This window comes from Zingiber officinale, chromosome 2B, assembly GCF_018446385.1.
Source record: "Zingiber officinale cultivar Zhangliang chromosome 2B, Zo_v1.1, whole genome shotgun sequence".
Classification (NCBI taxonomy): domain Eukaryota; kingdom Viridiplantae; phylum Streptophyta; class Magnoliopsida; order Zingiberales; family Zingiberaceae; genus Zingiber; species Zingiber officinale.
This window is the reverse complement of record NC_055989.1, coordinates 29,965,133-30,037,221: the sequence shown is the minus strand read 5'-3', so window position 1 is coordinate 30,037,221 and position 72,089 is coordinate 29,965,133. Positions and strand designations below refer to the sequence as shown.

Below are 72,089 nucleotides of genomic sequence, written 5' to 3'. Positions count from 1 at the left end.
AAGTAGCCATTAGGTGATGGTAAAGCATCACATTAGAAATAGAAAATTATTCATTATATGTAGATTATATGTGGAGAGATACATCAACTTCCACTTGGTATAAAAGGGAATGGAAGAGATGAAAACCTAGCTTTTTATCTTCTTCTTCTCCTCTCTAGTTGTTAGTGCGGTCCTCCTCCAAATTGATTCTGCTGAACCATGTGAATTACTGCAGGCTTAATTTAAAAGTTGTTAGCATCAATTGGCGGTTGAGTGATGCTAGACCGAACCCTTCGTGCATAAGGTGTTGCATAATCCTTTAACAATTTATCAGCCATCTCTGAAGATTCTTGTGCCACTTGAAATGTCTTCTGTAGGTTTCTTCTTCTCAGGAAAGTTCTATCAATCTCTGTTGGGACCGTTGTGCCCACTAGAGGGGGGCGAATAGCATTTCGTCGCGCACTTGTGCTTGCTTCATCTTGAAACGTAGCGGAAAATAAAAACAAACACACACAATGCTAATACCTGGGGTTTACTTGGTATCCACCTCAAGATGAGGTGACTAATCCAAGGATTCACACATCGACTCACTCCTCCACTATGAAATACTCCTTTTCGGTCGCAGCCGGAGGCGGAGAAGCCTTGTACAAACCCACACAACACTACAACACTCACACGAGAAGAAAATACACGGATACAAATGAAATATACACTTCTTCTTGCTTACTTGTTGCTTGTTGTGGTTGCCTCTTGAATCTTAAAGATGCACTCCAAGAACCCTCAAGAACTGGCAAGAATCTCGGAGAAGATCGCTAAAGAGCTGCGCAAAAGATTGCAAAGATCTGGCGAAGAAAACGCTCCACCCAGGTTATATACAGTGCTCCCAATCGATTGAGATCAACCCCATCGATTGCCACGCCACATCCGCACAATCCTAGCCGTCCATTACCTACATCCTGCGCAACGGTCGAATCTCAATCGATCGACCGATCGATTGGGAACATCTGGATCGATCGGTGGATCGATCTAGAAGCATTCTATGCTTCTTGCGATCGCGCGAGAACACCCCTGCCCAATCGATCGACCGATCGATTGGCAGCTCCCAATCGATCGCCCGATCGATTGGGAAGGGCTCTGTGCTCACGAAATATGGTCCCAATCGATTGACCAATCGATTGGGTCATTCCTTCCTTCGCAGCACACTCCAATCGATCCACTGATCGATTGGTCCCTGCTTCAATCGATCGCTCGATCGATTGACCAGCCTGGACTTGACTCAAACTCAAGTCCAAACTCCCAAACCCAACTCCAGATCAACCGTGACCTGTTGGGTCTCCATACCTAGCATTTGGTCACTTCCGACCAACCTCGAACTAGCCTTCTAGCCTCCTCCATCAGCCTTGCCTCCCTCGGATATCTCCCCATCATTCACGCCTTGCCTTCTGGAGCTTCCATCACCCTCATCCTAGTTGTCGGGTTCTCCTAGCCAAATCACACTAGGACTAGCTTTGCCAAGATCACACTTGGACTTTCCAATTGCCTGGCTCCTCACCAGGACTTTCCCTTTGCCAAGATCACACTTGAACTTTCCAGTTGTCTGGCTCCTCACCAGGACTTTTGTAACGACCACCCTTCTTACTACTACTACACTCTAAGGATGACCGTTACTTAACTACTAACTCTACTTAACCGGTATGATTAAAAATCACATGGAAACCCTACCAAAAAATTTCGGCAGAGTCTCACTTGTACCGGTGACTATAAACCAAGATACAAGCATAGTATACATCAGCCACAGACGGCTGGAACATTTATCAAACACCCACGCAGTTAAATAAGTATCAAACACACAAATATCTACTTACTAAACTGAACTCATCCTACATGCAATCTAAACAGAATAATCTCAAATGACATGAACTTAAAATACAACTCAAATGTTTACCATAACTAGAATGCGAAAACTAAAATTAAAACTTCTTTCCTAGTCCCAAGGCTTCCATAATCCTGGCATCACACATCCTTCGAACACCTCCTTGTCGCCTTCCTTTCTATATCTTTTTCCTTTCCTGTATCTGCAGTAAGAGGAAGTGCAATTTATAAGCAAAATTTGCTTAGTAAGCGCTATCTAACTCACAAAATCACGAATGTGCATGTATACGAAAAGAACTAGAAACTATATGCTCTAAAAAGAAATAAAGCATAAACATAACTGCTCATGTCAAACTAATAGCAAAGAAAACCTAAGGAATCTACTCATGTAATTCTAATAGCTAATCATGCTACTCATCTAATAGGTAAACATGAAAACTACCCATCCACTAGATAAACATGGTAGAATAAAGAATCAAACTTACTGATTTTTAGAACTATATGAAACTTATTTCATTTGTTCTAAACTTAATTTTTAATACTTTATGTTTATGTAAAGCTCGTTTTACTTGTTCAAAAACTTATACTTATAATACTTCAAAATAATAATCAACTTCTACTTGGGCCCGGCAACTGTGCTTTTACTTTTGTAATGACCCGACCCATTTGGCGGCCCATTTGGCGACCCTCGGGTCGTCGACCGTCGACTGTCGGCCGTGCCGTTACTACTAGGTTATCTAAACCTAGGGACGACTATGGGAGCCCAACCCAAGGACAACTGAGAGTCCAGCACAGTGCCACTAATAAAAGTAAAATACTTGTTATCTTTTAATACTTCTATATAATGCCTCGGCATTTTCTTTAACACCTTGTGTGCCAAAATCCCTAAAGTCTTGACTTTGGGATCTACTTAAGGCCTTGGCCTCTTTCTTTCTTTTCTTTATCTGTCTTATACTTGTTAATACTTCTAAAAGAATTTAATAGAACTCTTATTTTTCCACTAGAATACATGGTTGTTCATGCTTGTTAAAAATAGCCAATAAAAACTAGAAAATCTGCATATCATATGAGCTTAAACTACATCTAAAACTTGTTGGAATTAAAACCTTAAATCTTGCTACAACAGAGATAAAAGAAAGAGAGCAAAGAATGCATGCTACTCAATAATCTCTAGTTATTCCAAAGCTGTACAGTGTAATCCGAAAGCAAAGAAAACAAAGCAAACTAGCTACTCCTAACTTCTAGCCGTTCTAATGCGGTACAGAAAATCCAAAGCAAGAAAACATTATAATTCAATACTACTCATGCTATTCTAGTAGTAAGGAAACTACACATGCTTAACTAATAACAAATAGGGAAAGTCTAACAACATGATAGAATATATCAAAAAAACTGAAATGCTAAACTGCTAGTAAATCCATGTATTGAATTTTAGTAAAATATGCATACCTACTTAACCGTACTTCTGCATTTAAGCTTTAAAAACAAACCTACATGTTTTAGAAGAAAACTAACTCTAAATCGACAGTAGCAACAATAAGGTAACAACATAAATAAAACTACATGCTAATCAACAATCTATGCCTTCTCATGTTCAGCTAAATAGCCGAATTGCACAGCAACCCCAAGGGAGCTACTTGTGCTCCTTTTCTTTGCATAAAATCAAGTTGAACTTGATGTAAAACTTAAAACAAACCTATACAACAAATTCACAGCTTAATCTTTTTGCAAAGCAACCCAAATTCTCCAACATGCTGCTAATAGGGTAGAATTACTACTGGAAACCTAAGTTTTGTAACTGTTCTTCATGCTTAACCTAAACTAATCCTTTTCTGTTCTTCCTTTTAACTCTCGGTAGAAGACTTAAGTCATTTGGTGAATTAAACTTAACTCACGGCAGAAAGCTTAAGCAACAAATCTTACAGCTTAAATCCGAATTCTGTAAAACTCAAACCGTATACTAACCCTTTACAACCTATTCCTTACAGCATGTTTCAAAATAAACATCAAGAAGATACAAGAATTTAAATCCTCAATTCGCGGTAGCAACTTAAGGAAGCAAACCTTCTTAATAACATGATGCAAAAATCAAAAAGAAAAGGCTAACGGGAAATCCAAAACTACTCTTCTGCAGGTGAGTAAGCAACTTACTTCGGTTCCTTGGACTTACAGTCGGCGAGAACAATTCTAGGGCTTCGGAGAACTCGAGCTTTCGGTCCCTCCTTGTGCTCACGGCTCCTCCTCGATGGGAGGATCGCAAGGAGATGAAGAAGCCTTTGGATGAGTCTTTGGTCGGCCACCGGAGACGCCCTAAAGCTCGGCTGCGTTTTTCACCCAAGAGAAAAGGTCGTCGCCGAGAGAAAGGGGAGGAAAGAATTTAGGTTTCGTGATTAATCCCTAAGTTCTTCCTTTTAATACCCTAAGGTTTCTGTTAACTAGCACTACTTAAATATATTTTGATATAGGTTTAGTTAAGAAAAGTTTGGCTGGTTTGTTGGTGGGCTACGTTCTGCTTAAGCCCCGGCTCGTGGGTTTGAATTCCGGCTGCAACCTATTTTATTCTTATTATTTCTTGCTTTTAACTTCTATTACTTAAATAAATTTCTTCCTTTATTTAATCAAATAACAACTGCTAGCCCAGTTGGTTAGTCGGGTTTTGCTCGGGTCAAGGGTTGCCGGTTCGAGCCTCGGCTTGGATATTTTTTGTCAAAACTTCTTTCTTTTGGTAAAAATATCAAACGACCTCCAAAAATTACATAAAAATACTCTAAAAATTTCTAAAAATCTCTAGATTTTTTCTAAAATATTTCTAGATTTTAATAAGGTCTTTTAGGACTCCAAATCATGAAATTTGGGGTGTTACAATCCTCCCTACCTTATAAAAAGTTCGTCCTCGAACTTAGAATAATTCCGAATATTTCTATCTCATACTATCCTCACGCTCCTAAGTAACTTCCTCATTCTTCTGGTTCTAAATGACTCCCACTAATGATACTCTTTTGTTCCTTAGTCTCTTACTTCACTGTCCACTATCACCCATATCACATCGTACCCATTAGTAGTCCTTGGAAGACCTGTTATAAGGTCCCTGGAGACCACAGGTGCATTGGTCACACCAAATGGCATGACTACAACTTCGTAGTGTCCATATCGGGTCTTGGAAACTGTTCTGGACTCTTCGTTCTCCTGTGCTCGGTCCTAACGGTACGGGGACGTCCTCTTCTTGACATCTAGTTATGTAGAGAAACTTAAAATTCGTCTCTATGCTTTCTAAACATATATACATATGTAAACAAAAGAAATCAAGAACTTCTATCTTACTTAAACATTTCTAAGCAAATACTCTATACTGCAAATAATAAGAAAAGTATAAAAGAAAATTTAAATACTTTCTTATTTGAAGACGGCAAGGATGGTGCTGATGTGTGATGCTGGAGAATGGGAACTGCTCTGATACCAACTGCAATGACCACCCTTCTTACTACTACTACACTCTAAGGATGACCGTTACTTAACTACTAACTCTACTTAACCGGTATGATTAAAAATCACATGGAAACCCTACCGAAAAATTTCGGCAGAGTCTCCCTTGTACCGGTGACTATAAACCAAGATACAAGCATAGTATACATCAGCCACAGACGGCTAGAACATTTATCAAACACCCACGCAGTTAAATAAGTATCAAACACACAAATATCTACTTACTAAACTGAACTCATCCTACATGCAATCTAAACAAAATAATCTCAAATGACATGAACTTAAAATACAACTCAAATGTTTACCATAACTAAAATGCGGAAACTAAAATTAAAACTTCTTTCCTAGTCCCAAGGCTTCCATAATCCTGGCATCACACATCCTTCGAACACCTCCTTGTCGCCTTCCTTTCTATATCTTTTTCCTTTCCTGTATCTGCAGTAAGAGGAACTGCAATCTATAAGCAAAATTTGCTTAGTAAGCGCTATCTAACTCACAAAATCACGAATGTGCATGTATACGAAAAGAACTAGAAACTATATGCTCTAAAAAGAAATAAAGCATAAACATAACTGCTCATGTCAAACTAATAGCAAAGAAAAGCTAAGGAATCTACTCATGTAATTCTAATAGCTAATCATGCTACTCATCTAATAGGTAAACATGAAAACTATCCATCCACTAGATAAACATGGTAGAATAAAGAACCAAACTTACTGATTTTTAGAACTATATGAAACTTATTTCATTTGTTCTAAACTTAATTTTTAATACTTTATGTTTATGTAAAACTCGTTTTACTTGTTCAAAAACTTATACTTATAATACTTCAAAATAATAATCAACTTCTTCTTGGGCCCGGCAACTGTGCTTTTACTTTTGTAACGACCCAACCCATTTGGCGGCCCATTTGGCGACCCGCGGGTCGTCGACCGTCGACCGTCGACCGTCGGCCGTGCCGTTACTACTAGGTTATCTAAACCTAGGGACGACTATGGGAGCCCAACCCAAGGACAACTGAGAGTCCAGCACAGTGCCACTGATAAAAGTAAAATATTTGTTATCTTTTAATACTTCTATATAATGCCTCGGCATTTTCTTTAACACCTTGTGTGCCAAAATCCCTAAAGTATTGACTTTGGGATCTACTTAAGGCCTTGGCCTCTTTCTTTCTTTTCTTTATCTGTCTTATACTTGTTAATACTTCTAAAAGAATTTAATAGAACTCTTATTTTTCCACTAGAATACATGGCTGTTCATGCTTGTTAAAAATAGCCAATGAAAACTAGAAAATCTGCATATCATATAAGCTTAAACTACATCTAAAACTTGTTGGAATTAAACCTTAAATCTTGCTACAACAGAGATAAAAGAAAGAGAGCAAAGAATGCATGCTACTCAATAATCTCTAGTTATTCCAAAGCTGTACAGTGTAATCCGAAAGCAAAGAAAACAAAGCAAACTAGCTACTCCTAACTTCTAGCCGTTCTAATGCGGTACAGAAAATCCAAAGCAAGAAAACATTATAATTCAATACTACTCATGCTATTCTAGTAGTAAGGAAACTACACATGCTTAACTAATAACAAATAGGGAAAGTCTAACAACATGATAGAATATATCAAAAAAACTGAAATGCTAAACTGCTAGTAAAACCATGTATTGAATTTTAGTAAAATATGCATACCTATTTAACCGTACTTCTACATTTAAGCTACAAAAACAAACCTACATGTTTTAGAAGAAAACTAACTCTAAATCGACAGTAGCAACAATAAGGTAACAACATAAAGAAAACTACATGCTAATCAACAATCTATGCCTTCTCATGTTCAGCTAAATAGCCGAATTGCACAGCAACCCCAAGGGAGCTACTTGTGCCCCTTTTCTTTGCATAAAATCAAGTTGAACTTGATGTAAAACTTAAAACAAACCTATACAACAAATTCACAGCTTAATCTTTTTGCAAAGCAACCCAAATTCTCCAACATGCTGCTAATAGGGTAGAATTACTATTGGAAACCTAAGTTTTGTAACTGTTCTTCATGCTTAACCTAAACTAATCCTTTTCTGTTCTTCCTTTTAACTCACGGCAGAAGACTTAAGTCATTTGGTGAATTAAACTTAACTCAAGGCAGAAAGCTTAAGCAACAAATCTTACAGCTTAAATCTGAATTCTGTAAAACTCAAACCGTGTACTAACCCTTTACAACCTATTCCTTACAGCATGTTTCAAAATAAACATCAAGAAGATACAAGAATTTAAATCCTCAATTCGCGGCAGCAACTTAAGGAAGCAAACCTTCTTAATAACATGATGCAAAAATCAAAAAGAAAAGGCCAACGGGAAATCCAAAACTACTCTTCTGCAGGTGAGTAAGCAACTTACTTCGGTTCCTTGGACTTACAGTCGGCGAGAACAATTCTAGGGCTTCGGAGAACTCGAGCTTTCGGTCCCTCCTTGTGCTCACGGCTCCTCCTCGACGGGAGGATCACAAGGAGATGAAGAAGCCTTTGGATGAGTCTTTGGCCGGCCACCGGAGACGCCCTAAAGCTCGGCTGCGTTTTTCGCCCGAGAGAAAACGCCGTCGCCGAGAGAAAGGGGAGGAAAGAATTTAGGTTTCGTGATTAATCCCTAAGTTCTTCCTTTTAATACCCTAAGATTTCTGTTAACTAGTACTACTTAAATATATTTTGATATAGGTTTAGTTAAGAAAAGTTCGGCTGGTCTGTTGGTGGGCTGCGTTTTGCTTAAGGCCCGGCTCGTGGGTTCGAATCCCGGCTGCAACCTATTTTCTTCTTATTATTTCTTGCTATTAACTTCTATTACTTAAATAAAATTCTTCCTTTACTTGATCAAGTAACAACTGCTAGCCCAGTTGGTTAGTCGGGTTTTGCTCGGGTCAATGGTTGCCGATTTGAGCCTCGGCTTGGACATTTTTTGTCAAAACTTCTTTCTTTTGGTAAAAATATCAAACGACCTCCAAAAATTGCATAAAAATACTCTAAAATTTTTTAAAAATCTCTAGAATTTTTCTAAAATATTTCTAGATTTTAATAAGATCTTTTAGGACTCCAAATCATGAAATTTGGGGTGTTACAACTTTCCCTTTGCCTAGCTATACTAGGACTTTCCAATTGCCTGATCTCACTTATCAGGACTTTCACCACCAAGTCTTGTCAACACTGACCTACTTGTATTTTGACTCTTGCCAACCTTCCTGTTGGACTTACCTTTACCTAATCTCCAATTAGGACTTTCTTAGTCAAGTCTCCTGTCAACCTTGACCTACTTGACTTCTCTCTTGCTTAACCTCCAGTTAGGACTTTCCCAGATGCCTAAACTCCAGTTAGGACTTACCCGGTCAAGTCTCCAGTCAACACTCGCCCACTTGACTTGTCTTCTCATCAACCTGGTCAATCCCTTGACCATCTCCACAATCGGTTGATTTCTCCAGCAATCTCCATATATTGTCAAATGGACGATTGCCCTAACAATCTCCATATATTGTCAAACATCAAAACTCAAATCCTAACTCAAGCTTGACTCAACTCAAGCTTAGTCAAACTGGTCAAACTTAACCTAGGGAAATTGTCCCAACAATCTCCCCCTTTTTGATGTTTGACAATTTCTCTAAGTTAGGCTAAATCTCATAGTCTTAACCTCTTCTTTATACCAAGGCTAAATCTCATAACCTTAATCTCTTCTTTATACCAAGGCTAAATCTCATAGCCTTAATCTCTTCTTTATACCAAGGCTAAATCTCATAGCCTTAATCCTCTTATGACAAAGCATAAATGAAGGTTTCCTTCATTCTCTCCCTTTCCTAGAGGGCAAACTCCCCCTGCTTGGGATGAATGTCTAACTTAACCTTCCATTCTCCCTCTTTGTCACACATCAAATCAGAAAACAAACTCTTCTCCATAAGAGTTAACTCTTCGTTGTTTACAACCTCACATATCGTTAACAACCCCACAATGAAGATCTCATAGTCTTCATTGCCGCCAAAGCTCCCCCTTGAGCTCTACTTTACTTCACAATGCTCATCTTAGAGCATGCATCAACTTCCCAATGAAACTCCCATTCATTGTATTCAATGCTCCCCCTTGAGTAGTAATCTTTTTCTCAATGCTCATCCAAGAGCACGTTTCACTTTACCAATGAAGGTCCGATCCCCTTCATTAACCCAATGCTCCCCCTTGAGCAGTAATCTACTCCACAATGTTCATCTGAGAGCATTTATCATCCTAACAATGAAGATAACCAATCTTCCATTGCTCCCCAATAGTCGACCCTGAGTATTAATTCATCACGAAGGTTTAACCCACCTTCCAAGGTCTTTGAAAAGATTTTTATGTTTTCAAAGAGTAACTCCCCCTAAAAACATGGTCAAATTTCTATCATTGCATCAACAATAACTTGGGGTTCCTAAATAATTAGGAAAACCAAAACTCAAAGTTTTGAGGTTCAAAATTCAATAAAGAAGCTAAACCTCAACCTAAACTTCACCTAAGTCTACCTTAACCAATTCATACTTGCTTTCAACATGAAAACTCCCCCTAAATGGATGCAAGTGTATGACAAAGGGTTAGAAATGATTAATGACCCTTGAAAACCAAAACTTGAAGTTTTAAGGTTCCAAAATTCAGAATTGAAACTAAACCTTATCCTAAACTTCACTTTGGTTTCTTTTAACCAATCCATACTTATTTTCATCATGAAAACTCCCCCTAAATGTCTACAAATATATTTCAAGGGGTTTGGAATGGTTATTGGGACTCGAAGTGACTTGAAGTGTTGAAATCAGGCTTTTCAGGCCAAAATCAGACTTCCCAATCGATTGAAGTTGGGACTCAATCGATTGAAATCACTTCAATCGATCCATTGATCGATTCCGCAAACTACTGCTTGCAGAAATATCCTCTGAATCAATCCACTGATCGATCCAGTCTGGGTCAATCGATCGGCTGATCGATTCAATACCCTTCTGTTCGCGAGAAATGGCTTCCCAATCGATCGGCTGATCGATCGAACCCAGCCCAATCGACCGACTAATCGATTGGGTTTCTGATTTCCTGAAATTCAGTTTCAGCGAAATTCAGAAACTCCCCAAAAATTCTACAAAATTCTAAAAATCATGAAAATTTATATAGGCATTATTTAGAGTATACTTTATCAAGGAAAAATAGTTTTCTAAGAAAATACTTCTTATTTTCAAAAATTGACACAAATTTGAAAACTTGTAAAAAACTTTAGTGTTTTCTTCAAGTTTGTGTCTAACTATTCAATGATAATCACTATCAAAAGATAGTCTTCACCAAAGTTTTCCAAAAGTATTTTAAAATCATTTTCAAAACCAATATCCAACCATATTCTTTGGGCTCAATGCACATGACTTGTACATTAGCTTTCCCAATGATTCGAAAACATATAACTATGTGTTTTGATGAACCTAAAACTCAACAAGATGCACTAAATCAACATCTTGGATTTTGTTCACCATCCTAACATCTCACTTTTATCTAATGTGTACTAAAACACATACAAGTCACCTTATGATTCTTTGTGAGATGTATATTTAGTTTTGCCCTAAACTAAGGGATCATGCATAACTATCTAGGCATTAGAAAACTTGTGATTATCCACCTAGGATGTCACTTGGTGTCATCCCACTTGTTGGGATATTTACCATTTATACTAGATGTCATTTGTCCTTAATTATAAGGAAATTAACACAATGCATGATATGTTATGACATACATCAAAAAGAAAGAATTTTCAAAAAAAAAATTCCTATAGCTACATGATGTATGTATGACATGATATGATATTTTTATATTTTTCATAATAATCATGAATGTGACACATGATGTCATGACATATAATAGGCAATCAATCATGACATTTTAGTATAAATAAAATATACCTAGATAATCTATCTAAGTATCCTTAAATCTTAGCTAAAACATTAAAATTAAGCCTAGATTGTTTATCTCTTGAAGAAATGCCAAAATCCAACTTGACATTTCTTTTACCCCTTTTCTATTTGTGCCAATTGAAATTAAGAATTCAATCCTCAAATATTTGTTTGGCACATATTACTCTCTTTAAGGATCAACCATTTAGATTGAGACCTAATTTTTGCTCTTAATCCCTTAAGAACATACTAATATCTCAACTAAACATTTCTTATCCTTTCTTCAAGTGTGCCAACTTACCTTTGATGTAATTCCTCAAGGTTTGGCACAACTTACTCTTCCAAAGAGTAATTAATTTGATTAAGGTTTAAATTTTCCCTTAACTCCTCAATAGAATACCAAATTTCCAACTTGGTATTTCTTTTTTGCATTTATGCCAATTTAAATTTAAGTCCAATTCCTCAAGACTTGGCACATTTTATTCTTTCAAAGAGTAAATGAAATCAAATTAAGGCTTAGATTTGCCTTTAACCTTCTAAGAAAATGTCAAAACCCCAATTTAGCATTTCTTATCCTTTTCTAAATGTGTCCATTTAACTTAAGTTCAAATCCTCAAAGTTTGACACATTTTACTCTTCTAAAAAGTAAACATCTTACATTAGGACCTAGATTTTCCTTTAATTACCCTAAGAAAATACCAAAACCCCAATTTGATATTTCTTATGTTTTCTCAATTGTGCTAAGTTAAATTAAATCTAATTTTCTTAGGTTTTGGCACATGTTACTCTTTCTAAGAGTGATAATTTGAATTAAAGTTTACATTTCCCTTAATTCTATAAGAAAATACTGGATTCCAAATTTGGCATTACTTTTGCTTCTCTCAAGTGTGTCAATTTAAATTAGATTGAACTCCTCAAACTTTGACACATTTTACTCTTTCAAAGAGTAACACTTATAATCCTTTTCATTTTTAAAAGTTAACAATAACCTTGAAAATGCTCTCAAGTGTCAACTTTAACAAGGTTGGGTTAACTACCCTTCCAATTGGAGTTGACACTCTCTAAACCCATCTAGGGTGTAAAGAATATGCTCCTAGGAACCCAAAACCTATTGGTGCTCCTTGGATGCTCTAGATATTCATTAGGAATGACTTCCCTAGATACCTTCCTAAGGACCTTTCTAGGCTTCTTAGAAGTCGTGGTCACTTCTACTAGGTCACTCCTAGGGATAACTTCCCTTGTACCCTTCTTTGTGACTTTACTTGGCCTTTTTGGAGCCTTAGTCACCTTTACTAGATCAACTTTAGGGATAACCTCCCTTGTGACCTTCTTTGTGACTATGTTAGACTTCTTAGAAGTCTTAGTCACATTAGTCTTGTCAAAAGAACCTTTAGGGATTCCTTCCCTAGTATCCTTGACTTGACCTCTACACCTATGGTTGGTCTCATAGTTATATGGAGCCCTATGAAAAGAAGTCACATCCTTCTTGACTTTAGGTTTGTATCCCAAACCTCTATAGCCATTGGATGACTCTTGTCTAGTTCTCCCTAGAGTTTGCTCATTTTGACCCTTAAGAAGATTTTCCATTCTTTCTAAGTTATCAAGTCTTGACCTCAAGACTTGGTTTTCCGTCATTAAATCCATAGATTTGGATTTTTTTGACTCCTATGAGCATTTCTATATTTAGGCATATATCTAAAGTCCTTAGAGTTATTGTCTAAGTTGTTATCTACCTTCCTAAACTTAGGTATGGTGGATCTGGCATAAGGAGGAATATATTTTCCCTTAACACTATCTGCTTCCTACTTTCATGATAATTTGCATTAAAATGATGAGTGTTATTTCTAACATGCATTTTATCATGACTAAAAGGAATTGCACTTAAAGGTTACCTTGGGTTTGCTTTTAGAAGCTCCCCCTTGATTTGTGCTTCCTCCTTTAACTTTGATTGGCTTCTTCCCTTTAGGGCATTGACTCCGGTAATGCCCATTTTGATTGCATGAGAAGCACACAATGTGCTCTTTGCTCTTGCGTTTCGTGGGACCAATCTCCTTGGGCTTCTCCTTGCCCTTGGGTACTACTTGGCCCTTCTTCTTGGCCAATTTGGGACACTTACTCTTGTAGTGCCCATGCTCCCTACACTCAAAACAAATGATATGACTTTTATTATTTACAATGCAAATTTCTATACCTTTGCTTGTAGGGGTAATACTCAATCCTCCATTTGATGTAGCTTGAATTGTGGAGGTTGCATCATCTTATTCTTCTCCTTCTGAGGATGCGGGTGCTTCCACCTCTTCAACCCTTGAGGATGTGGATGCTTCCACCTCTTCTTCTCTTGAAGATGTAGAAGATCTCTCATCTTCTTCCTTCTCCTCCTCTTCCTTCTTCTCCTCGAATGTTGACCTCTCGTCAACATCGGATTGCATCTTTTCTTCCTCCTCTTCTTCGGATGTTGACCTCGTGTCAACATCGGATTGGTCCTTCTCTTCTTGGACCAATGAGCCCTTCTCCTTGGGCTCTTCCACTCCTTGGACTTGTGTAGGGTCATCATTGTAACGACCACCCTTCTTACTACTACTACACTCTAAGGATGACCGTTACTTAACTACTAACTCTACTTAACCGGTATGATTAAAAATCACATGGAAACCCTACCGAAAATTTTTGACAAAATCTCCCCTGTACCGGTGACCATATTCAACAATACATGCAATATATACTCAGCCACAAGCGACTGGAACACATATCAATCAACCACGCAGTTAAATAAGTATCAAACACATAAATATCTACTTACTAAACTGAACTCATCCTACATGCAATCTAAACAGAATAATCTCAAATGTTTACAATAACTAAAATGCGGAAACTAAAATTAAAACTTCTTTCCTAGTCCCAAGGCTTCCATAGTCCTGGCATCACACATCCTTCGAACACCTCCTTGTCGCCTTCCTTTCTATATCTTTTCCTTTCCTGTATCTGCAGTAAGAGGAAGTGTAGTCTATAAGCAAAATGCTTAGTAAGCGCTATATAACTAACAAAAACTCGATATGCATGTGAATATACTGAAAACTAAAACTGAATGCTCAAAGGAAAAACTACTCATGCTCATCTACTAGTAAATAAACAAACATACTGAAGTGCTAAACATGTAAAACTACTCATGCTCTTCTAATAGCAAAGAACAGTAAACTAATCTAAATAACCTGCTAGCATAAAAGGGAACTAAACTTGCTGATTCTAAAACAAAGTGAAACTTGATTCATTTGTTCTAACTTATTCTTTAATACTTTATGTTTATGTAAAACTCATTTTACTTGTTCAAAAACTTATACTTATAATACTTCAAAATAATAATCAACTTCTTCTTGGGCCCGATAATTGTACTTGCTATGCGCCATCCCTAACTAGACCCGAGATAGCTGGTCTCGAATCTAGTAGGGTTACTAGGTTATCTAAACCTAGGGACCGACTATGGGAGCCCAGCCCAAGGACTACTGAGAGTCCTGCATACTAGGTTATCTAAACCTAGGGACCGACTATGGGAGCCCAGCCCAAGGACAACTGAGAGTCCAGTACAGTGCCACTGATAAAAGTAAAATACTTGTTATCTTTTAATACTTCTAATATATAATGCCTTGGCATTTTAATAAGCACCTTGTGTGTCAAAATCCCTAAAGTCTTGACTTTGGGATCTACTTGAGGCCTTGGCCTTTTTCTTTCTTTCCTTTATCTTTCTTATACTTTTCTTTATCTTTCTTATACTTTTCTTATAAAAGAATGTCTCTTACAAAACTGAAATGTTTAAACAAATTCTAACACTGAAATGCTTAAACAAAAATCTGTATACAAAGCAAAACATAAATCTGCATGCAAAGCTTAACAAAAATCTGCATATTAGGCTTATCTAAAATTTGCATACTAAGCTTAACAAAATCTGCATACTAAGCTTATCTAAAATCTGCAAGCAATACTTATGAAAGTCTGCATATCATATAAGCTTAAACTAAATCTAAAACTTGTTGGAATTAAAACTTAAATCTTGCTACAACAGAGATAAAGAAAGAGAGCAAAGAATGCATGCTACTCAATAATCTCTAGCTATTCCAATGCTAAACCAACAAAACTGAATCTGTTTAAGGTCACAAGCAACCTAAAAGCATAAAACTATCTCATAAAAAGAATTATGAAACATTGCATACTATACTTATAAAATCTGCTCATGTTATTCCAATAGCAAGGAATCTAAAAATTTGCACATGTCTAGCTAAGGGTAAATGAATTCTACACACTAAAATGCTGCATATTAAGCTAACACAATTCTGCATACTAACTTAATTAGATTCCATATGCTCAGTTCTGTACACATATACATATCAATCCTTCCCGCTAAAATACATTAAATCTGTACCCATGCATATCATCACATGAATATATCTGTTATACAAAAATGCAACTAGAGGAAGAATTTACTACTAGAAACTAAAGAGGTAGTAACAAACATATCTTCCTGCTCTCTATCTACCATGGAAGAAAACCAAATATTCAGCAAACTTCAAAGAAGAAAGCTTCGGAATTTAACCTTCTCTAAACATTCTTTACAGTAACATTGAACCAAAAGGAACCATATTCCTAACAGCCAACTTCTAACAGCATGTTTTTGGAATTCAAGAAGAACAAGGTCCAAAAACTACTTCTACTACATGCTTCAGAAATCTAACTCACGGCAGTAAGCATAAAACCAAAAATCTCTACAACCTACAATCCGAAAGCCATGAAAACAAATCAAAACTCACGGCATCAAGCTTCCTTGTCAACAATTCCTCACGGCACATTCACAAAACAAGAGAAACTCTAATCAAAGGCTCGAAACTATCTTACCGCAGGTGAGTAAGCACTTACCTCTTGTTCTAGGACTTACAGCCAAAGAAGGTGACTTCTAATACTTCTAGGGCTTGCGGAGAACTCAACAATCCGGCTCCTCTTCATGCCCACAAGCTCTCTTCAACGAGGAGAACTCAAATCTGTGAAGATCCCACGGTGAGAAGTGCTCGCCGGCCGCCGGTGACGTGCTTGCTTGCTGCCACGGTTTCGCCGAGAAGAAGTCGCGCCGTCGCGAGAGAGGAGAGGAAGAGTTCTGAGTCTCGGGAAAAATAAGTCCCCTTTTCTTATAACTAGGTTTTCATTAAACCAACTACCACTTATATACAATTTATTCTTTCCTTAATTAACAAAACCCGCTGGCGCAGTTGGTTGACTGCGTCCGGGTTCGGGTCCGGGGTCTTGGGTTCAAAACCCGGCTTAAACAAATTTTATTTTTTATTTATCTTTTACTTCTTCCTCTTGGTAAAAATACCAAACGAACTCCAAAAATTTCATAAAAATACTCTATAAATTCTTAAAAATCTCTAGAATTTTTCTAAAACATTTCTAGATTTTAATAAGCTCTTTTAGAACTCTAAATCATGAAATTTGGGATGTTATAATTCTCCCTCCCTTATAAAAAGTTCGTCCTCGAACTTAGAATAATTCTGGACATTTCTATCTCATACCGTCCTCATGCTCCTTAGTAACTTCCTCATGCTTCTGGTTCTAAATGACTTCTACTAATGATACTCTTTTGTTCCTTAGTCTCTTAACTTCTCTATCCTTTCTAAACATACTTATGTATATATGAATATAAGAGAAACAAAACTAAAATTGTCTATATTCTTTCTAAGCATATGTATCAAAACATAGAAAATTAAAACATAAATTGTCTTCTTCCCTAAGCACATATAAGCAGGTACTCTATACTGCAAATAATAAAGAAAGCATAAAAGAAAATTAAATACTTTCTTACTTGAAGACGGCAAGGATGGTGCTGATGTGTGATGCTGGAGAATGGGAACTGCTCTGATACCAACTGTAACGACCACCCTTCTTACTACTACTACACTCTAAGGATGACCGTTACTTAACTACTAACTCTACTTAATCGGTATGATTAAAAATCACATGGAAACCCTACCGAAAATTTTTGACAGAATCTCCCCTGTACCGGTGACCATATTCAACAATACATGCAATATATACTCAGCCACAAGCGACTGGAACACATATCAATCAACCACGCAGTTAAATAAGTATCAAACACATAAATATCTACTTACTAAACTGAACTCATCCTACATGCAATATAAACAGAATAATCTCAAATGTTTACAATAACTAAAATGCGGAAACTAAAATTAAAACTTCTTTCCTAGTCCCAAGGCTTCCATAGTCCTGGCATCACACATCCTTCGAACACCTCCTTGTCGCCTTCCTTTCTATATCTTTTCCTTTCCTGTATCTGCAGTAAGAGGAAGTGTAGTCTATAAGCAAAATGCTTAGTAAGCGCTATCTAACTCACAAAAACTCGATATGCATGTGAATATACTGAAAACTAAAACTGAATGCTCAAAGGAAAAACTACTCATGCTCATCTACTAGTAAATAAACAAACATACTGAAGTGCTAAACATGTAAAACTACTCATGCTCTTCTAATAGCAAAGAACAGTAAACTAATCTAAATAACCTGCTAGCATAAAAGGGAACTAAACTTGCTGATTCTAAAACAAAGTGAAATTTGATTCATTTGTTCTAACTTATTCTTTAATACTTTATGTTTATGTAAAACTCGTTTTACTTGTTCAAAAACTTATACTTATAATACTTCAAAATAATAATCAACTTCTTCTTGGGCCCGATAATTGTACTTGTTATGCGCGCATCCCTAACTAGACCCGAGATAGCTGGTCTCGAATCTAGTAGGGTTACTAGGTTATCTAAACCTAGGGACCGACTATGGGAGCCCAGCCCAAGGACTACTGAGAGTCCTGCATACTAGGTTATCTAAACCTAGGGACCGACTATGGGAGCCCAGCCCAAGGACTACTGAGAGTCCTGCATACTAGGTTATCTAAACCTAGGGACCGACTATGGGAGCCCAGCCCAAGGACAACTGAGAGTCTAGTACAGTGCCACTGATAAAAGTAAAATACTTGTTATCTTTTAATACTTCTAATATATAATGCCTTGACATTTTAATAAGCACCTTGTGTGTCAAAATCCCTAAAGTCTTGACTTTGGGATCTACTTGAGGCCTTGGCCTTTTTCTTTCTTTCCTTTATCTTTCTTATACTTTTCTTTATCTTTCTTATACTTTTCTTATAAAAGAATGTCTCTTACAAAACTGAAATGTTTAAACAAATTCTAACACTGAAATGCTTAAACAAAAATCTGTATACAAAGCAAAACATAAATCTGCATGCAAAGCTTAACAAAAATCTGCATATTAGGCTTATCTAAAATTTGCATACTAAGCTTAACAAAATCTGCATACTAAGCTTATCTAAAATCTGCAAGCAATACTTATGAAAGTCTGCATATCATATAAGCTTAAACTAAATCTAAAACTTGTTGGAATTAAAACTTAAATCTTGCTACAACAGAGATAAAGAAAGAGAGCAAAGAATGCATGCTACTCAATAATCTCTAGCTATTCCAATGCTAAACCAACAAAACTGAATCTGTTTAAGGTCACAAGCAACCTAAAAGCATAAAACTATCTCATACTAAAAAGAACTAAAAACAATTGAAACATTGCATACTATACTTATAAAATCTGCTCATGTTATTCCAATAGCAAGGAATCTAAAAATTTGCACATGTCTAGCTAAGGGTAAATGAATTCTACACACTAAAATGCTGCATATTAAGCTAACACAATTCTGCATACTAACTTAATTAGATTCCATATGCTCAGTTCTGTACACATATACATATCAATCCTTCCCGCTAAAATACATTAAATCTGTACCCATGCATATCATCACATGAATATATCTGTTATACAAAAATGCAACTAGAGGAAGAATTTACTACTAGGAACTAAAGAGGTAGTAACAAACATATCTTCCTGCTCTCTATCTACCATGGAAGAAAACCAAATATTCAGCAAACTTCAAAGAAGAAAGCTTCGGAATTTAACCTTCTCTAAACATTCTTTACAGTAACATTGAACCAAAAGGAACCATATTCCTAACAGCCAACTTCTAACAGCATGTTTTTGGAATTCAAGAAGAACAAGGTCCAAAAACTACTTCTACTACATGCTTCAGAAATCTAACTCACGGCAGTAAGCATAAAACCAAAAATCTCTACAACCTACAATCCGAAAGCCATGAAAACAAATCAAAACTCACGGCATCAAGCTTCCTTGTCAACAATTCCTCACGGCACATTCACAAAACAAGAGAAACTCTAATCAAAGGCTCGAAACTATCTTACCGCAGGTGAGTAAGCACTTACCTCTTGTTCTAGGACTTACAGCCAAAGAAGGTGACTTCTAATACTTCTAGGGCTTGCGGAGAACTCAACAATCCGGCTCCTCTTCATGCCCACAAGCTCTCTTCAACGAGGAGAACTCAAATCTGTGAAGATCCCACGGTGAGAAGTGCTCGCCGGCCGCCGGTGACGTGCTTGCTTGCTGCCACGGTTTCGCCGAGAAGAAGTCGCGCCGTCGCGAGAGAGGAGAGGAAGAGTTCCGGGTCTCGGGAAAAATAAGTCCCCTTTTCTTATAACTAGGTTTTCATTAAACCAACTACCACTTATATACAATTTATTCTTTCCTTAATTAACAAAACCCGCTGGCGCAGTTGGTTGACTGCGTCCGGGTTCGGGTCCGGGGTCTTGGGTTCAAAACCCGGCTTAAACAAATTTTATTTTTTATTTATCTTTTACTTCTTCCTCTTGGTAAAAATACCAAACGAACTCCAAAAATTTCATAAAAATACTCTATAAATTCTTAAAAATCTCTAGAATTTTTCTAAAACATTTCTATATTTTAATATGCTCTTTTAGAACTCTAAATCATGAAATTTGGGGTGTTACATTCATGATAGGCAATGATCTTTTTCCAAAGATCACTTGCATTTGTGGTTTCACCTACACTCAACAAAATATTAAAAGGTAGTAAATTATGCAAAATTCTCGTTACCTCCTTGTCCGCCTCCGATTGCTCTCGTTGCTCTTCGATCCAATGCCGAGGTCGGAGGCGTTTACCCTTCTTGTCCGTAGGAGCTTCAAATGGGTCACTCAAGACAACCCATTGGTTCCACTCCATTTGGAACCATGTCTCCAGTCGATTCCTCCAAAAGATGAAGTCTTCCTTGTCGTATGGCGGAGGAATCCGGATGTCCCATCCAAGTGGACCTCCCAAGTCCATCTTCTTCTTCCTCTAGCTTCTTGCTCTCATGGTGGTTAGTCCGTAGAAGAGCGACCTCGCTCTGATACCAATTGTTGGGACTGTTGTGCCCGCTAGAGGGGGGTGAATAGCGTTTCGTCGCGCACTTGTGCTTGCTTCGTCTTGATATGCAGCGGAAAATAAAAACAAACACACACAATGCTAACACCTAGGGTTTACTTGGTATCCACCTCAAGATGAGGTGACTAATCCAAGGATCCACACAACGACTCACTCCTCAACTATGAAATACTCCTTCTCGGTCATAGCCGGAGGCGGAGAAGCCTCGTACAAACCCACACAACACTACAACACTCACACAAGAAGAAAATACACGGATACAAATGAAATATACACTTCTTCTTGCTTACTTGTTGCTTGTTGTGGTTGCCTCTTGAATCTTAAAGATGCACTCCAAGAACCCTCAAGAACTGGCAAGAATCTCGGAGAAGATCGCTAAAGAGCTGCGCAAAAGATTGCAAAGATCTGGCGAAGAAAACGCTCCGCCCAGGTTATATACAGTGCTCCCAATCGATTGAGATCAACCCCAATCGATTGCCACGTCACATCCGCACAATCCTAGCCGTCCATTACCTACATCCTGCGTAACGGTCGAATCTCAATCGATCGACCGATCGATTGAGAACATCTGGATCGATCGGTGGATCGATCTAGAAGCATTCTATGCTTCTTGCGATTGCGCGAGAACACCCCTGCCCAATCGATCGACCGATCGATTGGGAAGGGCTCTGTGCTCACGAAATATGGTCCCAATCGATTGACCAATCGATTGGGTCATTCCTTCCTTCGCAGCACACTCCAATCGATCCACTGATCGATTGGTCCCTGCTTCAATCGATCGCTCGATCGATTGACCAGCCTGGACTTGACTCAAACTCAAGTCCAAACTCCCAAACCCAACTCCAGATCAACCGTGACCTGTTGGGTCTCCATACCTAGCCTTTGGCCACTCCCGACCAACCTCGAACTAGCCTTCTAGCCTCCTCCATCAGCCTTGCCTCCCTCGGATATCTCCCCATCATTCACGCCTTGCCTTCTGGAGCTTCCATCGGCCTCATCCTAGTTATCGGGTTCTCCTAGCCAAATCACCCTAGGACTTGCTTTGCCAAGATCACACTTGGACTTTCCAATTGCCTGGCTCCTCACCAGGACTTTCCCTTTGCCAAGATCACACTTGGACTTTCCAATTGTCTGGCTCCTCACCAGGACTTTCCTTTTGCCAAGATCACACTTGGACTTTCCAATTGCCTGGCTTCTCACCAGGACTTTCCCTTTGCCAAGATCACACTTGGACTTTCCAATTGCCTGGCTCCTCACCAGGACTTTCCCTTTGCCAAGATCACACTTGGACTTTCCAATTGTCTGGCTCCTCACCAGGACTTTCCTTTTGCCAAGATCACACTTGGACTTTCCAATTGTCTGGCTCCTCACTAGGACTTTCCCTTTGCCTAGCTATATTAGGACTTTCCAATTGCCTGATCTCACTTATCAGGACTTTCACCACCAAGTCTGGTCAACACTGACCTACTTGGATTTTCACTCTTGCCAACCTTCCTGTTGGACTTACCTTTGCCTAATCTCCAATTAAGACTTTCCCAGTCAAGTCTCCTATCAACCTAGACCTACTTGACTTCTCTCTTGCCTAACCTCCAGTTAGGACTTTCCCAGATGCCTAAACTCTAGTTAGGACTTACTCGGCTAAGTCTCCGGTCAACACTAACCCACTTGACTTGTCTTCTCATCAACCTGGTCAATCCCTTGACCATCTCCACAATCGGCCGATTGCTCCAGCAATCTTCATATATTATCAAACGGACGATTGCCCTAGCAATCTCCATATATTGTCAAACATCAAAACTCAAATCCCGACTCAAGCTTAGTCAAACTGGTCAAACTTGACCTAGGGAAATTGCCCCAATAATTTTTGGATCGAACGGTAGAAGTTGTCCTGAAAAATTAGCTCTTCGCAAGCAAAAATAAAATATGAACTATAGTAAAGAAGAAGAAATGAAATAATATTATTTTTGACCTTTTTTATTTTTTTTTAAATTGCAAAAGTAAAGTAAAACAAGAATAAAATTATTTATCTCTAAATGTAAAATATTAGGAAAAGATAAAGGAAAAGAAAACAAAGTCTAGTCTAATCTAGTATGACTATTACTAATGTTATAGACGTAATCCCCGGCAACGGTGCAAAAAACTTGTTACGTTTCCGCAAGTGCACTGATTCGTCGTCAGTAATAAAGATTATCGATCCCATGAGGACTAGTTATAAGCATTAGTGATGGCACACTTAGGATTAGCTGCACTATCGATGGTTGTAAGTAATCTAAGGAAAGATATTAGAAAGAGGAAATGAGAACTAGCAACGAGAAGAAATCAACCTGGTTAATGAAGAGTTCTAGGAGTTCGGTTTCATTGTGGTGGTATTGATGTATCACATACTATCCTATACTCATTGTCCATCAGCATGCATTCACCGGAAGCTAAGGCAACTATCCTTAAGCACCAAACAAAGATGATCCCTATGAAATCCTGTTACGGTTAATCCCTATCACTAGGGCGCCTCGGTAGATCACAAGGACACAACTCTAATTGATGTTATCAAAGATAGAATTAAGGAGCTTAATTTGGTCTCTTACTTCCTTGTGAAGGAGTCGCCTCTCCTTTCAAGGAAGTACTATAGATGTCCGTGAATGGGTTACCCCTGTCACTAGGGCCCCTCGGGTGTACGATCTAAGGTATTCCCTCTACGAGGTTGGCAAGTTCTACCCAATCAATCAACACGACAAAGAGATCGATTAGTCGAAACAAAACAAGCGAAATCATACAATGGATATAGACATAATATGAGTCTTACATCAAAACTAATCCACAATTACTCATTTATCCTAGAACAAGGACTCTACTCCATAGACGCCAGAGAAAAATTTGAAGACATGATGTATATAAACATACAAATTCTCAACACGGAGAGAGAAAGAAGAAGTATGCTTATCCAACGACGACGAGTGATCTTCGGATCCAATCCTTTGCTTTTGGAGTTGATGTGGTGATGAAAGATCGCTGGATCGTTGTCCTGGACAGCGTGGAACGATACCAGAGTGATTCTCCTGTTGACGGCTCGCCTCCCAGCTCGCCTCCCTGAGGACAAGGGGTTAAAACCCTTTTATAGGCTAGGGCGCGGCGCGGCGCGACGGCACGGTCGTGCAAGGATGGCACGGTCGTGCCCTTTCTTGGCCCTGGGTGCGTTGCACGGCCATACCAATTGGCACGACCGTGTGATCCCAGGGCTCGGCTCTAGGGACACGGTCGTGCAGGGTTGCACGGCTGTGTACTGCCTGGTTGCGGTCATGGGGGGCACGACCGTGCAAGTATGCACGACCATGCTCTAATCCGCCTCTGGGTTGACCGCACGGCCGTGCAAGGGTTGCATGGTCGTGCACTTCTCCTCTTCTGTTTGGCCACACGGTCGTGCAAGGTTTGCACAGCCGTGTTCTCTGGATCACTCCGGTGCGTCGACAAACGTTGTTTTCGCTTCGAAAGTTGTCCCTGTCAACACAAAACCAAACAAAGAGCAGATATCCATACAAAAGAATATATATGATGAGTACATGATAAAAGAGGCGATCATACAAAGAATATGTACGTATAAAGCAAGTGAATGTGCGTAAAAACATGCATAAACTATCATAATATTTACGCACATCAAGGGCAACCTTGCTCTGATACCACTTATTGGGGATCAGTTGCCAGCTAGAAGGAGGGTTGAATATCTTAGTCACCCCAAATCATTTGATTCTCTATAAATCGTTAGTTTCATAGCAGAATAATAAAAACAAAGTAAAAGAGAAAACAAACTTTAATACGATTATGTAACGTGGTTTGGAGATAACTTGCTCCTACTCCACAGCTTGTTCTTAAGGTGGACGATCCCTCAATCCTTCGGTGGATTAATCCCCAAAAGTCTTCGGCTAAAGCTGACTCCTTCTTAGTAGAGTGAAACCTCTCACAAATCTCTCTTCCTCTTTATAAGATGAAAACTTAGATTAGGAGAAAAAGAATTGGCTTGGAAGCTTAATGGAATGACTTGAGTATTTTAGCAAGAACCAGTTACCTCCTTCATCCCTCAAAGCTCCTTTAAATAGGATAGAAAGAGTTGATCCCAATCAACTCATTTCCTATGTCCTAGTCAATTGGAAAAACTCATCAGTTGACTGGTGCTACTGTTGGATATAGCTAACGGCTACTTCACAGAATTAGGGATTTTGCCAACGATCACCAACGACCACTTACCAGCCAACTGATAGTTGCTGGCTGAGCAAATAGTTCACTGTCAGTCGACTACTTAGCCAACTAGACCAGTTGACTACCAATTCCATCAATCGATTGGATTTGCCCTTTGAAACCCTCTTCCTCGATCTTCGTCCCTCAGATGCACTCTAGCTCGTGGATTCTCTCTATGTCATTCTTCACATTGCCTTGAAGTCTGCTTTCCTTGGCTCCACTCCATTGCTTCTTATTCAGTGGTCCCTCGAATGCCTTCCACATTATCCTTCACCGATCTCAAGAACTCAAGCCCTAGGATGAGCTTTCCAAGCTTGGCTGCACGAAGCTTCTCATATGTGGTTTACCAAGTTCTGCATGATTCAAACGCACATATCAAACCAACATGAAATCTAACTTAAACTCTTTTATACACACATCAAAACCATGATCACACCCGATTAAACATAGATCGATTGCTCCCATAAAGTTGCCTCCATCCGAAATTCCTTTTTTAATTATGGAGCTTTATCCTTTTGGTAATCTACCTTGCTCAATGTCATTCTGTATGGGAGTTGGCAGTGGTTATAAGAATCTAGTAGGTATCTTGCTTGGTTGGTGCCCTGATTCACACCCTTAATACTTGTAGTCTATTGTTCTCCATTTCTTTCGCCTTCGTGAAAATGACTTTCTCTTGCATTTCTATTTCGTCCCCATAAACTTATGTTCGATAACATTTCTTCTATAAGTGAGTGAGCTTCCTGTACATTCTTGTTCATCAAGGAACCCCTAGCCATTAAATCCACTGAAGCCCTAGTAACTTCTTGGGTAAAATAGATGAAATATAAACCACTCCTCTAGGACATGGTGAGGACAATATAATAACAATCCCTTGAGTCTTTCCCAAGATCTAACTAACACCTCCTCTTTTGCTTGTTGAAATTTTATGATTTGACTTTTCATTCTTACTATTTTAGCTAGGGGAAAGTATTTACCAAGAAAATACTTTTCCATCTGCTCCCAAGTAAAGATGCTTCCTGGTGGAAGTGAATAGAACCAATCACTTACCTTGCTAGTTAGAGAAAAATTGAATCTCATTAATCTTATTCCATCTTCGAGGATGCCATCTCACTTTACTGTATTGCAACATGTCAGATACTGATCCAAGTGTCGATAAGGGTCCTCTTGAAGTGTACCTCTAAACTGTTGCTATTGGATAATATAGATTAATCCTGATTTTAATTCAAAATCACTAGCCTTGATCAAGGTTCTAACAATATAGGATATCGAAGCTTGGGATATGGGTGTTGAGAAATCCGTTAGGGATCTGACGATATTAGCTATCCTCATAGCTTCCACTTAATCATTTTCAAAATTTCTAAAAAGAAGAGAAACCATTAATAGGAAATGAAATTTTTAAACAAAATGTAGCATGAAAGAAAAACAAGTGCAAAGTAAAAAAAATAAAGCAAATAACAAAAAGAAAAAGAAAAAAAAAGAAAAAAAAAAAGAAAATGAAAAGAAATGGTATAATCCAATTAGTCTAATATTTAGCTAATATCAATCTACATTAGTCCCTGATAATGACGTCAAAAACTTGATGTGTGGGTAAATCCGCAAGTATATGGAAGTGTCATCAAGTAATAATAAGATCGAATCCACGGGAACTAGGGATCGAGTACTAGCTTACTAATCAAACTTAATAGTATAGACCAAATCAAAAGTGCTGGTTGTCACGAATGCAAATCAGAATCTAAATGTGAAAAAGAAGCGAGAGGGTGTGTGTGTGTGTGTGTGTGTGTGAGAGAGAGAGAGAGAGAGAGAGAATCTTGAGAGATCACAAAAGCAAGCCAGAATGTGATCAAGGTAAGTAGACAGAGGAAAGGTAGTCAGAGAGAGTGATTTTAGGGTTTCAGTTTCACTTCAATGCTAGCAAATACTTAATCTATATCTTGATTCTTGTCCTCAATATTGACTTATGTAGTTAAACAATCCTAAGGTATCCGATATGAACTTTTGCTTCTACAACGACGTCCTAACCCTAATCGTGGAACATATTAGGTATGTTCCATTAAGTTCTATGATTGCCTAGGGTTCCTCAGGGTTAGCTAGGTTGCACTTTCGTATCTGACTCTCCACGTCTCGATCATCTACAGGCCAGTCGGGTTCTCATATTAGTTCATCTCCAAACCCTTGTGAGATATGAATATTGAGCTTTTGATATTGAGATTGTATTAAAATAGTAGATCTAGACCATAATCCAACATATCATAGCAACAAAATAGAAAACATGCATAAATCAAAGCAAAGTGTTTACATCACATAGAAATTACTCCCTAACCCTAGAATATAATAAATTACTCCATAACCAAGGGGTTACAACCAGCAAACGTCATTAATAATAGAAATCAAATAGTTTTGAAATTAGAGAAAGCTGAAAAGAGGAAGAAAATGTTTAGATTACTTGAAGAATCCTCCTCCTAGATGCTCCCGATGGCTCTTTGGTGCTTGGATGGCTTCGGAACGGCTTCAAATACTCCTTTTCAGTCGCCATGGGGTCCTTGGATGATCCCAAATTGAGATCCCTAGCTTTGATGAATGAATTGTCTTTTATAGTCGTTGGGGGGTTGGAGGCTCGCCACGGGCCATGTTGCTAGGTACGACCACTCATAGCGAGGCGTACATGCTTAGATCCTGTTGCCACAGGCTGTGGCACTGGCCACGAGTGCCTGTGGTGTGGCAACCAAGCCTGCCACAGGCCGTGGTGCTAGCCATGGTCGCGTCGTGGCACGATAACTGAGCCTGCAAAAAGGTTGTGGAGCTGGCCATGACTGCCCGTGGCAGGGCGGTAGAGCCTGCCACGGGCTGTGGCGTTGGCCACGACTGCCCGTGGCAGGGCAGAGCTCCTTGACTTGGTCTTTTTGCTCTTCGTTTCGCTCCAATCTTCACTCCTATCATCCACAATAAATGAGAACAGTATCTAGGAACAATAAAACATGAAAATGAAGCAGAGAATCAAGTTACCACGAATTATGCATGCAAAAGTGGGTCGAATGTAGTGCTAAAACATGCTGAAAACTTTATATACTTCACACTTATCACCTGACATGGTTTGGTAGATCGAAATTTTTTTTCGATCGACCAATAAACTTGATAATGATGAGATAGTAGATTGTGATAAACTTAGTCGTGGAGATCCATTTTGACCAAGATCTATAGACTTATCAAGCTTGATCGATTAACCAAAAAAGCTTATAAAAGAAGCCTCAGGAAAAGAACTCGGGACATCAATCTTGCTACTACTCATTCTCGATGCTCGAAAGTAAAGACAACAACACGTTGCTCGTATGACCAGGGAAGCACTAGGAGTGCGGGATACTCAAGGCTTCAGCACCAATCATCAACGTGTTTGATTTTGCTTACAAGTATTGCTATTATTGTTTTTATATATTGTTCTTGAAAAAAATTCCATAAGAAGATTTCTCCAACTCTGAAAGATATTCGGAAAGGAGAATACTAGTGATCGGATGCCTCCTATATATATGCCTTGGAACTAAGTAAATCAGTGTATCCTCTTCTCCTTCATTCTTGTTTAATTTATTTTTATCCATTGCGACTAACTTTATAGAAGGAATGAATGAGAAAAATGAGAAAGCAATGATTGATAATCACCCCTTCTCTCGATTCCACTGATCCTATAATGCATACTGGCCCAACGCTTACCATCACATAGTTCACATGGCTATGTTTTGATTCATGGCCTTAAATATTTTTTTTTTAGTTAGCACCATGTTTCCATCCTTCGAATTGATTAATTCTTGAGATGATCTATCCGACTCCACAGAAGTTTCAATCGATTATTAGGATAAATTCGAAAGTACTTGTAATAGGAGGCTTAATAGTCTAACATCCCAGTTTTATTATTCCAATAGAAAAAAATATCATGTAATGTGCTATAATTAAGAATCAAATCATGAATATTTATAATACTATGAAGATGCCCTACTGCATTATGGAGAGGTATTTTTTTAGTTGGCAAGCAAATAGATAAATTGTAAGATGGAATCTACGATCTCAGCAGCCCGATTCCATTGGCGTCATGATTATCTGGAGAAAAATTAAGAAGATATAGTTGACCCCTGAGAGGATTACTCATTTAGCTTTGTAAGAATATACCCTTATTTATTATAATAACTTCTGTCCTCCGGTAGTCAATTGGAGACTGTAGCAAACACACAAATGAAATAACTGTATCTGTCTTTTAAATGAAATGAAGTGTGTGATGGGGAGCGCCCAAAATATCGTGGTTTTTAGTAGAAACGATTATTAGGACAAAAGCTGCGCCTGCCTGCGGAGTCAAAACAGATAGATCCCATCCGTCGACGACGACGAACAAATAGAAGTGAACGACAGAAAAAAAAGAAATCCCACGTCAATCGCCATTTCTTCTCCTCCTCCCCCGCTTCCTTGATTCGCTAGTTCATTCAAGGATCGGAGTCTTGGCCTCAGCAATTCCCTCGTCGAACCCTAGAAGCCTCCTAATTTTTTAATCGTGGATCCCTCTTCGTCAACGGACGCTATTGAGAGGGGGCCGGAGAAGGCGCGCTCCGGTCTGGGCTCCAGCTTCCGCTACCTCAGCGGCGTCGCCGGTGGCTTGTGGGACAAGTGGATGGTAATGGGGGCCACCGGCTCCAAGCTCGAGAAGGCCCTCGGTGATCAGTTCCCGGAAGGCGAACGCTACTTCGGCCTTGAGAACTTTGGAAACACTTGCTATTGCAACAGCGTATTGCAGGTTTGCTTCCCCGCTTCTTTCTTACTTGGATCTATTTAAAAGGAAAAGTCGCAAGGTTTTCTATTTGATTATAATGGTTGATGACCCGAAACATGCATCTCGTTTTCGATTTGACGCCAAGGAACCGAGTAGTACATGTTAGTTGAAGAAATGGCAGTGCCTTTGTTATACTTGTTGTATTTGACAAGTCAGTGGATTAGTTAGAAACAAATGAACCAGCTACCTGATTCAGACAACGGATCTACCAATTACTTGGAGAAAAGGTTAAGTTAATTGGCAACACAAATACATGACATTAGAAAATGGGAAATATGCTAAACTTAAAGTAGACATATCTACAGCTATCTAGTGAACCCTTGTGGGTTTGCTAAGTTGTCAGTTTATATTATGGCTGAAACTACAAAATGTGTAGCCTCTGGTAGCTTCTCCAACAAGCTTGTATCTCAGTTGGAAAAAGTTGTCTATTGGAGATTAAGTTGGGAGTTCGGCCAGTGTGCATTTAGTTATCAGTTTAGTTTGGCCACACTACCGGGAGTTCAATTAGAGTGGGTATGGAGTCAAGTGGGGTTCAATCGAATTACTTGAATTATGTTAGTTAAGTTAGGTTAAAAGCTAAACAATTTTCCTGAAGTGGATGAGTTTTGGATAAGTTTTGGCTATTGGTTGAAATGGAGTTTAGTTACAGGGCATTGTAAAGTGGTTTTTAGGCTTATCTTGAGGTAGGGGTGACAAAAGTTGACACAACCAAGTTCAACATGAATTTTTGCTTAACAGGTTAACCCTTTATAATAAGATGTTCAAACGAAAGTTTGACACAACCAAGTTCAAACCATGGCATTAACTCTTAAAAATATTCATCTAAGTTATATATATGTTATAAATATTCAATATAATAACATGTAAAATATAACACAATATCCTATGGATTATATTTTTTAAATTTGTGTATAATTATTTAAATTAGTAAGTTTTCTTTTTTATTTAAATTTATTAAGCGGATCATGTCACATAATCTATTTATAGTCCATCTAACCCTAACCCATTTAGTTAGACGCCGTGGGTCAGCTCGTTTATAAAAAATCTGGAAATGGCTTATAGATCTAAACACGTATAAGTTTGTATGAAATGTATTGTAGGCGAATGAGATACAATCCATTTATGACCCCCAATTTGAATTGCGACCCCCAAGATTGAGGCGGAGAGAGGATTTGGTGAGTTTAGTCGAAGTGAGATTGTGAGTGAAGTTGCGAGAGGATTATCTTCTAGGTTTTATGGAGCAATATAGTAGGTCCTCAAATACTTCAAAGAGAATCGCTTTTTTGTGGCCTTGATTCCTTCTTTATAGTTTAAAGTGTGTCTACCAAATAAGGAGTTGTCATGTGGTAGAGTCATTTAGGTGGATTTAACTTACCCATATTGTTTGGACACATGTTAACATCTAGTTGGTTGGGATTGATCCACATACTTTGATTTCTATTCTCACTATAAACCTTCTCTTGGACACGTGTTAGTCTGTCATTGGTTGAGTTTGGTTCATGTAGTTTGACTCTTAATTCTCATTGTAAACTACCTCAAAGTACATATGTTATTCATCTAGAGTGCCTAACATTGGTTGGTAATTTTGTCAACATGAGTTACTCCCTCTTACCAACTTTCATGAACAGAAATTTGATATAAAATCCTTACTATTTTGTTTTTTTTAATTATATATATATATATATATATATTATTGCTAAACATTTTGGTTGACTTTCTCCGATTCTCTTTTCTTGTCTTTTTGTCGTCACCTCAATAAACACTCATATATACGCACTATTATTCTATAATCCATTTCACCTCGATAAGAACTCATCTATTTGCACTATTATTCTATAATCCGTTTTGCCTCAATAAACACTCGTTAATCCTATGTATACTTCTTTGAAACACAACCACACTATTTTTTCTTGAAACTAATGATTGAAAGTGTTGACCTAGCAGAGCCCAACACTGATTGATTTATCATTCTACCTGCCAATCAACATGTGAGGACTCACAGGGGCAAGGTGAGGAAGAAACTTTAATTTCACACAATCAAAGAGGCGAAACTTTAGCATCGATGAAGCTCCTTGATGGTGAATTTTAGAACACTCTGTTCCACTCTAGCAATGATGAAACCTTAAGTTAAACTCTCTCCTCTTCCCCTTCTTTGTCGTCCTTTTCTTCTTCTTTCATTGTTTTCAAGTGCAGTTAAGGTCGGCAAGGGCAAAATCTGTGTGCGCCTAGTGTTCGCGTCCACTATTTTAGTTTGGGACTCAATCCGTAATTCTAACACTTAATTATAATTTGCATAATTTATTATATAATTTGTTATGCAGTTTATAATTTATCTAATTTATTAAAAATCTATTATATAATTATTAGATAGAAGGGGAGCCTCGGCGCAACTGTAAAGTTGTTGTCATGTGACCAAAAGGTCACGGGTTCGAATCCTGAAAACAGTATCTTGCAAAAAGCAGGATAAGGCTGCGCACAATGGATCCTTCCCCGGGACCCCGCATGGCGGGAATTTTGTGCATCGGACTGCCCTTTTTTTTATATAATTTATTAGATAGTCATATAATTTATAACTTTGTATAATTTATACCTTTAAATAATTTATAATAAATAAATTTTGGTTAGGTTAATTTATTTGTTATATATTATATAATAGTTTAATTTCTTACGGCTGTTGGAACTCTACTAGCATTACATAATATGGTACCAAAATTATATCATTTCGATAAGAGATCAAAACTCAGTCACAACTTGAGATTTTAAATCTTAATTGTGAGTTTCACCAAAAAATTCATTTTAAACCTTATTTTGCAAGAATCACCCAAAATGCATTTACTTTGGCTAAATTGCCGTAACACACCAACTTAACTTTGAATTTTGTTTATTTAAATCTAGCTTGGGCACTTGTCTTAACGGAACAATAAAAAACTATTCAGGGCCAAATGCTAGTCACCCAAGTCAAATTGCTTATCAAATCAAACTATTAAAATCATGTTTTTAAAGTAAATATAAAAAATAATCATCAAGAATTGGCTTGAAGGACATATGACCATTCCTAGTTGGATAATATTCATGTGGTATATAATTTATATTTTCATCCTACTTTAGTTAAATTTACCTTGCTTAAACTAGTTAGGATTTTTTAAACGTAGGTTTAATCATGCTAGGTAAAATTCATAAACATATCTATGGAAACTTAATGCTATTTTTATATTACAAGTGGCAATCAATTGTACTAGAGTGAAAAAAATAATATTTTTGCAATTGTAATTTGAATTGAAAATTATTTGTATCGGTTAATTTAGAAGTTAGAAGTTGTTAATTCCATTGATTTCAATGGAATGTTATAAAAATAAATTTTTTTAGTAATTGGATTTTCCTTCTTACCTTTTCTAGCAATGTGTAAATGTATTGGAAAATAGATAACAACATAACTATATGATTAAAATATGAGGAATATTCAAGGCTTGTGAATTTTAGAAAATAGCAATGATTTTTTAAAACCTATATGAAATTAATCCATTTGAAATAAAAATAGTGCATATTAAAATATGAGGAATATTTAATGCTTGTAAATATTAAAAATTAGTGATGAATATAAAAGTTAATGCCATGGTTTGAAATCTTGTATCGTTCCGATAAATTATCGAAACTCAATATTACTTGGAATCAAGGTTTAAAATCTCGAGTCATGTTGTTTCGGCCTTTGATTGAAACAATATTGATTCGATATCGTGTCGACACTTCGATGCATGGTGTTGGTGACAATAGAGTGTCAAAAATGAATCCGACCAGACGACCCAACCCGAGTCAACTCGAAAAAAATCAGGTTCGAATTGGGCATTTTTGGGTTTTGGTCGGGTTTGTGTTGGAGGGTTAAAAATTTTCGGGTTGGGTCGGGTCGAGCTTGGGTTGACATGGGGTTAACCTAAATATAGGGTTTGGTGGGTTTTTTTTTGGATTAAATCGAATTTTATTTTGAAAATTAAGATGTTTTTATGTATATTAATATCATGTTTGTATAATAATGATGGAGTATTGAGATAAAAGTGAAGAATTATAGGGAAAATAACCAAAACAAGTTTTTTTGAATATGATTTTTGGGTTATCTGGGTCGGGTTCGGGTTTAGGAGTTTTGAGTTGAACTCGGGTTCGGATTGGGTTTGGGTTGGGTTAAAAAAAAAAAACTCGACCCGACCCGACCCACCCGAATTGACACCCTTAGGTGATAACTCGAGATTGAAGGAGGAAAGGGATGAAACAAAAGAATGAGACATTCTTTATGCTAAGTGTATCAAATTTTGAGAATTTATTGGAATAATACATTTCGACCGTTTCACACGAGATGGCAAAGTTATGCTCGGCACAAACAATGTTCCTTATTATGCTTCATCTCCTTCCTCATTTAACCTCCAATCCATTAGTGGCACCATACATTAAAACATTGGCACGATATCGAAACTTTTGGTTAAAAATCAAAATGCTGACATGGCTTAAGATTTTAAAGCTTGGTTAATGCATTGAAGATAAAAATAAAATTGTGCTTAATAAAGAAATATGACATTTTACTAATGGTCATATAGGGTGTTGAATTTACTAACGGACACACCTTTGTAAATTATCAAAGGACACAGCTTCCACTATTGCCATTTTCGAAACACCCCTATGATTGCCTAAATGTTGGCCATAAAACTATCAAAACATTTTGATGTTCAAAATCAAGCAATGTGGACATGAATAAACTCCTAGTAGAATCTTAAATGGATTGAGAGTCGCAATCTATCACTTTCCAATTGAAGTTCATCAATTATCATTTATAAATGTATTATTTTGGTACAAGAAGTTAGTTAAGGTTGTCAAGATGTTGTTCACCTTAATATATTTCTATTGGCCAAAATGATAATATAAGACTGCTATTCCAATTTTGGTGTTTCCTATTCATGCCCTTACTTTGACTGTTGAAAGGCATCAAGGTGCTCTTCTAATGATCATAATGATAATACGAAATTACCAGTGCAATCAAAGTATAGGAATCCATTTATGCCATTCTTTATACTGATCACCAGAAGACCATCAAAGTAAATCCATTCATACCCTTTTGGATTTTGACCCTCATAGACCATTTAAAAAGTTGTATGGATGTTTGAGGGAGCACAAGGTTATTTTGGGAATGCCAACAGTTTTAAGTTAAAGGTAGTTCTTTAGTAATTTGTAAAGTTTGGTGTGTCCTTTGGTAATTCCGAATTCTAAATGCACATGTTGTTAAATTGTCAACGGAATTATATAATAATAAAAAAAATCAATGTAACAAGTGCATTGCTGTCTTAGTGAAGACTCATCCACAATGGTTTAATAGGATATTAAAATGAATTGACTCATTAGTTATAGTAAAAAAAAAGGGCAGCCCGGTGCACGAAGCTCCCGCCATGTGGAGTCATGGGGAAGGATCCATTGTACGCAGCCTTACCCTGCTTTTTGCAAGAGACTGTTTCCAGGATTCGAACCTGTGACCTTTTGGTCACATGACAATAACTTTACCGTCGCGCCAAGGCTCCCCTTCAAATTGCATGTATATATGATTATACAGGAGATTTATATTAAAACTATAGTATCCTTTCGTTTTTCTTTTGCCCAATGGGACAATTGCTCCCGTTGAGCTCCAAGTAGATCAACCCAAGACTAATTAGTTTTCAACTACTATGATGCAACTCTACTTCGATACCGTTCAATGCAAGATGGTTCCACTTAATAATGAAATGAATTGTGTATTTGAACTAAAGTTTAAGTTAAATATAAGAATATATAATTCTGGCATACTTTAATCTAGAGAGACTGGTACTCCTATATGCACATTTGCTTTATATGTGAATTGGCGATACTTAATTAAAGAACTGTGAAGCTAATATAATGAGTCTCATTGATTACTGTTTTTCCAACCCCTTAGTTTTTTTTTTAAAATAACACTGTACTATATTTACCACTTCTAAGTAGATCACTTTGACCATTTTAATTGTTTGTTTAGAGAGTTTGCTCGAGAATTTTGGGATAACTAGGCTGCAGTTTTATGAAGAATGAGTCGTATTGTGAGTTTATAAAAGAAGTTAGAATTCTATGTATTATTATGTTTAATTAATAATAATTTTTCTCAATCTATTTCTTGAGTGCATCAACATCTCACTTTGGTTTTCTCTTATCAAAACATCTACCTTGGTAGTACCTTATTTCTTCAGAATTGGCTGTTGGTGAATCAAAGTTTTCTATTCCCAGTTTGGATATATACTTTGAGAGTACTTGATTAGATCCTCCTATTTGGTTTGCCTGCCTTGTCTGTCTATCTTGTTTTTGTCTGTCTGCTTGTCCGGTCTCTATTTGTTTTGGTTCTGTTTCCGATTTTTTGTGTATTAGTTATAGTTTCTAATTTGTTTGGATTCTGGTTCTGGTTATTTGAGTTCTGAGTTATGGTCTATAGGTTCTAGTTGTAGTTTTTGATTTGTTGGGTTCTGGTTTTTTGGTTCTGAGTTTTGGTTTCTGATTCTAGTTACAGGGTTCTGGTTGCTGTTCTGATTTCTTGGTTCTGTTTTTTGTGTTCTAGGTTTTGGATACCGGTTTTGGTTTCTGTTTTAATCATGTTCAATTAATCATAATTTTTCTGCTTCTATGTGTTGAGTTTCTTTCAGTGCATCAACATCTCATTTTGGTTCTCTCTTCTCAAAACATCTACCTTCATAGCCCCTTATCTTCTTGAGAGTGGGCTACACCTTTAGCTGCAGGTTTTCATGAGGTCACTAAACCACACCAATGGTGCTTACTCCCTTTAAAACCTGATCTTCGAAACTAAGCTAGAAAAAAGGTAACTGAAGAAAATGAAAATACTGAAATTTTCATTGGGGAAGATAAGGCTCCTCAGGTTAGTCCTTGTACAATATTTAAATAAAAAGAAGAAAAACCTCAGGTTCATCCTTGTACAGTATTAGAAAAAAGAAGAAAAAGCCTTTCTCTACGTGTAATAGCTTCAAGATGGTATTCAAGTTATTAATTATAACTAAAATGAACACGGATGAATTTTTTGGGCTTTACTGCTCAAGATATTATTACTGAATTAAAAAGGACAACTTTTTTGGGCTCTGCCGCTCTAGATCTAAAGTGTTGAAAAATGCTTATCAAGGGGTTTCAGATAATTAGAAACTCCTTTGCGTGCTGCTTGAAGAGCCTGTGGGAAAAAACAGGATAAATTGCCATGAATTGCTAGATGATAGCTCATTCAGTTGATGTTATTCCATAACTAAGATATGCACATTTGGTAACATAAGGCAACTTAAAATGGCTTCTATGCTCATGATATGTTATGTTCTTTGAAAAAGGATGACTCTTTCAGTTCTACTGCTCTATATCCTAGGTGTTGAGATTCAAGGGATTTTGGATAATTAGGGAACTTTCAAAAGTTGCTTAAAGGGTCGATATGCAAAAAACAAGATAGTCATAAACTACTAGATCATTTAGTCGATTAATGGCTCCATCTTGCCAAACAATGATTTTTTGTTGATTGGTTTTAAGACATTCTTTTTGGGTTTTACTAGGCTTTTGCATTTGAACTTAGTATACAGTGCATTTCAAGGTCAGTTTGAGTTAAATTTCACAAAATAAATGTAGGATCGAAGTGCATTTGAACTTAGTGTACAGTGCATTTGAACTTTTTGGGGGTGAATAGCGTGTTTCGCGTTTTCACAAACCGACGACAGCTAGTCTAAGGCTTGCAATCGTTGATCGCTTTCAATGACAATCCACTATCAATTTGTCGTTTACAAAAGATTAAAAGCGGTAATAAATTTACCGTCTTTATAAAACACGTACGAAAAAGACTATTGCAATAATAAAATTATACCACTACCTAGGCCTATTCGATCCACCTTCGTCACCGAGTTATCCAACTCCACCACTTCCAGGAGTCTGGACTGCTGACATGGTTGCACCAGGGCAAAGCTCTATTCGAGTTGTCTCTATCCCTTCCCAGGCGATCCCTCTTGGGTGCCTAGAAGTTGACGTGCATCGGCCAATCGGAGCGTGCCAACTCAGTTGCACGCGTGGCTGGATTCGGGTCTAATCAGGCGCCTAGACTAGTTGGGGTGCCCAAACCTTTGGTTGCTTAGGTTCACTCCATATGCCTAGAAGCCCTTTTCCTAGTCAACTTCCAACTTTGATTTCTTGCATCACAGAGTCATAATATAAGATATAAAGGATTCGACGATCTAGGGCGGACTGACGCTTAGTGTTCCTTTCGAGGGAATGCGACCTCATCTACTCCTCTCAGGAGGGTTCACTTGACTTGCTAAACATTCGGTCCTCCAGACATGTTTGGACTTTGTGCTCGGCTTCCGATCCTCTAACCTCCCGGGCTTCCTCTCGATGTCCGGTCCTTATATCCATAGACATGCAAGACCTCCCGGGTTCGGATCGGAACTTGTGCTTCGGCTCCTTCATCTTGATTTTACTTACAAAGTTGCAAGTAATGCAATATCTTTCTCGTTTGGGCGTGTATTAGTCTGCTCATGTAATTCAAACTCAGAAAATAACTCATCTAACCTAATAATTGAGAGGTCCTTGGAAACTTTGAAAGCATCTACCATAGATGCCCACAAGGTGTTCTTATGAAAAACATTAAGAGTATACCTTATTATGTCACAATTTTCAACTTGCTGACTGATCGCATGAAGACGGTTGAGATCTTGGATGCGAGCGTGGAGCTGGCTTGCCGATTCTCCTTCCTGCATTTTTATATTATATAATTTATCTAAAATTAAATCACATTTTGATACCTTAGTGTCAGAAGTGCATTCGTGTAGCTCGATCAATTTATTTCATAGTTCTTTGGCACTGCTGAAGGGTCCAACCCGGTTCAACTTTTCTTTGGTTAAGCCGTATTGTAGGGTTTGAGTTGCCTTAGCATTAGCTTCGACCTTCTTTTTCGTTAGTACTTCCTATTTGTCGCAAGTGAGGGGTTCTCTATTTTCGATGGGGAGTGTGACTCCAGTTTGGATCACGATCTACATCTCCAACTGAGTTTTGAGGTGGTACTTCATTCGACCCTTCTAGTAGCAAAAGTCCTCAGTGGAGAAAAGAGGTGGACTAGTGGTATCGTAGTCTTCTTAATGGCCATGTCAAAGATAACATCATGCACACAGATAAAATCGAGAGAAATGCACTTGGTCTTGGATTAGTAGGGCGGGAGTAAAGAATTAAGAACACTAAAAATTGGTTCGAGTGGTGTTGCACTAATTTTGAGCTATTAAAAAAAATTGAAAATTTTGTTTGAAGATGTTGTTGCACCAATTCTGACTTAAGGTGAAAATCTGAAAATGAAAAACTAAAAAAAAGATACTAATTATAGGATCGAAGAAGCACTAGAGGAGGTGAATTGCATGTTTCACTTTTTCATGGTTTTCGAAAAGTATGCAGCGGAATAAAATAAAGACAAGCACAGAAAAGACAAGTTTTTTTTACGTGGTTCAAAGTCCGACGACTACTAGTTCAAGGCCTGTGATCGTTGATCGCTTTCGATGGACAATCCACTATCAGTTCGTCATTTACAAAAGATTAGGAGCGGTAACAAGTATACCGTCCTTATAAAACACTTACGAAAAAGACGAATGCAATAATAAAATTATACTGACAATATCGAGATGTGGACTTCTGTGCATCTGTTAGAGTAGTGTCCAAGGTTTAAAATTTCGACCCGTGCCGAGGTTTCGGTCTCAGACCGGAACGGTACAGTTTCGGTATCGTATCGTGCCGTGCCGATACAGTTTCGGTATTTTTTATTTATCTATAGTAATTATAAGATAAATATGTTTATTGTGTATATAAAAATAAGTTGTATATTGATTTATTATAAGTTCTCAATTATTGAATAATTTAATATTGTTAGAAAAAATAATTAAAAATAATTTTATTTAAATAGAATTGATATATTAATAATTCAAATTAAAATGGAAGTATCTATAATAATAATAATAATAATAAAAAATTAATACAAGATATTACTTTATATTAATAATAATTATATAAATTAACTATTTATTCATTTAATTAATTATTAATTAAATAATATATATTTTAAATAATAAAAATATCAAGTAAAAAAAATAAAAAAAATATCAGAATATAAATATAATTTATTAGATTTTTTTAAAAAAAATTTAGAATTTTTTAAAAAATTTAAATGAAATTTAAAATAATAAAAAATATATTAGAATATAAATAAAAATTATTATATATTTTTTAAAATTTTTAAATGAAATTTAAAATATTATTTTTTCAGAATATTAATTAATAAAATTTATTTAATTTATTTTAATTTTAAATATATTTTTTATTTATTTTATTAGGATAATTTAATTAGGGTTTATAAAAGCCTCTTCGAAATATCACACATCCTCCGCATATCCTCCTTGGGAATTCTTTAAATTAATTAAATAAAATAAATATTTATTAAAAACAGAAAAAAAATAAAAAAAAAAAACGCGCAGTACACGATCGCGAGGTCGCGCGCCGCGATGGTCGCGGGTGATCCCGCGAGGGGAGTCCGGCGGCGTCGGAAGCGTCGCCGGACGCCTCCGGCGGCGCCGGAAGCGTCCGGCGACCCTGCCGGACACGTCCGGCGACCCTGCCGGACACGTCCGGCGCTGCAGACGCCGTCGTGCGCGACGCTGCAGAAGGCGTCGCGCACGACGCCTTCGGTACCGAAGGCGTCGCGGGACGCCGCCGGAGGCGTCCCGCGTCTCCTCCGGCACCGACGGAGGCGTCCCGCGTCTCCTCCGGCGACGCCGAGACGGGGACTCCCCCCGTGCCGGTTTCGGCTGCCCGGCGGAACGGTAAAAACCGCCCGTGCCGGGTGGCACGAAACGACATTTGTAACCCTGGTAGTGTCTCGGTATAGCGTTGGTGTTCGGGAGCGAGACAGTAGTTAGAGCACTTGGAAGCTTGATTGAAGTTGTGTTGAGCTCTTGGTCGAAGGTGCTTTTTATAAGCCATTCCAGGCGTTTGGATCATCTCCAAGCGCCTCCACCGAAGCCTATCCAATCCACCTTCGTCACTGAGTTATCCAACTCTAGGCAGCTAGACCACTCCTGGGCGCCTATACCGCTGACGTGTCTACACTAGGGCGAAGCTCTATCTGAGTTGCTTTTATCCTTTTCTAAGCGCTTGGATCCCGAGCACGTGGAAACTAACGTGCGCTGGCCAATTTGAGCGTGCCAACTCAGCATCACATGTGGCTAGATTCAGGTCTATCCAGGTGCCTAGATGAGTTGGGGCTCTGGACCTTTGGTCTCCTGGGTCCACTCTAGGCGCTTGGAAGCCCTTTTTCAGGCCAACTTCTAGTTTTAATTTCCTACCTCACAGAGTTAGCAAAACAGACATAATATAAGATATAAATGATTTGACATTCTCAGGACTGTCCAGCCTTGACTTTGGATTTTGTTGAAACCCTAGGTCGAACCTATACTTACCGTTTCCTTCATGGGAACGCGTTCTCATCTACTATTAGGAGGGTTTACCTGACTTGCCAAACATCCGGTTCTCTAGACCTGTTTATATTTTTTTGTTCGACATTCGATCATCTGACCCAGGGCTTCGTCTCGATGTCTAATCCTCCAGACCCATCGACCTGCTAGACGTCCGGTCTTTCGTCTAGACTTCCCGCCTGGTGTACTCGATCTACCAAGTCTTCTTGATAGGTCCCACCGATTAGGACTTTCTTGCCTACCCGCAACTAGAGTTTTCCCTATGCCTAGTGTCTGTTAAGACTTTTGACTTGTCTAATATCTTGTCAACTTGACCTACTAGGATTTTTTGGTTGAACTACCTACACACTTAGTCAACCTTATTAGATCACAATACATTTTAACTTTGAATTCTTTGCCAATATTAAAATCAGGATCGATTATCTTGTGTTTCCGGTACCAACAATAAAATCTCTTTATCTTACCTAAAACTCAAAATACGTTGATCTTTGGAACATGGTTTGTTCAAGCTTGAGGTTTTATTGACTTCACAATGTCAGTTCATTGTGATTTGCTTTAATCCCCATGCTCATTGAGTTGAACTACTCTCTGCTTTTACCGATTATGTATAATAACACATTAAATGGCTAAGAAAATTTTTCTTATATTCCAAACCCTCAAGGTATTTGAGACACAATAGCATTAAACCTGGAGCGAATAATTATGAATTTTGTCTATTATTGCTTTTCTCTAATTTTTGTTACTTCAGGCAATGGAAAATTTTATTTTGCATTTACACCATATTTTTTCTCTTGCCATCTTCCATCTTCCATCTTCCGTCTTCCATTTTTCATCTTCCATTTTGTTTTAAATTCCCTGTTCATGATTTTTATAGAAGGTACTTTCTCTGGAATGTTTTGAGTTGCAGATTTTAATTACATTGACATCTTGTATAAGCTTATTCTTTTAGTTCTTTTTCTCATATTATAACTTAGTTGTTAATTGTGATTTTTGTAATTACAGGCTCTTTATTTTTGCATTCCCTTTCGAGAACAATTATTAGATTATTATACAAATAACAAGAATAATGGAGATGCTGAGGAGAATCTTCTAACTTGTTTGGCAGATCTTTTTACTCAGGTAAACCTGCTGTCCGTAACTTTTGTGAGATTCTGCACACCAACATTATTTCTGGCCATGTTTTTCGTCCAGTTAATTCTGTGGAATTGCTTAGCTTGTCATTCCATCACATGGGAATCGTGTCCTCAGGATAATCTCCATTCAACTTTGAATCGATGATCTATTAATAATCTCCATTCTATTTTTGTTATGTCCACAGTAAATTTTGTTGCTTCATGTACTTTCACTTATATTATTATCATGTGGCATTGAGCAATGTGGGTGAGACATTCAATTGTGACAATATGTTGAGATCAATAGGAGGACGATGTGGCGACAGAAATCTACCTTGCACCAAAGAGCGATGATGTTGAAGCTTTCTCCATGGGACATAGCCTTCTCCTTGTGACATAGTTGATTCTGTGAGGAATAACACATGTCAAAGGGCTGGTCGGGAGTTACCCGACAAGGTCCTTCTGATATCTAAGTCATCAAGGAGTCCCAAAAAAGTGAAATAGAAAGGAAAATGAGAAAAAATGGAGTAAAGCATATGAGAAAGTAGATGATGATTAGATTCTAGAGATCCTTCCTCCCCTTACCTTAAGAGAAGTCCAAGGGACGCACCTCATGGAGAGAAGCCCAAGGGACACATCTCACTAAAGGGTGCCATTGTAACTGTCGTGCCCCTTCAAGTTATGGTAACTATAGGTGCCTTTCGCATGCCAGGAGGTCGGGAGGTCAACATGCTAGGAGGTCGGGAAGTCGGACCAGCTCAGGTCGACAAGTCGGACCAACTTAGGTCGGCAAGTTGGACCAACTCGGGGTGGGTCAACTGGGTGCATCGACCTCGAGCTAGCTAGATACCGGCAGTATCACAAGTCTCTTCAAGTCGAGGAGTGGTAATTGTGCGAGACTCGATTAAAGTGTTCGAGTCAGCACAATGTTCAAGTAGGCTTGAGAAACTGAGTTAGGTAGAGAGTTGTTGGGAAAAGATACAAAATATATTGAAAAGGTAAATGAATACAAACGAACTTGGTGTGAAGATACCGGCTCTAGAGTCCAATGAGGCTAGGACAACAACTCGATCCATGACTAAGTCTTAGTTGGGAGAGTATGATGACTCAACTCTTCTAGAGTGGATAAAGAGCTCAATCCACGACTATGCCGAGTCGGGAGAGTAAGTGGTGATTTTGTCCCTCACAAAGGAAATTATTTGAGGCGACCCTGTCCCTGATGGAGTAAAATAAGTGCTCAATCCACGACTATATATAAGTTAGGAGAATAAGTGGTGACCCATCCTTGACGGAAGAAAAATATTTGAAAGCGACTCTCTCTTGACAGAGGAGTTTAAGTGGCGACCCTATCCTTGTCAGGGAAAATTGTTGGAGGCAACTCTGTCTTTGACAGTGAAAATTGTTGGAGGCAACTCTGTCTTTGACAGTGAAAATTGTTGGAGGCAACTCTGTCTTTGACAGAGAAAATTGTTGTAGAGGCTATAGGTATTTGAAAATTCAGGGAAGCAATCTAAGAAAACAAACACTAATCACTCGGGTCTGCAGTTAGTAAATCTATAGAAATAAGCCAAAGATTAGCAAATTATCAATATGATACAAAAACGTTGTAGGGTGAGTTGAGGAAGAAGGTTTGATTATTATGGAGGCGTCTAGACTTGACCCAGATTGTGAGGCGGTCCACCAACATCTTGGAAAAGAAGATATGAAGGCCCACCCTAAAACTATTGGATATGGGATAAACCACTATCATCTTAGTGAAGTATAATTCCTGAGCTCTGAAAATTTTCAACATTTTCCAAGAAACTAAATGCAGATTAATAAATTGAAGATATTTAATTAATAGAAGGAATCTATAGAGGACCATCTCCTTTAGGAATCTTTGTTTTAATAGGCAATGATAAGACCCGTATCTGCTGTCGAAGTTTCCAAACTCACCATCGGAGGAGATTTTAAAGCAGCAATCCATGCACCTTGAGTCGCCTACATGGTCCATCCTACTTCTAGACCATTTGACTATGCTTTTCTGCATTATGATTTCCACATAAAACCCCGACATATATTAACAAACATACTTACCAGATGAAGCAAATCAAAACTGCATGGTATGATAAAATGCTTTTGCATTATGGTTTCCACAGAAACTCCGATATAGAGTATCAACATACTTACCAGACGAAGCAAATCAAAACCTTGGATCTCAACTAAGGTTTAAATTTCGACCCGTGTCGAAATTTCGATTCTGGACCGGAACGATACGATTTCGGTACCGTATCGTGCCGTGCCGATATAGTTTCGGTATTTTCTAAATATAAAATATATTAATTAAAAAATAAAATATTTAACATAAATATTTAAAAAATAAATAATATAAAAAATAATCTTTAAAAAAAGGAAAAGATATGAAAATAGATAAATAAATAAATAAAATTTTTATTATAATTTTTAAATTAAAATAAATGAAATATAAAATTAATTAGATAAGTTTATTAGGGTTTAATAAAGCCTTTTTAGATTATCTCCATCATAACTAGGAGTTGATTAAAATAATTAACCTAAATTTAATTTAAAAAAAATCTGAAATTCAGCACCACTCGCGAGCTCGCTCGACTTCGGCGCTGCCGCAGGGTTGCACGACCCTTCAACCATGGCGGCGGGGATCGCGTGACTCCTTTGGCGCGACCACGGTGGTTCCTTTGCAGCGGTCGCAGGGTCGCGCGATGCCTCCGCGGAGACAGCGGAAGAATTATGCGATCCTTTTGTTGTTGTTGTAGGGTCGAGCAACCCCTCTGTTGCGGCCATGGGGTCGCGCAACATGTCGCAACTATTGCAAGTATGGTGCCGAGGTCGTGCACGTGCCGATTACCGAGCGGAACGAGATGTTTTGACCGTCTCGACACAACACTTTAAACCATGATCTCAACCATTATTGGAAAAGGAGCATAACTGCATAAGAGCTTGAGATCATGCAATCCCAATGACAACATTCTTAGTAATTCCATCAAACACCCTTCTTGCATCTTCCAAGTTCTCTGTATAATCACGCACAAGTTCAACATACTTCTCAACATCTGGTAAGAGACCTTGAAGCTTGACCGTTTGACAAACTACAACATAAAGCAAGTGGTCTGATGGATGATACCCTTGCTACACATTTAAACTCCAATTAGAGCCATCATAATTGTCATAAATAGAGGAAGGAGTTAAGAAGAAAACAAAAGAAGGTTAGGTGCCCATAGGTCTAGCTACTTTCATAGCCATCATTCTCTTCGTTCCATAGTGATTGAGTCTGTGAATGAGGCAAAAGGCTCAAACTCAGAAGATGAAGCTTTCGTGACATCTTTGCTAGACGACCAAAATAATGCTTTGGAAGCTGATGGACAGGCGACGGGACCTGAGAGGGCTCTTGGTTCCACATCGACGGAGAAGGAAAGGGCAACGATGGAAGAGGTTAGCTATCAACGTGATTCTTGAGTCGGGATTCTACTGAGACTAGCGGCGGAATGCTAGCCTCCGCCACCCCTCCTATCAGATGCTCGTGGCCACCTAGGTGTGGATCATGAACTGTTGCAGGCCTTGGATGATGCCGCCACGATGCCATACGTAGCAGAGGGATAGAAAGGGGTTAGACTGCAAGTCGCTGCCACTATGATCACTAATTATGCAAAAATAATTAATCACCAGGCAGACAAGATAGTAGTAAACTTGTAAGGTATTATTAAATAAAAAACATATCAAAGCATTTTAGAACTCGCGGAAGTGCCGATTAGGATTTTCAAAATGGGAGATGTCAAACAAAAAAAAAACAGATTTTTTTTCGAAAACCCCTTTTCCTTTTTTTTCTTTCAATGTCCTTGCTTGCGTTTCCCATAGAATGCCAAAATGATATGGTGATAGATATCTCACCGCGATGACATAAATCTACCTCACACCAAAGAGCAATGACATTGAAGCTTTCTCCTCATGACATAACATTTTCTTCGTGATGAGTTGATTCTGCAAACAGGGCTCTTCGGGAGGTCCCTCTGATGTCCAAGTCATCAGAGAGTCCAAAAAAGGTATAATAGAAAGGAGAAATGAGAAAAAAATGGAGTAAAACATATGAGAAAGTAGATGATGATCAGATTCTAGAGAGCCTTCCACCCTTTACCTTATATAGGGACATAAGTACAAGAGACGCATCTCATGGAGAGAAGCCTAAGGGACACGTCTTACTAAAGGTCGCCATTGTAACTATCGTGCCCCTTCGCATTATGGTAACTGTCATGTCTCTTCGCATACTAGAAGGTGGAGAAGTCGGCATGTTGGTAAGTAAGACTAGCTTAGGTCAGCAGGTCACACCAACTTAGGTCAGTAAGTCTAACTAACTCGGGTTGGTAGGTCAAACTGACTCGGATATTTAGGGTGGGGCCACGTGAGTGCATCCTAACCTGGAGCTAGCTAGATACCCGACGATATCAGGGGACAAGAGCAAAATATAATATTTCTGCTTGTGTTGCTTGATACAACACAATAGCATACCTTAACACATATCATATGGAGCTTTATACAAGTGATATGAAGCTTGGTAAAATGATACAAATACATGTAATGCAAATATAATGAGAAATATGTAAAATCATGGGTTTAATTACACTAATTTGGGTCACATATGTTGGGTGTTTTTATGTGCATTTTAAATTTGTTTTCGTAAAACATAAAGCGGAAGCATAATAATTTCCTAAATTATTACAACACATGCATCACATACATATAGGATATACATACAAATGCGCAGACATAGCTGAAGAACAAAAATTTCATAAAAAAAATTATATTTGTCAGATAACGTATAGTGGAAATAGTATCAACTAGCAACCTTTAGAAAGGTTGCCTCTATCAATATCCATGTCAAGATATCTTCGAGATGGCTTCGCTAAGCCATAAGTTTTCGTCTCCGATTTGGTACTAACCAAACAAAGAGATGATACAATCCGAGTGAGAGAACCTCCAACTCTCTTTGTGCTCGGCAGCAAAAGCAATCTGATGGCACAAGAGAGGCTATTGTCCAACACTTGAGGTTGGTGGTAGGGGTTGTCCGGTGGCCCAAGAGTAATCGGTGACCAAGATAGGCCTGACGGACAGCAACATCTGTGCTGTTTTCCGACGGCTAGAAGGCTGGCTGGAGGCTGCTGGCTTACGGCCAAGGGGGAAGGTCGGGCTGGAAGGGTAGCCGGTGGCAAGGGCAGCGGTGGTGGCGGAAATCCTTGTACAGCGGCAAGAGAAGGAGAGAAGAGAGGAATAAGAGAAAACCTAATCATTATTAGGTTTAATTCCCATGAATAATTAATTAATCTCTTCTCCTTATGGAGGGTTATATACACACACCTTTTCACAATGACTTAGGGAACAAGTCATCTTTCAAACCCAAAACCCAATAGCAAACCGATTCGCTATCATTAAGTTTGGTTCAAAACCAAACCAACTTGATTCAAAACCAAACCACTCTTGGTTCATTATTAAACCAAAACAAAAGGGATTCAATCTTGCCTATAAGAGGAATAACTCACCATCGTTTCCATTCCAACAAATATCTTCCATATTTGAGCCTCGTTTGGTCCTAACAGACTTAGTCCCTCTCAATATGAGAATTTAATTTTCAAACTTATTTTAGTCTTTCAGATATATTTATAGTGTGTGTGACCTAATAGGTTTTTGATTTATGTTGGTCGTCCATAATTAACCAGTAATTATGAATCGATTGACACCTAGTAGTACATCATGATTCTCAATTAACTGAAAAATCATAGTTGATCCCACAACTAAATCTGAATCCTTCAACAACTACGATTATCAGTGCGTCTATTCCTTTCACTCATCTTATACCCACTTGGTTCAGGACATGGTCTATCTGTCAATCTCTACTACTCTGACTACGTCACACTTAGCCTAAGTAACAGTTTCTTGTCTTGTGGATTCAAATTACTCAAACATGTGTCCAAAAAGATCATTCTTTTTATGTGTAGTGCTTTGGCCAAAGAATTACGAGGAATAATCTTGATAAGAGGCCTTAGGGTATACGTCTTCTTTATCAAAGGAGTGATGAATCCTTTATGGGCTATTCAAATACCATCCAGGCTAACACCTCCTAGGAGATGTTTGCTCAAATGTAAAGTATAAATCTCTAGGACCAAAATAACTTGAATACCTTAAGTCTAAGGAAACTTGCACTCAAGTTGTAATGAGATTTTCATCGACATGTAGAGAACCATATGAAGTCTTATAGCAGGTCACATCCAATGAATTAGTTACCCTTAACCAACATCTATATGTTAATTCTCAACATCCTAATATTTCCAGCTAGTGAGGACCGACAACTTCGTTAAACCAAGGGAGTATAACATATGCTAGTCTTACAGAATTGATGATGTCCAATCTCATCAATTCATCGACTAGGAAATATTTCTATCGTTCATAACTACATATGAAAAGAGACCCACTAATTTGATCCAATCACAATTTCTCTCTCATGATAAGCATTGTATTGTAGATTTCATTAATTGAGTTTAAAGTCAATATCATATACACACTCAAATAAGAAATATTATTTATCCAATAAATAATACAATATCTAAGGCGATTGCCTTAGAACACCTCTCAAATATAACAACATATGTAGCTAACAAAGTGCGGATCATGCATATGGCATATTTGGTCAGTATTTATACTTAATTTTTGTTAGTTCATTTAAGTCAATTTAAACTAAACCAAATTGATTGAAAACCTTTGCTTGGAACTCTTATGTGTAACTGTGACACTTGTTTTGCATGAGATAGATATGATGAGTTAATTTTTGTAACTTGTCAAATGACAACAATATGAAGATGAGTAGGCAACAAGGTTCAGTAGGACACTTGATAACATATTTTTGGTATAAATTTTGAAAAAGAAAAAAGAATGATTTTGTTTTTTTTTCTCTTTTGGGTTAAAAAGATTACACAAATCTGATTTTGAGAATTCTTGCAGAAAAAATATTGTAACTAATACAAGTAATAATTTAGATGAACACAAGTTTGACATAGATCTAATTTCTAGATGTAGATACACATCTCATGCATGGTGGATTTGTTTATCTAACCAAAAATATAATATGAGACATAATGTAAACACTGTAACTCTATAGGCAAAAGATTATTTCTAGTGATCTATTCTTTTTTACCCTTGAAGTTTATCTTTTTTAATATATATCTATTTTGGCATTTTATAATTGTCAAAATCTCCTTCAAAGTTCTCAAATTGCGGTAGATTAAATTTATCTAATTGAATATGTACTTATTGCTCTCAAATATTTACTCAAGATCTTTTTTAAATTGACCATACCGTATGTATAGTTCTAGCCAAAGACCGAAACTTCAACACTTCTCAAAATTTTAAACCTTGGTTCTCATCTCATATTGTTTATTGTGTCTTTTTTTTTAACTTAGTAAAATTCCATTTCATTTTTTTTTGCTCAACAAATTGTGTTTGTTTTAGCTAATTGTTCTTAGTTCATGCCCTTGGTCATAGACATGACAAATTTAGTCCTAAATCTGCTCATACTTTTTTGGGGTATTCCAGCACTCGTAAGGCTATTTGTTCAGATTTGCTGTCTTCTTCTGATGTCATCTTCATTGAGATTACACTAATTTCTTAGACTCTTTGGAACATCTCCTAAAACCGTATTACCTTCACCGACATTCCTAAACTCTTATTAGAACCATCTACTACTCTATATCATTCCATATCATTAATATTACATTGATCTTGTTGTTAGATATGTCCATGTTGTTACATAAATTAAAAAGGTCACAAAAACTGAGACATGATCATGATGAAGTTGAAAACATAATACATGCACGCAGATACCAATCCTTTAACTTCATATCAACTTGTTGAAGGAGAGAGGATATAGAAAGATTCCTAAAGTAAGTCTCTAGTGTGAAATTCTCTTAATGGCTGCAGGATCAGCATGAGGTAGATTGATGAAAAGGGAGAAGGAAAGTGCTAGATGAGGTCATGGAGTTAACTGGAATGATGAGGTGAGATTTTGGAGATTCCTTTTTGTAGGAGTATTGGTAGCATGTATTAGACAGAGGAAAGACAAAAAAAATGTTGAACAAGGGTCCTAGGACCGATTGAAAAAATAATGTCTCACAGGACACAACATAAGTGGAAATGAGAGGGCAAGCAGATCTTATGGAAAGTTGTGCTACCAAGCATGTCAAATTAGGTTCTGGAAGAACGAATGCAAAACTCACATAACATATGTTAGAAAAACTCTCAAACTATGTAGATTATGAAGCATAGGAGAATGGATCAGAAATTTCTCTACTTGATTAGAAGACTTGGTATATGGAGAATTCCAGGCCTTTGACACTATTGTTGGGAAGAGAACCGAAGACTGGAGGTTGGGGATTGCAGATTGTGGGAAGAACAAGAAGTATAAGGACTCGGCATATTCTGCTACTGTCAAAGAGGAATTGCAAGAGTTGGGTGATGATAAAGACTTAGAACATGATGAGGAGGAAAAGGCAGTAGTAGTTGCTGAGTAAAGTCAATCTTGATCCTCTAAGTCTTTGCCACTAGCTGTAGTATCCATGTGGCTCTGGAGGGGATGATGCCTCAAAGACAAGGACTTGAAGGGTGATAAAGGTCTGAATCCTAGCAATTTGGAGGTTGCAGGATTAAGAGTTTTTGAGGAATGCAGAAAAGGTGGAAACTGCAAAAGAAGTTGCTTGTTTTTGTCATCATCAAGTAGTTCTAGAAGTTTAGTAGAAGTGGTAGATGATGCCAAAGCATGAGTAGGTAACAAGCACAAAGTGACTCTCTTATGAATTCTTCTAGAGATCACTGCTTATCTGAGGTACCAAATACAATCAGGCTGACACAGGTTAGATGAGCAATGGGTGTCAGAGAAAAGGGTGTTCAGGTAATGATGACTGCTAAAAAGACTTGGAGGATGAAGAATGGTATTTGAGGGAGCTTCTCTCAAGCTCATAGTTCTTACACTCGTCCTTAGGTGGAATGGGTTACATCCACGTCACCTTTGATACGAAAGAATTTAAGGTTATCACAATGAGCAAGAGATGATAGAGATGCGGAACTTGATGAGTAACTCTCCTACATGTGATGAGAGGTGCTGAATTGGAGTTGAGAGGAAGAGAGAGAGAGGAGAGAGAGAGGAGAGAGAGGAAGTGCTAGAAAATTGATAGGTAAGCCCTATGAGAATTACCTTTTGAAAAACCTAACTTTGAGAGGTGGGAGGCTCCATTAAAATGGAAGAGATATTGTTTTGATCTCATTATTGAGGGGAGGTTGTTGAAATTGACTACCTCACCCATGGGAGTTTCCTTTTGAAAAACCTAACTCCAAAGAAGGGAAACTTTAATATCATGTTGATTAGGATAGAAAAATATTGCTTTGATCTCATTATTGATAAATAAGTGGAGTATTGATATATAGGAGGTGCCATCATTGAGATGGCAACCTCCCCTATAGGAATTATCTTTTGAAAAATTTAACTCTAAAAGGAAGGAGGGAGGCTTGATTAAGATGAAAGAGAAGAAATATTGTTTTGATCTCATTCTTAAGGGAGGGGAGGACATTACAATACCTTATACCCCTGAGACTTTCCTTTAGGAAAACCTAACTCCAAAGGAGAGAAACTTTGATACCATGTTAATTAGGATGGAAAAAATATTATTTTAAGCTCATTATTAGAGGGCCATTACATAGTGTAAAAATATTTATTGTATTAAATATATAACTCTAAACGTGAAATCATGGTTTTCAAAATTGTTATGGGTAGTGGGATAAGATTGTCAATGAATCTGAGTATGGGTATAGGACTGGTGACATCAAAATGGTAGACATTAAAAAAAGTAAAACATTAGGGATTTTGAGGATACTTGATTCCTTCTTGATCAATAGTATTGCCCGGATGAGATGCTTACTAAACCAAGTTAATTTATTAATCTTACAATGAATCTTAGGTGGCGAGGAGGTGAAACATTTAATCTAGAATTACAAGAGCATTAAGGTCTATCTTGGCTTCCTATATATGACTTCTCTAGTATTCAAACTAAGATCCAGGAAGAGATTGTTTGATTAATTGAATTTGACAATAAATTTTATTTAATAAAATTTCAATCTATTCTCTCCTTTTCTTTGACATGCCTTTAATCCATTTAATGCATTTTTTAATGGTCATAACTTATTTCTAGGTGATTTGTTTGAATCTCTACTTATTTAAACTTATTCATTGAGCTATATGAGCTGACTAGTTGCTTTGTATAGATTAACTCAGTCTTTGCTGGTATTGGTTCAACTTAGGCAAATATCGTCACCATGTCTTTTAACATTTAATGTGGGACTAAACTCCTAACATTAATAATTCTGAACTCTTAGTATAAAACAATCATCATCCTTTAGGGTATCTTACTTAGGGGAGACTAGAGTATGAAGGTTAGAAAGGCAATTTATGATTTTAAATCTAGTTCTTGAATTTTGTTTGAACAATTTTGTGAGTGGTTGGTTACACAAGTTGTTCTTAAGTGTAGGAAAACATATCACTTAGTCTTTATTTGATATAGTACCTCGTCAAGATATCATCAATCCAAATTAATGTCATTTGTGAACCACACAATAACTGATAGGAAATATTGAAGTTAGAGCCATAACTTTGTGTAGATGCATTGACTAGAGGAATGGAACTGATTAATATGAGAGCTCCTCAATTGTAAATTATAACGCTTGTTTATAAAATGTAAATTTTTAAAGCAATAAGAACATGGGAATTTAATTGTTATTAGATATTAAGTTATAACTTGATTGCTAATTATATTGATGGAGAAAAGTGGTAGTCTCCTTTAAATGTCTACAAGTGTAGAAATAAAGACTCCATAGTCCAATTTTTAATTTGTCATACTTAGAAAAATGATGAGCCTATTTAGCCAATAATGTGATAGTCTAATAGTTTCAATGTTTGAAAATCGAAGTTTGGAAAGACGAAGAGTTGGAATATTGAAAAGTCAATGTTTGAGAAATTGATAGTCATCATGAGTCTTTAATTTAGTCAAGAGTTCATCAGTTAAGGTATATATTTGAGTTCTTTATGTTTTCTATGTTCAATGAGTCCATCTACCTGTATAAATATTTATGTTTGCTGTACTGCTAGAATATGAAATAGAGTATTGAGTTCTTAAGATATTTTTTTAGATTTTGTGATGCCTTGGAAGTGATGCCTAAGTTTTTATCCTTTCTACACTTGTTTACCATTAAATTTTAGATTCCTACTCTACATACTTTACAACAATTAAGCTCTCTTCTTGTATTGCATCATATTTTAGTATCAGAGTCTAAACTAATCTGCCTATCAAATCAGGTAGGAGATTTAGAGGAAAATTATCTGATGGTCAAGATGAGATACTCATTTGCATGATAGACAACTTGATGAATGCAAATTCGTCTAAATGGTGTTCAGGCACCAATTTCTTAGTCTAAAAGTGATCAAGTCCAAGAAGAGTAAGGAGAAACATCTCGAGCAAACAACAATGGTTTCCTACACTTCAACAACAATAACTTTTTGAGTGGGCTAGAGGATTTCTTAAAAAAAAGAACAATTATCAAGATGCTGCCAGGGATATGACAAAGAAAATTTGAACTGAGGTGCTATATTTTGAAGGGAAAGTGGATCCCACTGATTTTGTTGATTGGTTTGCAATAATAGAATAATATTATGATTGGTACAACGTGACAAATGATCGGAAAATAAGGTTTGCTTGAATGAAGTTTGTGAGTTTAGTGAAAATATGGTGGACTAATGTTGAAGCAGACATAAGGAGAATGAGACGACCACCAATTAACTCATTATAAGAGATGAAGGCTAAGCTATTAGAGAATTATTTGCCAACAAATTGTTATGATAAATTATGTGATTACATTAAAGAAGAACAACGTGAATATATGTAGAAGGTCGATGGAGTCAAGTTGTTGAAGAACCATAATAAACTCTTACTAGGTTTAAGGATGGTCTAAGGTCTAAAATTAGAACAGAATTGTTGAAATAACAACTTTATAGCCTGGAACAGGCTTTTTAAGTTGCATTGGATATGGAATACTTGGGTATCCATTTAATTAGAAGCTTGGAGGTTTAGCAGCTAATTCAAAGAACTAAAGGATCCATGAAATCAATCCACCTTCAAAACCACTTGAATCTAAAAACAAGGGCAACAAATGTATCAAGTGCCTGCAACTAGATCACATGACTTACAATTGTCCTAAACAGAAATTTAGCATTAGGCTTATTCATATTACCCCAAAAGTTGAGGGTGAAGATTAGCGACAAACGTCTATCTTGTATATGGTGGTTTGCAGTGGGAATCAAGTACACATGTTTATCATCGATGGAAGAAGCTGCATGAATGTTGTTTCAGCATCTATGGTGGAGCATCTTATACTTTCTACGCAACCATATTCACAGCCATACAAGGTTGGATAGATAATACCTCTGTTCTGGTAACAAAACTGTCTTGTTTCACTTTCTTGTGAAAATTTTGGTGAGTCTATCTAGTGTGATATTATCACTATGAAAGTAACTTATATACTTGGGAGAGCTTTGTTCCATGATCAATATGTGCATCATTGTGGTAAGGAAAAAACATATACTATTATGTTCAACTACAAGAAATAATTGTTGAAACCAATGCACACTACTAAAATGAAGAAATACAGACAAGTGAAGGTAAACATTATTGCTAGGGGTACAAATTGTCTTCACATTTTGACCAAGAAAATTTTTTAGCAAGAGAGAAAAGAGACTAGTGTTACATATACTCTTTTAATCAAAGAAGCTTGCCAAAACTTCCGTAGTTCCCCCAAATATCACTATGTTACTAAATTATTTTTATGATGTGGCTCTAAAAGAATTACCCAACGAGCTTTTACCTATGTGAAAATTTTAGCATGTTGTTGACTTTATACTTGGTTCACAATTGCCTAATGTACCAACTTATTAAAAAATCCAAGTGGCCATGCAAAATTGAAAAGACAAGTGGATGTACTATTGTCCAAGGGTTTAATTTGTCAAACTTTAAGATCATATGTTGTCCTTGCATTGTTGACACCAAAGAAAGATGGTAGTTGACACATGTATGTTGACAGTTGTACGTTCAATAAGATCACCATTACATGTTAATTCTTGATTCTCCGCCTTGATGATATGTTGGATATATTGGTTGGTTCTCGTATATTTTCAAAAATTGATTTGGGAAGTGGATATCATCAAATACGCATAAGGCTTGGAGGTGAATGTAAGACAACATTTTAAGACTAAAGATGAATGACTTGTCATGCCTTTTTGTTTTTTTTTCAACACTCCTAGAATGTGCTTTATGAATAAGACACTGCAACAATTTATCAAAAGATTTCTTATTTATTTCAATAATATCTAATATAAAGTAAGAGTAGAGAAGATCATGTTACCCATTTGAATCAAGTTATAAGAGTTCTTCACAGGGAGAAGCTCTACATAAATTTGAAGAAATACTTATTCATGATTTCATTTATAGTATTCTTGGTTTATGTGATGTCAAAGTTTATAGGAAGATCCAAAGTAAAGCCATTCGAGAAGATTGGTATCTAGGACACTACAAGAAGTCAGGAGCTTTTATCGACTAGCAATGTTTTATCAATGATTCATAAAAACTTTCGGCACTATTGTGGCCCGTATTAGTGATTGTATGAAGAAGGGGCCAACACAACTTTACTAGCTTTTCAAGAAGGAAAGATTGGTTGAAACATCAATTTTTCGATTACTAGATTTTTCAAAAGTGGCATGTGATGTATGTAATGATGATATTGGAGATGTATTAAGCCAAGGACATCCTATTGCATATTTTAGGGAAAAGATGAATGGGACAAAATAACATTATTCCACTTGTAACAAAATTTTATGCAGTAGTTCAAACTTTTGGATATTGGCCATACTAGCTCCTTCCATAAGACTTTGTTTTATATTCTCATCAATGAGCTTTTCGTACATCAACTCTCAAAGAAACTAAGCAACACTAGAAATGAGTCTCCTTGAAAGAATATATGTTCGTAATCAACACGTAGGTGTGGAAACAAGGCAGCTGATGCACTCATTGATATATTCTTTCTTCTATGGTTGCACAAGTGTTGGGGTTTGAACTACTCAAGAAAGACTATTCTTCATGTAAAGATTTCAGCATTATATTTGCTGCCTTGTTTGCTAGACATGGGGAATTCTCAAAATTGTCACTGCATAATGACTATCTCTTTAAGGGAACACAACTTTATTTGTTGAATGCTTCTCTTCATGAACAAAACAAGTAATGACTATCTCTTTAAGAGAATCCAATTTTGTTTGTTTAATACTTCTCTTCTGAGAAGGGAATATGGGAGTTACATGCTAGAGGGGTAGTAGGTCAATTTGAAGGAATAAGACTCTTTTGGCTTAGCCTTATAAAAGATAATGGCAAGATTGTTTCTTGATATTGCACAAGCCCACTATTTAAAGTAAAGAAAAAATACAAATTTTCTACTTGTGCCACACAAATCATGGTAGGATCTAAGCATGAATTTTGTGCTTAACTTGCCTATAACCATTAGAGAACATGAGTCTTCTTTAAGGAAGTTATTGGTCTTCATAGTTTTCCATTAACAATTGTGCCCGATCTAGATGTGAAGTTCACAAGCTACGTTGGGTGAACTTTATGGAAAATGTTAAATAAGATGCTAAAGGTTTCTTCTTCTTTCTACCTTAAAAAAAGATATATAGCGGTTGTTTATAGAAGTTTGGATGATTTACTTTGCTACTTGGTTATTGAGTATGTTACCCCATAGGATCAAATTCTTTTTATAGTTAAATTTGCATATGACAATTCTTTGAATAGGTCCATTGGATGTAGTCCATGTAACATTGTTACAGGTATGCTTTTAGAAAGGTAATTGATTCAGTTCCTTTACTATTGGAGGCAAGACCAAGTGCTAAAGCTGGTGCTTTTAGCAAGCACATATAAGATATACATGACATGATGATGTTAGCTGAAAATTTGCTATAAGTAATGAAAGATAGCTTATGATGATATGAAATGAGAATTTCATGAAGGTGGTATGATTATAGTTTGTATAAGGCCAAAATGATATCCAAAAAGGGTTTATAAGAAACTTCACTTAAGGTATGTTGCTCCTTATGAAGTTCTAAAGAAAATAAACTCTAATGCTTATGCCCTTGATGTGCTAGTAGACATGGGTATTAGCAACATCTTCAAAATTGAGTATCTCATCTTATATTTTGAAAATGATGTTATGGTAAGTAATGAACCTAATGCTTGCTTGCTATCAGTTCCTACACTGAAAGAAGAAATTGAAGATGTAATCGACCATTAGTTTGTGTTAGAAAAGGGTGGCAGTTATTAGATGTATCTTGTTAAATAGAAGATACTATCCCTTTCTAAATGCACATGGAATGGTTTATTGATGATAATTTCCAACAGTGGAAGTGAGATCTTTTTTAAAGATTCTATGCTTTTTAACTCACCAATAATGAGTTTTTCTTAGTCAGGAGAGTTGATACAAACAAGTGACAATCTCTTCTAGAAGAAATAAAGATTCCAAAGCCCAACTTTTAATTTGTCATACTTTGGAAAGTGATGAGTATGTTTTGGAAATAATGTAATGTCTAACAGTTCCAATATTTGACATCAAAGTTTGAGAATTGAAGCTTCAATTAAAAAAGTCATTAAAACTTTAATTTAGTCAAAAAAGTTGAGTTAAATCAATGTGTATATTTATGAGTCTTTTATGTTTCTAAAGAATCCATCAATATTTGTTGTACTGCTTGAGTATGAAATAGAAAAAATAGTTTTTAAGAAATTTTGTTAGATTCTATGATGGTGTGATGCTTAGGTTTTTACAACTTTTTTGCACTTCTTTACCACTAAATTTCAGAATCCTACTCTACATACTTTTAAAGAATCTAGCTCTCTTCCAGTGCTGCATCATATACATAATTATAGTAATAATAGTTGGTAAGATAAGAACAAAAAATAAGAATGAAGAAAAGATACAATCTAAACTAAAATGAGATACTTTTGTAGTTTGATTTAGAAAAGGAAGAGATAGGATGAGAAAAATGAGTATTAATCATTCCTCTATTTGATGTTGCAATATAAAAATGAAATGTGGTGGAAAAGTATATATCTTGGATATACTTGTCCATATTAAATTTGTTGATACATCAATGATAGAATAATTTCTTATTGAAATCATTTGAAATCTCGTTTCTTGCAATATGTATGTATATGAACGGATAGGAGGAAGATGAAAAAAGTGAGATTGGAGCATGTAATACACTTTTTCAAAGGAGAAAAAAAATACGAATTAAACATGTCCAAACAAACAAAAAACATAAAGAAAAATTCAAGTGGATCTTGGTATTAAGGGGGATATGATGAAATTAGTAGATTCTACAAACTTAATTGGGCTCAGCCTTACTAAGGAAATTTACGAAGTAGTAATTTCTAGATTCAAAGAAACCCTAAAATTGGGCAATCTTGAGCCAAATCTTTAGTGTGATAATGCAGTCCCCTTGGAACGGTCTAGTGGCTAGCACATGAGGTGTTGTCACCATGAGGTCTGGGGTTCGAATCTCAGCAAAGTCGAGGTAAATGTCTCCCTTATGTGCTAGTCATTATTCCAAAGGCTAGTAGTCGCCCGTGATTTACCTCCTTCGTGTTGGTCTTGGGACGGGTTGGCGGGGGTGCTGGGGGCGAGCGTATTCACCTTTTGCCATCATTTAGTGTGATAATGCAAAGTAAAATTGAATAAGGATAGGTGCAGAGGATCAATTGAAGTTATTATAATGAATGAAATTGACAAGGTTTCATTGTTTGTTGGAATTTATCAATCAACACAACAACAACAACAACCAAGCCTTTTCCCACTAAGTGGGGTCGGCTGTATGAATCCTTTTACGCCATTGAGCTCTATCTCCTATTATATCATCATCTATATTTAAATAAATTTTATCTTGTTTTATTGTTGCTAACCAAGTCTTTTTTGGTCTTCCTCTTCCTCGTTTTATATGCATGTTTATCATAGTTTCACATCGCCTAACTGGAGCATTTATTGGTCGTCTAAGTACATGTCCGTACCATCTTAAACGTGTCTCTCTGAGTTTTTCCTCAATAGATGCAACTCCTACTTTCTCTCTAATGCTCTCATTTCTTATTTTGTCCATCCTCGTATGTCCACACATCCACCTTAACATCCTCATCTCTGCAACTCTCATCTTCTGCTCATGTGCTCGAGTCATAGCCCAACATTCAGCTCCATATAACATAGCAGGTCTAACTGCTGTTTTATAGAACTTACCTTTAAGTTTAAGAGGTACTTTACGGTCACATAAAACACTCGACGCTCCCCTCCATTTCACCCATCCTGCTTGTATTCTATGTAAGACATCTCTCTCAATCCCTCCATCATTTTGTAAAAATGATCCTAAATATTTAAATTTCTCGGTTCCAGGCAACTCGTCCTCTCCTATCTTAACAATTGTTTCATTACTTCTAATATTGCTAAACTTAAATTCCATATATTCTAACAATTGGAATTTATCAATCAATATTACAAAATAGATGTTCCTATATGACTAATACCTATCTATACATACTGACATATTAGGTCAAATGATTAATTATGACTCAAATCAATTAACCATTATATCGTATGGATAATTTAATGTAAGAGGATCTGAAATTTAGAGGCCTTAACTTTTGACTCGGATTGAACCATGGACCCATAATATATTAAATCGAAGCTCGTTCAAAGATTTATAATTAGTTAGAGGTGGAACTCGTAATGTCCTAGTCTCGGACCCAAAAAAATGTAGTTTAAGGTCTTTTCAGAGGCTCTGAAGGGTTATTTTTGTCTTTTACTCATAGGATTTTGGGTCTATTTAAACAATTATTTAGTTGATATTAGGGCGTTATCTTTTGTTTTGAATCAATTTTATTTAGCTAACTAGCGGCGGCTTCTCTACATTTGATGATTTCTTATCTGCTCTAAAATTACTCTTTGAGACCCAACCTTCATAATTACGATTTTATCTGGTGTCAATAATAGTAATATGAAAAATTAGAACTGACGTTGTTCTAAATCAGTTCAAATGGAAGTTCAAGCCTAAGGAAGAGTTGAATATTCAATAAAATCATTCTAGAATTTGGTAAATCATTTGAGAAACTAATAAATTGAATGAGAAATAAAGAGTCACATTGCACATGTGAATACTGACAACAAGAAAACTATTAGTAAGAGAAAAATTTGTCGAATTTAGAAATCATGAAGGTTTTAGTCCCTTTATCCTAATAAAAAGGTCATTTTGCTTCCTAAATAATTATCCTCTGTAAGAAGGATGAGCATTTTAATATTGATGTTTTTTCTAATGTTGATTATTTATCATAATAAAAGTTCTACTTAAAGGGCGCTTATGTTGGAGGCAACATAGTAACATGGAAAAGTAAAAAAAAACAAATTGTTGGAACATAGTTTTCACTGTTGGAGTAGAATATATGATAATAAAACACATAACAAATGAGATGATGTGGATCAAGTCTTTCCTCAATGACTTTGGTTTTAGTAGTAAGGAACTGATGAATATGCATAGTTGCATTTTAGCAACCATCTACATTGCAAGTAATCTAGCACAATGCAAATACTCAAGTGTTTCATGAACACACTAAATGTATCTTGGTTGTTTGTCACATAATTTATGATGATATTGTGTTTAAGCAAGCATGCTATATTCCTTTCCTGATGAACAAATTGTTGATTTATTTGTATCAATACTGTAAATCTATGTTTGTGTTACTAACTAGGCATGAAACATATATCTTTTGGGGGAGTGTCTGATATAATAGGAAGAGATACCGTAGTCCAAGTCCTCACCCAACTTGTAGCGCTTATTTATTCTAGGGCTTATAATTATATTACTTGTAATCACGTTTTGATACAATTTTAATCTAGTATCAAATTATCTTTTAATTATATTTAGATACATTTTGTTCTAATATTTAATTGTCTTTTAACTCTTAAATACTTATTAAAGGAAAAATGAAATTTCCACATAATTATGCTACAAAGTAAAAATAAACATAAATTTATTGGGAAGAATTACAAATTGAATGGAGGTAGTATTATCTTTCATTTATTATCTGATGCACCATCAACATGATCAGTTTTAAAATCTCTGAGGTTCAGGATTGTTTATAGAAAATTTAGGTCAATAAACATGATTGATTGTCAGAAACTTGTGATAATTTAGTAGGGTAAGCAAAAATATGAAACTATAAATGTTGAAGACTATATTGAAGCAAATTATGTGGATAAAAACTTGTTGAGTTGTGAGTATGATTTAATGTAGAGTCAAAAGGTAAGCTATGGGATTGAAATGGTAATAAATCCTGATATTAAATACTGTTTTACACGAATGTTGAATATTTTCTCTTTTAGCATTGTAACACATTTTCCTAGTTAATTATTTTCCTCCATCAAATTTGTAGTTTTTCTTTGAATGCTAATTTACTTTTCTAAATGAATGCCGATATGGTATTGAACAAATGACAATTTGTGACAAGGCTACCATGTTAGGCTATTCATGTGGTTCTTTTGGATCACCATTTCTATATAATATGGAAACTTGGAGATAAATCTGCACTAATGAGGCTTCAGTCTTTTACTCTTTACTGTGATTATCTCATATCCTACCACATGGTGTACAGACATTTCCATAAGGGTATTCAAAATAGCCAGGCAATCATTTGTTGCATTTATAATTTTTATCTTCCCTTTAGCAAAGTACTCAATGTTCCTTGCAGCGTTGAAAGCAAATGCTTGGTCCAAGGGCTTTGTGTGTTTGGCATCTTCTGAATTTTTTTGTTAATTACCAAAAAGAGCGAACCTTCTTAAGATCTACATACTTGGACTGTTATCCTGTCAAATGGCATATCTATCATGAGCATATACGTAAGATTTCTGTACGTAAGATTTCTGAAGTAAATCTGGCAGTATGATTCTTAGTAAAGCTTTAACTGCTTGCATATATAATCACATCTTGATCTATTGAAACTTGTTTTTGGTTTAAAGTGTTTGAAGCTCTGCTGATCCTGAGCAATAGCATCCACCCAAAACTTTTGTGTTGGATTTGTAGTTTGACTCAATAAGCTGGTATTGCCTATGAGTTATTATATTATTTAGAAAGAACCTTTTTGATCAGGTATTATTGTATTCAATAGTTATGCTTGCTCATTTTTGTAGTGTTCATGCCAAATTGCCATGAAGTTGATTGTGGCACTTTTTTTGCAAAACAATATCGCCTCATGATAATTAAGGCCAATAGACCATACTTTTGACTGTTTGTTCTATCTGAATGTTACTGCACAATGAACTCATGTCTCTATACTTAATCAGATTAGTTCTCAAAAGAAAAAAACTGGTGTTATTGCTCCAAAGCGCTTTGTGCAAAGAGTGAAGAAACAGAATGAGTACTTCCGCAGTTACATGCACCAGGTAGTTTAATTTTGCTTAAGATCATGTCACATTGCTGCTTATTTAGAATTGATGATCACATTGCTGCTTATTTAGAATTGTGTTTTTTCTTCCTAATTTGAGATTCAAATGATTGTGATTGGGCTTGTGCAGGATGCTCATGAGTTTTTGAATTTCTTGCTGAATGAGCTTGTTGATATTCTTGAAAAAGAGTCCAGTGCTGGGAAGAGTTCCAAGGAAACTTCGCCGTCTGGCAATGTTGCCAATGGGCCAAGCCATTCTGTAGGGAACGGTGCACTTAAAGAACCACTCAGTACATGGGTTCACAAGAATTTTCAGGTAATGCACCTTTTTTTTCCTTGTTTTTTGGTGAGATGGTTGAAAAGCTGCTTAAACTACGCATGATGATGCTAACATTAACTATATTTCTTTTTTATAGGGAATATTGACTAATGAAACACGGTGCTTACTTTGTGAAACTGTCACTGCAAGGGATGAGACATTTTTTGACTTGAGCCTTGATATTGAGCAGAATAGTTCAATAACCAGCTGCCTCAAGAACTTTAGTTCGACAGAGACTTTAAATGCTGAGGACAAGTTTTTCTGTGACAAGTGTTGCAGGTACCTAAGTTTCATCCCAAGTTAATAAGTGTGTTCACTGATAGGAAAATAAGTATTTGGTTATGATAACATTTCAATAGGTATTATGTGCTTTTGTCACTCCTGACAACTTATTAGAGATTCTGTATCTTTGCTTCATGGTACTGAACTAGCACTTTTTGCTTTCTGTGCAAGAGTAAGAAAGATATTAGCAATACTGGTTTGCATGAGATGCCTTAATATTAAACAAACCAAAATAAATTTGATATTTATAAATGAAATCCTGTTCCAACACTGCAACCCATTAATATTTATTTACTATGGAATGCCATATCATACTGAACTAGGAGGCAACACATTCCGTTTTAGTAATGTTGTCATAGTATAATAAAGTTTGTCACAATTCATTGACATTTTGTACTTGCAACTTCCTTTGGAAAATTTAGTGGTAATTTGGTCTGAAGTCCACTTTGTTACTCCCTTTGCAGTTTACAGGAAGCCCAGAAGAGAATGAAGATCAAGAAGCCACCACATATCCTTGTCATACACCTCAAGCGCTTCAAGTACATGGAACAGCTTGGACGATACAAGAAGCTGTGCTATCGGGTTGTGTTCCCTATGGAGCTGAAACTTAGTAACACAGTTGAAGATGCCGACTCAGAGTATTCGCTATTTGCTGTTGTGATCCATGTAGGGAGCGGTCCAAACCATGGTCACTATGTCAGCCTTGTCAAAACCCACAACCACTGGTTGTTATTTGACGATGAAAATGTGGAGATGATTGATGAATCCACCGTGCAGACATTCTATGGATCTTCTCAAGAGTATTCAGGCAACACTGATCACGGCTACATATTATTTTACGAGTCTCGAGGGGAGTTCAGATAGAAAGTTTGATAATTATATCAAATTTGTTCTCTACTGGCCATTTTTATGTAACAAATCAGAAGCTCTTGAGAGATGCCAAATTTGGTTATTGCAATGTACAGTGGACGGTGGAAAGGCACTGTCCATTTCTTTTACAATAAGGTAGAAATTAATGGGCCAAGTGTGATGTAAGAGTTTTAGGAAATAAATTACGTCGATCCAGCTCAACATACATGCAGAAAAAAAAATGGGTTTCTAAAATTTTCATATACGAAGTTTGTTCCTTCAGAAACTCGAGCTTTATAAATTGAAAATAATTTGTAATCAAATTTAAAACGATGAATTCGAATAATTTTTAATTGATATAAACTTTTTAAATGAAATATTTAACTGGTAGTAAATATTAAGGATGTAAATGAACTAAATCATTCATGAAATTCGATTCGATAAAAATTTATTTGAGCTCGTTTAATGAGGTCCGTTAAGATAAATAAATTAAGTTCAAATTTCATAATATTTGGTTCGTTAATTCGTGAACATAAATAAAAAAAAATAATAATTTTGATATTAAATTTATAGATTTTATATTCTATTTATGAAACATATAGATAAATATATTAAATTTATTTATTAAAATAAAATTATAAATTTTAATAAGAATATTATAATTTTTTAAAATATATAATTTATTTTTTAATAAATATTTAAATTTACAATTTATAATTATTAAATTCGTTTATACTTGATAAAAGTTCGAATAAGCTCGTGAGCCATGAATATATTCGTTAAATAAAACTCGCGCTCAGCTCGATTATAAATAAGTTAAATTCAAACATTCAAGAGTTGGGTTCAACTCGACCCGATTACAACCCTATTAAATATACTATAAAGTTAATTAAATTCCACTCATTCTTTTTTCCTATATACTATATAATTGAAGTACATGATACATTTACAAACTGGGTGTATAATAAATTTGTTAAATTGTTCATGTTTTTACAAATAAGAATAATAGTGAATGCGGGTAATTTATCGGGACAGAACATGCAAGCACACCAGTATTCAGATCACTCAATTCCTCATAGTTTGATTCTTAACTAGGCATATTATATGATATTTTTCTTTAGTGAGATGTAAATATGAGATGTGTATTATTGGACCGTTCGTTATAAGTACTTTTAAATTTATCTTGATGATTGATAAAATATATTTATGGAATCGAATTGATCATCTTTGATATTAGTAAGTCAAAAAATTTAGATTCTTAGTACAAGTTAATTTTTTTTGTTAATTATTGTCATGGAAAAAGTATTATTTTATCAATAATTATGGTGATAGATATATCAATATTATGACGAATGAGAGACCTTAACTCTCCGTATGGATATGTATCGCGTGGGCATCAATGAGTATTGAGCATGGGCAACGCCTGTATCTTAATATCATCATGGCTCAGAATAATTGACGCCTCGGTCTCTATCGATGAAAGTGGAATCTATCGTATATTTATATATAATCTGATTGGTGGAGGACAATAGTTCGTCGCATGAATTAATGGTGACTTTGATGGATTTCTATAGAGATGATGATGATGATGATTTGGTACATGCATGCATAGTTGAATGGAGTCCGAATCTCAATTGGCTTGCATCTACCTAAAAGAATCAGATAATATTAAATTTAGAATGATGAATTTAACTCTATAATTTTTTTTTATTGATAGTTAGGATAAATTAGGAAGTCCTCATGAGTCCAACCTTCTGCTGCTTGCATCTACGTGTTTAGTCACACGATAATTTATGTCATTTATTATGTATACACTGATGCATATCTGTAAAATAAACCAAATCATTTGTCGACCTGATATAACCACATTACTTATTTTTTCCCAATGTCATATCAGACATGATATTGAAAAACAATGTGCTCCTTAAACTTGTGATGTATCCAAGCAATGCTCATTGACACCTTATTGATGGTAATGACATAGATGGAGTCTATCTTATGCCAACAAATAAGATATCTCAAAATGCACATTCATTGATCAACTAGTTAGTTTCTAATGCAACATATAAAATATATAGTCTAAATGTAATAGTTTATCCTTTAGATAAAGAAACAAAAAATATTAGATTAAAAATTATAAGATTTGTATTATTCAAGAATTACACTTAAAGCTCGAAGATTATTTCGTAAGGTACCATGTTACAGAGGAGGGCATTGTACTCGAGTATTCAGTCCAATTTAACTATGTTGACATTTTCATAAAATTCCTTATAGAAGTTGACTTTGGTAATAATAGAAGATAATTAAAAAAATAGTTGACATTTTCATAAAATTTCTTATAGAAGTTGACTTGGTAATTAAGATAGACATCCGTTATTCTCAGGTTCACTATCCATTAAAAAAATTCTCAATAATATATTATAATTGAGATTCAAACTTTAAATCCCTGATCTATCACTAAACGACCTAATCATGACACCTTATCTCGAGGACGCCATAGATAACTAGATATGTACATGGATGGATAGATTATTATTATTTTTTAATGTTGCTATATGCTTCTCATTAATTATTTTTGCTTTTAGTTTTGAAAATGGAATTAGCCTAGTATCTACCATAAATTATATGAACTTATAGATGTAGGAGGCACTACTGTAATATATGACTCTTGTATTAACCTGTTAACTTATCTATTTTTTTTTCTCCTAGCCTACTCTTTTCCCTTTCTTCTTCCTAGTAATCCCTAAAAACTATTCCCTTTCCTCTTCCCAATGATCCCTAGCAAGAAAAGTTGCAGGTAACCTTCTTGTAAAGGGAGTTATATTTCAATTGTTATATTCATGTATGACTGCATTAATTCTATTTGTTTCTTTCACACATTGAATATAAAATTCAAAATCCAACTTGTTTTTTTATTATTGTTTACAAACTTTAACTTAGTTTTCATATTATCAAAAAGAGAAAAATTATTAGTACTGGGTGCATAACATTTAACCTAAAATGTTGATATGTGACTGATGAAAGTTAGTTTAGTTGTGATCTAATCTATTATGTCAAGTGTGCATGTGTATGTTACTTGACAAGTATTGAAGTTGTGAACTGGACAATGACTAAGTTCTAGTAGAATTAGACAGCTGAAGTCCTGATTGGGAGTTAAACATGAACTAAGTCTTGGTTGGATACCAAGCAAGAATTTTCTAACTAGAGGATAGGTGAATCAAGTCAAATGGTGAAGGCTTGGTAGATAAATTCCTAGATGAGCACTAGATGAATCAAGTATAAGTGGTGAAGACTTGATAGACAAATTCTTAGCTGAACACTAGGTGAATCAAGCCTAAGTGGTGAAGGTATGGCGGACAAAAGTGTAGGATCGAAGAAGCGCTAGGGGGGGATAGCGTGTGTAACTTTTTCATGGGTTTTGAAAACTCGAGAGATAGCAGCGAAAATTAAAAACACACGAGCATAATGCTAACACAATTTATTTTTATTTGGTTCACAGCCTGTGCTGCTAATCCAAGGCTCATGATTGTTAATCACTTCTGATGGGTAATACACTAAAGATTCAAAATAACACAAATCCGAGTATGAAAAAGAAATACAAATAATACAAATACCGACACTAAAATGGAGTAGAGACTTTATCATTGTTGTTAGAGCAGTACTTTAGTGCCGTAGCAGAATTTTAGAGTAGCACAAAGATTGTTTGAGCATAGAAGAATGTTGTATTGAGCTTTTTGTTGTAGGCTTCTTTTATAGTGTATCCGGAGCGCCTCAAATGACCTAGGGTGTCTCAATTAGGTCTTATATGATCCACTTCATTTGGTCATTATCCTCTTGATAAGAATTCTAATCTAGGGTGCATGGAACCAGGGCACCCTAGATGTTCTAGGCGCTTGGAACTAGGGCACCCTAGATTGTTCTTGGGTGTCTGGAACCTTTAGGGCGCCCTGTTCCAAGGTGCCTGGAACCTTTTGGCACCCAAAAACTCCTCCAAGCATTTGGAACTTTGTCCAGGCCATTTCTTTTGGCTCCCTGCATTACAGAGTTAGCATACAAGCATAATATCAAAGTAGACATAAACTAATTTGATAGTCTTAGGATTGTCTGGTGCTGAGTTTTAGATTTTCAATGAAACCCTATGTCGAACTAATGCTTACTGTTCTCTTCAAGGGAACACGTCCTCACTAACTCTTCTCAGAAGGGTTTACATAACTTGCTAAACATTCGGTCTTCTAGACATGTTTGAACTTGTGCTTGACATCCGCTCCTTTGACCCATAGTCCTTTCTCTCGATGTCCAGTCCTCCAAACCCGTCTATTCTTCAAGCTTGGTGTACTCGATCTGCCAAGTCTTCCTTCCCAGTCCCACTAACCAGGACTTCCTTGCCCAACCTCTATTGGTGCTAGAAGCACCAGCTAATCAAACTTGTGTTTTGATATTTGGTAAAGGTTTAAAGTTAAACTGTGTTATGATCTAACAAGTTTAATTGAGTGTGTAGGAAAGTCCTAAGTGATATTAGGCAAGGTGAAAGTTCTAGTTGAGGTTAGGCAAAGAAGTCCTAGTGGACATTAGGCAGGTAGAAAATCCTATCTACGGCTAGGCAATGAAGTCCTAATCCATGGGATTGGGAAAAGTGTTGACAGGTCAAGGATGGTGGGCGAAATCGTAGGGTCGAGGACACTAGGTGAAAGTTCTGGGGTTCGTGGACACCAGGTGAAAGATTGACTGGTAAGGGTTCGGATGTCTAGTGGAAAGTCTTGATGTCTCAGATGATGAGCAAAAGTCTAAACAGTCTGCATGACCTATTTGACAAAAGATAATCTCTCCTAAGAGGAGTAGGTGGGGATGCGTTCCCTATAGAGGGAACAATAGACATTGATTCGACCTAGAGTTTCAGCGAAACTCAAAGCCCGGACAATTCGGTGACTGTCAAAATTTACCCTGGTTTACATATTATTGCATGTTTTTCTAACCCTATGGTACAAATGTTTAAAAGTGAAAGGTGGTTGGAAAAAGGGCTCTAGGCACCCCGAGCTTGTCCAAGCACCCAAATATCCGAGTGCCCAGACATGTTCCAGGCACCCGGGTCAATGGCGAATGCTCGGGCAACCACCCTCGTCACTGTGGGCACCTGAACGGTCTAGGCGCTGGAATTACTCTAGGCACCCGGATCAGTAAAGTTCATCCGCAGGTTGTACTGGCACACTTCAGTTGGCCAGTCCATGTAAGTAGTCCGGGCACCCTGATCGGTCTAGGCCCCAAGAGATGGATGGATGAAATTTACCGGATAAAGTTTTAATGAGAACACGCCACGTCAGCCCCTTGGGGGCACCTAGGGAGGAGTCTAGGCGCCCAAATGGGGTTATAAAAAGAGGGTTCGACCAACAGCTTGAAGACATCAATCCGAATAACTTTCGCTCTTACGCACTGCTCCGGAAATGACTCGACGATGCCTAAACACTGCTCCGACAATCGAAGTCAAGAATCTTCAGATCTATAGTTGTCGGTAACTTTTAAATATTTGCATCTATATTATAATTAAGATATCCTTTGTAATACTTCAAATTTATAGTGGATTGCCCAACAAAAATGATCGATGATTGCGAGCCTTGGAGTGAGAGTCATCATAGGCTCCGAACCAAGTAAAACCAACTGTGTCAATTATTTTTCTTTTACTCTTTCTTTCTGTTGCGTATTTTGTGTTTTGCGAAAAATATGAAAAGCCATGAGCATAATTCACCCCCCTCTAGTGCAAATCCTACAACCTTAACTAGAACTTCCTTGTCCAACCTCAACTAGGGTTTTCCCATACTTAGTATCCACTAGGACTTTTGGCTTGCTTAGTATCCAGGCAACTCGACCTACTAGGACTTTCTGGTTGAGCAACCTACATATTTACTCAACCTTATTAGATCACAACACAGCTTAACTTCGAACCCTTCATCAATAAAAAAACTCAAGTTTGATTATCTGGTACATTTTTTATTATGGCAACATAATTCATAGTTAAGGAAAGATATAAAGAACATGTTTAAAAATAGAAGAATACTTTCTCCCCCTTAATCTGATCTCTCCCCCTTAACTTAACCTCTTCCCCTGAAATTTGTGTTTTGAGGTTTTGTAAAATACTTAACTTTTAACCCCTTTATACTCTTCTTCTTTGACATATATCAAAAAAGACAGGGAGTCTAAAAACTAGAGCAATTTGTAAGAGTGTTTTCAAAAATATTTTTAAAAGGTAATTACTTAATTAAGTGGAAGGAATTTTGAAAAAAAATATTATAAGTAAAAACTTTTTTCAAAGCTTAAAACACTTTAGAATTTGCAAATAGATAGAATATTTCAAAATGGTTTTATAATTATTTTCCAAGTACTCAAAATATTTTTCATAAATATCCAGCAAATGCTATATGTAAAAGAATCTTTGTAAAAACTAAGACAACATTTGGTTTATAAATCTTCTATTTTCATTTAATGAGAAATAAAAAATATTATTTGGTTGGTAATTTTCATATTTGGTTTCTAGAAAACGAGATATCATTTTATGAAAAAATATAGAATATCTAAAAGTTATTTTCTAAGAGAAGGAAAAATGTATAGTTTTTAGAAAATAAAAATAGAAACCAAACGCTCTCTAAGTTTTTCAAATGGTAATTTAGAAATATTTAGAAGATGAATTTTCGAAAAAAAATTTCTGAAGATATTTTGAAATTTGAAAATAGCTTTTCAAGGCAATTAAAAACTATTTTGAAACAAGATTGTTCAAGTTCTAAAATGATATTTTCAAGAAGATATTTTGAAAGAAGAGTTTTTAAGTCAAGAGAAGTATGCTCAAGTAAAAATTTTAAAATTATCTTTTAAGTTAAAGATAATTTTTTAAAATAATATTTTTAAGCACTAGAAATTTTTTGAAGAAATAATTTTTAAGTCATAAGATAATTTTGAAGAATATTCTTAGCCTTGGGACGATAGGGTGCCCTATATGTTCTATGAGATGGTTATTAATTTTATCTTTATAAATTTAATTTAAATTCTAAGGATTGATTGACATTTGAGATAGATTTAGATTTAATAATTAGTCAGTTAAGTGCATATTTTAAAAATAAGCTTCCAGACTTTGGTAATGCAAATAGCTTTTTTGGGTACCAAAGCAATGATCACTTCCAGACAAAGCCTTTTAAAGAAATTTTATACTTAACTTTCTTCTTGATAAATCCTAGTCTAACTGATGAAGGATGTGGCGAGGTAACTTTGGTTTATTCCATTTAGCTAAGTAGACTAACTAGGGGATGCCTTACCCTACTTAACTCCCTAGACTAAGTTTTCCTAATATGCTATCATCTTGCCCCACCCTAGTTGTAATGCCTCGGCTCGGGCGGGCCCCACCCGGACTAAACAGGGAGCGCCATCATAATTACCCATCGGGTTGACGACTAGCTCCACAGACCACCGGAGGTCCTTTCAGCGTGCTTTGTCATCACTCACACACACCCTGGAAAACTTCGCAGGAGGTCACACATCCTCAGATTTCTCCAAGCCAAGCACGTTTAACTTTGAAGTTCTTAAATTTGGGCTTCCGAAAAGGAAGATGCACCTTGGTGATATGGATAGTACCATCAAATCTTTTAAGCCATACTTAACCAAAATCTCAGAACCGGGATATTACAATTACCCCCACTTAAAGACACAACGTCCTCGTTGTGTAACCATGAATCATACCACAGACAAATCCCAAAATCTCCCTCGCTAGGTGGTGCCCTGG

At 36.5% G+C, this 72,089-nt stretch overlaps 1 protein-coding gene across 1 annotated transcript; it reads left to right on the top strand.

The window, feature by feature from the left end:
- The first annotated feature begins 29,122 nt into the window (after positions 1–29,122).
- LOC122045550 (ubiquitin carboxyl-terminal hydrolase 4-like) lies at positions 29,123–64,553 on the top strand. Its single transcript, XM_042605817.1, has 6 exons — positions 29,123–29,604; positions 42,162–42,278; positions 62,777–62,875; positions 63,008–63,193; positions 63,294–63,475; positions 63,943–64,553. Exons 1-6 carry the CDS (start codon positions 29,482–29,484, stop codon positions 64,340–64,342), a joined length of 1,107 nt encoding a protein of 368 aa, XP_042461751.1. The 5' UTR covers positions 29,123–29,481; the 3' UTR covers positions 64,343–64,553.
- The last annotated feature ends 7,536 nt before the right edge of the window (positions 64,554–72,089 follow it).

Coding starts and splice junctions, on each gene's coding strand:
- LOC122045550 (XM_042605817.1), top strand. CDS start 29,482: ATGGTAATGGGGGCCACCGGCTCCAAGCTCGAGAAGGCCCTCGGTGAT. Junction 29,605..42,161: donor ATTGCAACAGCGTATTGCAG/GTTTGCTTCCCC, acceptor TTGTAATTACAG/GCTCTTTATTTTTGCATTCC. Junction 63,194..63,293: donor GGGTTCACAAGAATTTTCAG/GTAATGCACCTT, acceptor TCTTTTTTATAG/GGAATATTGACTAATGAAAC.